Source organism: Myotis myotis, unplaced genomic scaffold (genome assembly GCF_014108235.1).
Source record: "Myotis myotis isolate mMyoMyo1 unplaced genomic scaffold, mMyoMyo1.p scaffold_m19_p_7, whole genome shotgun sequence".
In the NCBI taxonomy this organism is placed as follows: domain Eukaryota; kingdom Metazoa; phylum Chordata; class Mammalia; order Chiroptera; family Vespertilionidae; genus Myotis; species Myotis myotis.
The window spans coordinates 87,117,825-87,187,457 of record NW_023416379.1 but is presented as its reverse complement, the minus strand read 5'-3'; the positions used below and the strand labels follow the sequence as shown (position 1 = coordinate 87,187,457).

The 69,633-nt window shown below is 57.5% G+C and overlaps 1 protein-coding gene across 1 annotated transcript; it reads left to right on the top strand.

Annotated features, from left to right (window-relative positions):
- The first annotated feature begins 11,975 nt into the window (after window positions 1-11,975).
- Window positions 11,976-65,752, top strand: FOXP4 (forkhead box P4). Its single transcript, XM_036316607.1, is given in 19 exon segments — window positions 11,976-12,473; window positions 31,087-31,309; window positions 44,523-44,618; window positions 50,656-50,778; window positions 51,269-51,355; window positions 52,831-52,978; window positions 53,128-53,341; window positions 53,592-53,696; window positions 54,433-54,520; window positions 55,536-55,619; window positions 55,731-55,938; window positions 56,018-56,094; window positions 56,877-56,978; window positions 60,643-60,672; window positions 60,674-60,694; window positions 61,317-61,438; window positions 62,853-62,919; window positions 63,449-63,618; window positions 63,973-65,752. Coding segments are annotated over 18 exon segments (2,097 nt in total). The 5' UTR covers window positions 11,976-12,473; window positions 31,087-31,102; the 3' UTR covers window positions 64,121-65,752.
- The last annotated feature ends 3,881 nt before the right edge of the window (window positions 65,753-69,633 follow it).

Sequence of the window (69,633 nt, the reverse complement as noted above, 5' to 3'; positions counted from 1 at the left end):
GAGAATTGCCTTACAAAATACCCCACAGCCCGACTCTGAATGGTGCATCACTAGGGTAGCTCCACATGGGAAGACCTTGGTATGACATCACCATGGGAGTGCCTGCTGTCTCCTCTCCCAGCTTCCCACAGTTTCTTCCCTTAGCTCTGTAACGGTTTGATTTCATCAGGGGTCTGAAAACTGTGGCCCCTGAGCCATGTCCTGCTGTTCTTGTATGCTCTGTGAGCTAAGAATGATTTTATAGATGAGCATATGCCATCGAGTTGAAGAAGGGAGCATGAACTTTGACCCCCAATTAAAAAATATATCCCCCCCATCCCATTCTCCTCATTAGTAGACTAATATGACAAAAATATTGGACTTAGTTATTATTGTAACTGTAATCCCATCAGTAAACATTGCGGGGGGGGGGGGGGATCTGTTTTCTCCCTTGTTATGTAAGTCCCCCATAACATCCTCCGTTTGGCCTTGGCTCACAGGGCCTAAAATTTGGCTTGCCTTTTGTCCCGTTGCAGGAAAAGCTCGCTGGAGCCTGCGCCCTCTGCAGTGCTGCCGCTACAGAAGCAAGTGGCCGTAGTTTGCCAGCCACAGAAGTAGAACACTCTAAGCCCTTGGCCATTTCGGTTGGTTTGGGGGAAGGGCAAGTAAATCTCTCCTCAGGCCCCAACAAGCCAGCATTTGCTTGATCAGTTCAATGGACTGAACTAGGCAGAATGGGAGTCGGAAACTGATGGGACTCCCTCCAAGGGCTCTGAGAATTAGTCAAAGTTAGCAACGCAGAGAGCCCAGCAGCAGCGATGTAAGCCCCTGGATCACACAGCACCTGCAGCAAGCACTACCCCTCAACTATTTGGTTACACAAGCCAATCAAGTCCCTTTGTTGTTTAAGCCACTTGAAGTGAATGTTCTAATACTTGCACAGAAAACAAAAGCATAAAACATGAGTGGCGCCCTAACCGGTTTGGCTCAGTGGATAGAGCGTCCGACTGAAGGGTCCCAGGTTTGATTGTGGTCAAGGGCATGTACCTTGGTTGCGGGCACATCCCCAGTAGGGAGTGTGCAGGAGGCAGCTGATCGATGTTTCTCTCTCATCAATGTTTCTAACTCTCTATCCCTCTCCCCTCCTCTCTATAAAAAATCAGTAAAATATATTTTTTAAAAACACACACAAAAACATGAGTGCCTAATCCAAATCTGGGCATCCCAGGAAAACTTCCAAGAGGAAGTGTCATCGAAGCTGAGTCTTGGAGTCCGCCCTGAAAGCAAGCGGAAGGGAAGGTATTCCAAGCAGATGATAGGAGAGGAGAGAACATAGCACCCACCACTGGTTTCAAGGGATCAGAGTTAACAAAGGACGCCTGGCCCTGCCCGGGTGGCTCAGTTGGCTGGAGCATCATCCCACACACCAGAAGGTTTCAGGTTTGATTCCTGCTCAGGGCTCATAAGGGAGGCACCCAATCGATAAGTCTCTCTTTCTCTCTCTCGATGTGTCTCTCTCTCCCTTTCTCTCTAAAAATCAATAAAAACATACCCTCAGGTGAGGATTGGGAAAAAAAAAAAATCGATGAAGAAAGGACACTTTGTGCCCGAAACACCAGGCCAAGGTACTTGAATTTGGCCCTGGGGGAACAGATCTTGGGCAAGGCATGACAAGTTCAAGTTGGCAATTTTTTTTAATTAAAATTTTTTTGTCAATTATAGTTGACATTCAATATATTAGTTCCAGGTGTATGACATAGTAGTTATACCTACAACTCACAGAGTGGTCCTCACGGTAAGTCTAGTACCCACCTGCATCACACCTAGTTATTACAATATAATTGGCTATATTTCCTATGCTGTGCCTTACATCCCTGACTGTTCTGTAACTGCCGATCTGTACTTCTTAGTCTCTTTACCTTTCCTCACCCAGTGCCCCATTCCTCTCCCATCTGGCAACCATCAGTTTGTTTTCTGTATCTATGAGTCTGTTTTGTTTGTTCCTTTATGTTATTTTTCAGATTCCACAGATAAGTGAAATCATACGGCATTTGTTTGTCTTCCTCTGTCTGACTTATCTCACTTAGCGTCAAATCCTCTAGGTTCATCCATGCTGTCGCAAATGCTAAGATTTTATTCTTTTTTTTTTTATAGACAAGTAATATCCCACTGCATATATGTACAACAGCTTTTTTTATCCACTCATCTATCGATGGGCACTTGGGCTGCTTCCATATCTTGGTTATTGTAAATAATACTTCAGTGAACATAGGGGTGCATATGTTCTTTTGAATTAGTGTTTTGGATTTCTGCACACAAATATACCGAAGTGGAATTGCTGGGTCATAAGGTAGTTTGACTTTTAATTTTTTGAGAAATCTCTATACTCTTTTCAATAGTGGCTGCACCAAGTCACAGCACCAACGTTGGCACTTTAGATAGCACTGTTTGACCTCTGTGGAGGATGGGCTGGAGGGAGGTGTCAGGAGGAGATCAGGCTGGAAGAGGGCCAGCAGCTAGGAGGCTGGGGGATACCCGGGGAGAGATCATGGAGGTCTAGCTAGATCAACGACAGTGGGCGTTGGGGTGGAGAGGAGGAAATGACTCTGAGAACTAGTTTGGAAACCACATCTGCAGAGCTTGGTGATTGGATGTGAAGAGAAGGAATTGGGAGAACCGAAGGGTGAGTCCTAGTTTCTAAGGTGACTGGGTGGATCGTGTACCAGGCCCACCTCCACACTCTTAAAAGATGCCACCCCTGGGGAGGAAATGCAGAGCTGGGGCATGGGTGTGGAGACAGACGATGATTGGTCTGGGATATGTTGATCAGGCCACCATTGGAGGTTCACAGACATGGGGGTGGGAGCAAGGTCCAAGTCAGGGACAGTGCTGGGAGTCACCTACTCACAGATGGTCGTTAGAACCACAAGAGTAGATGGAATTGCCCAAGAGGACATGTAGCTTTTGGGAGCAATGGGTCCAGGCTGAAGCCTTGAGAACAGCAGGCATTTAAGAGGGAACGTTGGGAAATGACACAAACTCACCAAGGCACATGGAAAGGGAAAGTCAAGGAGAAGAAGGGCAGGGCGAGGGTGGCAGGCGCTGGCGCCCTGCCAGTATCTCAGCACTTACCCCTAGAGGGGAAGGTTGCTGCCTGCCAACACGGCTCTTTGCCTGGGGGTTTTTTCCTGGCCCGGGAAACACTCTTGCACCAGCTCCAGGCAAGCCAGAAGTGCTGGAGAGTACATGTGCCTGGAAGCTGCCCTCAGCCAATGACCAGAGGGAGTCGGTGGATAAATCCCTTGCCCTGGGTCTGGAAGCGTGCCTCACGCATCTTCCGAAGTCCCCAGCTGGACCGTGCCCCTCTTGCTCACGTGGTAGCATAACCTGCATGAAGACACTCCCTGTGCTGGCTTCCTGCCCTTCCTTCTCACTTTCCCCCTCCCCTACTGGTATTTCCTGGGACCATTTCCCAGATAAACTACTTGCACTGGAATCCTCCTCTCAGAGTCTGCGCCTGGGAGAACCTAAACTAAGAAGCAGGTGTCATGAAAACCAAACAAGTAGAAAATCGCGAGATGTTCTCTCCATGTAGCTTTTGTCTTTGGGGGATCATGTCCACCCTGCCCCATGCACCGTGCCCCCCTCCACAGTCATAAAGGAGGCAGGCCAATCCCTCCCCTACCTGGAGACTCTCAGCAGGGACTTTCCACATTCCCAGGCTGAGCACAGCTCACCATCAGTCCTCTCCTGCCCTGGCTGGTGTGGCTCCGTTGCTTGAGCGTCATCTGAGCATCATCGGGTCACTGGAAGGTCACCGGACTATGCAGGAGGTAACTGATTGATCGATGTTTCCCTCTCTCTCTCCCTCTCTCTAAAAAAAAAAATCAATAAAAACATTTAAAAAGAAAGAAAGAAAGAAAGAAATCAGAGCTTTGGCCTGAAGGGTCCCGGGTTTAATTATGGGCAAGGGCACGTACCTCGGCCCAGGCCCAGGTCAGGGCATGTGCAGGAGGCAACCAATCAATGTGTTTCTCTCACATTGATGTTTCTCTCTCTCCCTCTCTCTAAAAAAAAATTTATAAAAACATTTTTTTTTTTTAAAGAAAGAAATCAGAGCATTGGCCTGCAGACTGAAGGGTCCCAGGTTCAATTATGGACAAGGGCACGTACTTCGGTTGCAGGCTCCTCCCCAGCCCAGGCCCTGGTCAGGGCACCTGCAGAAAGCAACCAATTGATGCGTTTCTCTCACATTGATGTTTCTCTCTGTTTTCCCCCACTCCCTTCCACTCTCTCTAAAAATCAATGGGAAAATATCCTCAGGTAAGGATGAAAAAAAAAGAAAAGAAAAAAGAAAGAAACCCTCTCCTATTTGCCCCTTGGTTCCTCCTGCTTTTATAGGGGCTACTGTGTCCCGGGAAGTCTGATCACGGTCCCTCCTTAACAGGACGTCTTGGACAGATTGCCCCGCTCCGAGCCCGCCCGCCCCTGGTGCCCTGGCATAGTCCTCTCCCTTCCCAGCACTCCCAATGGCTCTCACTTCTTTCCACTCGTTACATGGCCAGCCCTGTAGGTGCTCAGCGCTCTCTTTCTGTCTGTGACCCAGGGGCTGGCTGTCTGCGGGCTGGTGACTCAGAGAGGCAGGGAGGGCCTGGAGACACTCCCCTCTCCCAGTCAGAGATGCTGACCCGCCCTGCTCCTCTCCCCCAGCCTCTCAAGGCAAGAAGCCAGAGAGTGGGACTAAGCCAGGCTGAGGGGGGGGGGGGGGGGGGGGGGAGAGGAAGGGAGGGCCTGCGGGAAGCCACCTGGTAGAGCAACATAGGGGAGTGGAGTGTCCGCTGTGAGCACAGGCTCTGCCCTCCCCCTATGTAAGGGACTGGGTGAGTCTCAACCTCCCCAAACCTGGGACTTGTCATCTGTAAAATGAAGATAGTAACAGCCCCCACCTGACCAAGGCTGGGTTCTCCCAGAAGCAGCCCAGACCACAGGGTTGATTTAGGAAGCCCCAGGAGAGAAGTGAGGGACTGAGACAGGGAAGGGAGGGAAGGCCATCGTGTGTCAGCCAGCCAGCCAGCTCCCTGAGTGGCTCAGTCTGCGGGGGAGACCCCAGGAGAGCACGAGGACACACACCTGAGTTCTCCCCGCAGCGGGCCCAGGGACGGGGGTACTTATACGCCAGTTCCCACCGTCATTCACGGGTGGGGGCCTTCTGAAAGGCATTCATTCCTGACACTTCTGGCCTCCCACGCAGTGGCAGCGTGGGCTCCAGAGCCCAGAGGCCGCCCTCGGGCAAGGCCCGGCGGGCACCTGGGAGCGGAAGCCTTGGAGGTGTAAGTGGCCAGGCTGAGGGCACGTACGGGCACCCAGAGCATCCGGCATGCCAGCTTAGAGGGCAGCCAGAGGTGAAATGAGGTCACGCGTGAAGCGTGGTTAGCACAGCGCCTGGTGCACAGCGTCCTCTCTAATCAAGATCCAGCCCCTCGCCAGCCCTCAGGGGCGGGCTTAGGCGCTTCCTGCCCTAAGGACCATGAAGGAGGCCTTGGGAGCTGGAGGGGTCAAGAGCAGAGGGAACTAGAGGAGAGAGGCCAGGAAGAAGAGAGGGTGCAGGAGAACCGGGAAGGAGGTGGCCCGGGGCCCAGGCCAGGCATGGAGTGTGACTCAGATCGGTGTCTGGGCACCCCAGGAAAGGTCTGAGCCCCACTCCAGGGCCCAGCCAGATGTCACATGCCATCAGGAACTGAGACACTCCCTTATCTCTCCGGATAGCCACACCACATCCATTGCCTCTGCCAGCTGGGGCACTGCCGCCTCCCCACACCATCACAGAAACACCAGCACAGTAGGACCACCGTGGGGCTCAGAGACACACACAGAAGTGTCTGGCACACGCTCAATTCGTGGCGGCTCTGTCCAGTGTGAGGCCACCTCGGCTTTGACTTCCCTCCTTCCCACTGCACCTCACCCCCAGTGCTGGTGGCTGTGAACCCTAGCGAGGCCCTCAGGCGTCCATGGGGAAGGAACGCTCCTCTGGCTAAAAGCTCTAAAGCAGCGGTTCTCAACCTGTGGGTCGTGACCCCTTTGGGGGTCGAACGACCCTTTCACAGGGGTCGCCTAAGACCATCAGAAAACACATATATAATTACATATTGTTTTTGTGATTAATCACTATGTTAATTATGTTCAATTTGTAACAATGAAAATACATCCTGCATATCAGATATTTACATGACGATTCATCACAGTAGCAACATTACAGTTATGAAGTAGCAACGAAAATAATATTATGGTTGGGGGTCACCACAACATGAGGAACTGTATTAAAGGGTCGCGGCATGAGGAAGGTTGAGAACCGCTGCTCTAAAGCATCCCCATGATGGGCAGCAACGGAGCAGGGAGGAGTGTAAGAGTGGGGAGCATGGCCCTCTGGGAGGAGGAGATGGCCCTAGGGAGGGAAGGTGCTGCCTTGTCCCATGTTCTACCCACATCCCCCCCACGCTGACCTCCAACTCTTTCCCGCCAACCACTGGAGACACAGTTACTACATAATAAGTTTTAAGACCCCCCAGCGGATACCTGCAGGGCACCAACTTGTCCTGAGGTGCCAGGCTTTCTTTCTTTATTTTCTTTTTTTAATGTTGCTCTAAATTATCAAATCATTAAATAAACTCAACATGCGTTTACTGTGCACCTACTATGCAAACCACACGATGCTGGGTGCAACAGAAAATCCCAAAATGAGTACACTTGTGGGCCCCCCTCTCAGTTTACTATCTGGTTGGAGAGACGGGCATACAGGGGTTAACAGTTAAACAATACAATGTATATAAAGTTAGGAGGTGCTTATTAAATAAAAGTCAGTGATCCAAACATTGTAGCGTCCACGTGTGTGCCACAGAGGGGAGGGGAAGAGGTGGGAGTGGGGGAGGTAACCAAGAAATAGTGACAGCAGCTGGGACCTGCCCAGTGCCTGGCCGAGAGCCCTCCCGAGCTCTCCTCTCCCTCACAGCCTCAGCCAGACCCTCATCTTTCTCCCCATCCTGCAGCTGAAGAAACAGAGATCAAGCCCCTTGCTTCAGGATTTCCGGCTTGAGAGTGGCAGAATGGGGACTTAAACCCAAGCATCTTCAGGAGGGAGGAAGACATGGGGTAACTCGCCCAGGATGCAGACCTCTGGGAGGGCGGGAGCGTTCTTCCCTCTGAGCCCGCTCCATCCTGGGCCTCTCCCTGCCCCAGGCCACCCCTTCCTGGGTGCATGGCTGGGTGCTGGGTCAGCTGTGTGTGTCCTGCTCTCTCCCTGCACGGAAATCCCTCCACGGAGGGGGTCCTGTTTGACCCAACGTGTTCTAATTAATGGAAAATTGTCCACTGCTTGTCAGGTTATTGTTCATTTCCTGATCCTTAATGACTGATTTTCCACCAATCAGCCCTGAGTCCCATGCCCACGACCCTGAGGACAAGGTCTGGGTCCCTAAAAGTGACTACAGAGGGGTGTGCAATCAGAGCTGGGGCACCAGGAAGGGCAGCCGGCCCATCCCCCCCTCCCCGTGCCCTCCCCTCCCCGCCCCCGTGGTGCTCTACTCAGGGCAATGGGGTAAGCTGATAAGCTTCCCCCCCAGGAGTCTGAGCCCCCCTTAGAAAGGGGGAGTCTGGAGAGTGCCTTGAAGGTTCCTGGCACAGTTCATTAAGATATCAGCTCTTAATGAAATATTTCTTTGTCTAAATCGTCATTTATCTTGGGGAACAGGGGCCTTTGTGGCAAAGGGAAAGGCTGCCCCTTTCTACCCCTCCCCCACCTCCCCCAGCACGGACCCTGGGTCTTTCTGAGTCAGAAAGATTGGGAAGCAGGGTGGGAGGAACAGCTGGGAAATAAGCTGGGGAGGGGAGGAGATTCCAGAACGGGGGAACCACAGGGGAAAGGGGGGACCACTCGCCTGAGCAGGAGGCAGCAGAAAGCCCTGGCAGCCCCCCCCTCCCCCGCTAAAGGAAACCCCACTGCAGGGTGACCACAATGGCCATCCGTCTCGGAAACAACCCAACTGTCTGTCTATCACGGGAGGCCTGGCAAAGAGACCAGACCAGGCTCACGGTGTGATCCGTGCAAGGCTCCAGAAGCCTCTTCAATGGATGCCCTGGAGATTCATGCAGCAAACCTGCCTTCATCTCAGTAACCCGAAGTTGAGTAAGAAACAACAACAAAACGTAAGAGCAAGGAGCCGAAGGACCCCTTTCACTTAGCATTTCCAGATGCCCACGCAATGCTAGCTGCGGGCGAGTATAAAACTTAGTTGGGAAGGCGAGCTACCACCTTCAGGAACCGGGCTACCTTGGGAAGGGGAGGATGGAGAAGGAGAGGACGGGATAGGAAAGGACCTCAACCAGAGCCACAACCATTTTTAAGCTTTTTTATTTTTAGGCCGAAAGAAAGATGCATAAATCACAAGTGTACATGCAGCCCCATTAATTTCCACAAAGTGTGCACACCCACGTAACCAAATTAAAAACACACACAAGAACATTTCCAGGCACCCAGGAAACCCCCCATGCCCTCCCGTCGTCACTCCCCCACCCAGAGTAGCCCCTCTCCTGAGCTGTACACCATCCATTAGTTTGACTGATTTTCGAATTTCTGATCAATGGAATCATACTGTGTTTTCTCAGGTGTCTGGCTTTCATGCCCCATGTTCTGGTTGTGTGATTTCTCCATGTTGCTGTGTGCGGCAATAGTGTGTTCATTCTCATTGCCAAGTACTAGCTCATATATGCAAATACCAAGATTCATTCACTTCATTCCACTGTTGAGGGCCATTGGTAATAGCGCTGCTAAGAACATTCTAGTGTATGTCTTTTGGTGAACACACATATGTCTGCATTTCTGTTGGTATGTATTTAGGAGTGGGGCTGCTATGTTATGCCGATAAAGTTTTATTCCTTAACAACTAAAAAAAAGCTTTGACGGGGGAGAAAGGTAAGAGTCAGTTGGTGAAGATGGATGGAAACAAAATATCTGGCTGTAGACATGTAGGGGCTGTGGGAATGAGGAGATAAATGTTTCCGAACATGCACAGCCCTGAGCCAGGCCTGGACCTCGGGACAAGCTCACCCACTAGCTCACTTCCCCAGAGCAGGGAGGCAGCTGACCCTGGGCAAGGGCCTCTGCTTCAGAGTAGGAAGACCTGGGAAGAAGAGGTGGTCCGCACCACCTCTTAGCTGTGTGACCCGGGGTGAGTTGCTTGACCTCTCTGAGCCTCCAGTTCCTCACTTATAAAATGAATAGAACCACCCTGCTGAGCAGTACATGAAGTGCCTGGCACACAGCAGGCATTTAATAAGCATAAACTTACTATATGCACAATTTGAAGTTTTGTGAGGTCTACATTCCTCATTTTTAGGCGAGGAAACTGGGCTCACAAAGGGAGAATGAGCGTTTATGGAAAGCGCTTTGCGGTTCGGAGCTAGACTTTGCCCACACTTGTTCATGCATCTTCCCACTGCTCTGGGAAGCACCCTCCCCATGTTTGCAGATGAGGAAACTGAGGCTCTACCCTGTGCTCTTAACCACAGCCTCCTCGCAGGGCCCTGGTTCCTGCCACAGCCAAAGCCCCTGGCCCTGGCCCCTCTGAAGGAACAAGGACAGAAAGGGACCCCCCCACACACCCCGCCTGCTCCCAGTCCCTCCCACCTGGGGGGCCAGGGCCACTCTTTTAAACCCTCATACAGAGCTCCTGCACCAGAAGGAAGACCTTTGGACTGGCTGCTTTGATTTTGGGGTGTTTGTTTTGTCCCTTTCTTTGGTGAGGCCCCCTCACCCCCACCCACTCTGACTCACTGGGTGCTGGGAAGTGAGCTGGCCTGGAGATGAGGGGTAAACGGAAATGAGGGCCAAAGCATTCCCAGGAAATCTCTTTGGGCAAGAAGGCCCGCGTGTGAGGCAAGGGGGCTGCTGCAGGGAGAGGATGGAAAAGGGCTGGCCGTGAGAGCCAGCCAGAGAAGCCCCGTGGAGGTCCCCTCCTTCATCTGCCCCTGCAGGAACCCACCTCAAGCCTCTGCAGGAAGGATGGGGAGTGGGTCCTGGTCCAGCTGGGCTCACACAAGGACCTGCCAACTCCAGGCCCGCTCCCCGCCCCCCCCCCCCCCCGCCCCCTGCCAGTCCACACAAGCTGAATCCCATGGGAGCCTTCTCTCCATAGAAGATAAATCAGATCACATGACCAAGGACTTCCTTTCCCCCAAACTGTACTCCCAGGTAACCCCCAAGCAGGCTGTACTGCTTTAAAGATCTCCAGAGCTTTCCTGTCCTCACCCAAGTGGCTCTGGTTGGAATCCTGTCTCATCACTGACCAGCTGTGTAAGCCTGGGAATGTGACTTCACCTTCTGTGCCTCAGTTTCTGCCTTTGTAAATGGAGATAATAGCCCTACCCACCTCGTAGGGTTATTGTGAGAATGAAATGAGTCCTAGGCCTGGGATGTGCTATGGCTCCAAAGTAAGATGTGTTGTTTTGTTCTTATGGCAGCTGCTATTGCTGTATCGGAAAGGACACTTTCCAATAACAGTATCCCAATAAATGGCACTTAGAGTCCTGCCCCCAACAATTTCACAGAGAAATACCTGAAAGGTTCCAGCAGGACCCTGGTTTGCTTGTGACATCCACCCACCCAAGAGGGCAAATACACAGGATCTGGGCCTGGACAGGTACCACTAACATTACAACTACTATCTGCACTCAAAGCCAAGAAATGGAGCAAGTGATACAGAACAACCCACGAGGGAGGCAGCCTCCTCCCTGAAGACCCTTTTCTTCCAAGCCCCATTGGAAGGCCTTCCAGAACAAGAAATCCTCTCCCCAGGCCCCATCACTGACACACTCTGAGCACCAATCCCTGAAGCACCCCGAGCTCACAGGCCACAGAAGCAACAAGTGTCTGCCCACCCCCACCTGCCTCAGGTGATCTGGGCCGGGAGAGCCTTCAGGAGCCACTGCCTTCCGGCCTCCACCCACAGCAGGGGCCTCCCTTGGTCCTGGGCACTCCTCCACCGTCCCTCGCCTCTCCCCACCCCAACACACAGGGCCAGATGGGAAATGTTTGGGCGGGGGAGGGTGGGAGGGAGGACGGAGACGGGCACGGGTCTCTGAGTGAGGCATCTGTTCCCAGCGCAGCCCTCCCCCTGGGATCTGGGGCCTTTCCTCACCCGGACTTCCCCCTCCCAACCCAAACACGCACCTCCGCCGCCACCTCAGTCCCCTCCGTTCTCCGGGGCAAAAACATTGAGTTTTGTTTACAGTCTAATATCTCCGAAGAATTGAGTCTACTTTGCATTTCTCTAGGCCGCGTGGATCCGGCTTGGGGCCCCTTGTTCACCGGTGCGCAGAGCACTGTAAGGGAAATTCCCCTTCCGAAGAGGGAGGCAGCGATCGCCCCGGGTGGCCGTGCACAAAGCCCAGAAGAAGCCTCCCCACACCCCCGCCCCGGCTCAAACGCCCACCCCGACCCCCACACGGCGGGGACCGGGAGCGAGGCGAGGAGGGGCACACACCGGCACCGGCTCCGGCCCCGACCACTCCCCGCGTGGAGCGCAGCCCGCCGGGAGCCAGTGAACCGTGTGGGAGCAGGGCTGGCCGTACCTCCAGACTCCAGAGAAGGGCTGGGGTTTGCAAAGCACGTCACAGAATTCAAGAGGCCAGGGTGAATTCCTGGGGTCTCTCTATCTCCCCCCCGCCCCCCGCCTTTTCAGGTCCACAGTCCCACGTCTTTCCCCGGTGTCCCCACTTTGCTTCCCCTAAAGTTGGGTCCACGTGGTCTCCTCTCGCTCCCGGCCGGCAGCCGGGCCCGGTGAAAGCTGCTGCACCTGCTTTAGGCGAATTATGGTAGCGCTAGAAGTTGGTCTCCCCTCCCTCCCTCCGCCGCCTGCTCGCTCGCTCCCTCCCTCCGCCCAGGCTCTCGGCGCGCTCCCTCCTTCCCCCTCCGCCCGCCTCCCCGCCTCCGCCCGCCCCGCCTGCGCACCGCCCGCTCGCAGCCACTCGCAGCCGGGCTCAGTCGCAGCCCCTCGGAGTCCGGAGCCGGTCGCCCCTGCGGACCGGACAGTGCGCCCGGCGGCCGGGACGGAGCCCCCATCCAGCGAGGAGGGCGCGGCGCAGGCGGCGGCGGCGCGGCGGGGAGGAGCCCGGGCCGGAACCAGGGCTGGGCCGGGGGCGGGGACGCCGGGGTCCCGGAGCCGCGGAGCCGGAGCAGCGAACCAGCGTCGCGGGAGGACCGGGAAGGAGGAGCGCCGCCGGAGCCAGCCGAGCTGCCCGCAAAGTGCGATGCCCCGGCGGGGCTAGGGCGCGCGGCGGCAGGCGCGGCGCGGAGGGAGGACGCTCCGGAGCTGCGCGGCGCTGGGCGGCGCGGACGGGCAGCCCCAGCGGGCGGCGGCGGGCCCGGGCTGCGACCCGAGCGAGCCCCATGCCCCGCGCGGGCTGACGGGCCGGAGCCCGCACGGAGCGGCCGGGCCGGACAGGTAGGTGGCGGGCCGAGCCCGGGGACGAGGAGTGGGGGCTGGGCCGGCGACCAGACCAACTCCCGAGCTCGCGCACTCTCTCGCCCGCTCCCTGGCTCACTTTGTGTTTGCAAACTGCCCGCCGGAGCCGCGCCGGGAGGAGCCGGGCCCAGGCCGGCACACTTTGTTCCAGCCCGAGCCGGCTGCTCGCCCTGACCCCGCGCGGCCGCGACACCCGCCCCGGGCCGGGCCCTCGCGGCCCCGAGCTGCGTGGGGAACAGGTGGGGGCTCCGGCGCGGCGGCGGCGGCGGGGGGGGGGGCAGCCGGAGTCGGCCGGAGGGGGGGCTGGAAAGGCTACCGAGGCCCGCCCTTCCCCAAGAATCCGGGCTCCGCCCCCTCCCGGCCTGACCGCTGGGAATGGGGTGTAAGGGGGCGCGACACCCCCGCCCGCCCGGAGTCAGACAAAGAATACTTCCCGGCCCCGACTTTCCTGAGCTGGGGAGGGAAGTGGGGAAGTGAGTTCCTCCAACCTCAGCCGGCCCAGGACTCCCCACCACTGGCCGAGGCAGATGGGGGGGCCGCGGTCTCAACCTCCGCGTCGCCTCGGGTCTGGAGGGGGACTCGTGTTGCCGGGGTCGCACCTGGGAGGGTCCGGGGCCAGGCCGTCTCGCCCCATCCCTCGGTCAGCTCGGAGGTGGAGCGGAAAACTTCTGGGGACTTGAGTGCGCGTGGAGCGGGTCCTGTGATTCTGGCGCTCGTGGTGGAGCGGGGAACGGACCTGGCCCTGTACCTGCATCACCCCATTCAGGGAGAGCTCTTACCTCGCGGTGTGTGGGGGGTGGGGGGGCAGGGTTCGGAGGCCACCCGGAAATTGCCCTGAGGCCAGCGGGACCCTCCCTCAGACTGAGGACTAGGGTCTCCTTTGGACGCCCCCCCCACCCACACACACACACCTCTCTTTGACCCTTGGTCACCCCGCTCCCGCCTTGCCGCCCCCCATCCACGTCAAACAAACTTGAGCCCCGGCTGAGCCTGTGAAGCTGGGGCGCCCTGAGCGACATGGGGTCCCGGCCTCCCCGGCAAGGGGCCGTGTGATTTCGTGGGACGCGGATTCTGAGGCCGCGGCCGTCAGGGCGGCAGATTCCGTTCCTCCAACTGGGGGGACCTCGTGAACACACCGGAGCCCGCTCGGACCCTCTAGGTTGGGAGAAGAGGATATGGGATCGCGGAAAACCCGAGCTCACAGAGCACCTGGCCCGTCCCTCTTCCAACCCCGCTTGGCCGATTTCCGCCCTCGCTGGGCGCCTGGGGTTTAAGGCGGCTGGAGGTCACCGAGCGCCTGGCACCCCAGCTCCGGGCCTCCCTGCAGGTTGACCTCGGAGCCTGGAGCTGGAGCTGGGGTGTGTGTGGAGGAGTCGCCCGCGTCTTGGGCTGCGCCCGCCGGTTCCCATAAAAGCCCAGGAGCGTTTTGGCCAATGCGGGATTTTACTTGCACTTCAGCACCTTCATACCACCTTTCAAAGCCCCACCTGCGTCCCCACACTGACCTGTGATGGGTCCGGGATTGAGGGCCAGGGGAGTGAAGCTTGCGGGGCGAGTAAGGTTGGAGCCTGAGGTTGGGCGGGCTGCCCGCCTCTCCCACACAGAAAGAGGCGCGGGGTGCTCTCTGCGGCCTGTAGCCTCGGCAGGGTCTAGCCAGCCCCACAGGACTCTGCAGTGGAGACCACCGCACTGAGAATTTGAACCCAGAAACGCGCTTTCTTTGGAGAATGGGGACTGAACCCTGTGGACGTTGGGCATTTCAAGCGCCTGACGTTCCTCTCGAGCCATCCAGTGGGTTTAGGGGCCCCAAAGGGCAGAAGGCTGGGCTGTGTGGGCCCAGCTGGGGAAGGAGAGTCACTTGCCTCAGACAACCCCTGCCCGACTCCTTCCTGGGGAAGGGGAAGTCTGCAGGCTTGTTGCTGTTGTTTTTTGTTTGTTTTAAACTTGAGAAACTTTGTGTCGGCCTGGGTTCCAGGGCTCTTTGTCACCTGGCCGGCTGGAGGGAGAGCTGAGAACTGCTACCAGCACCTGGTCACCAGTAGATCTAAGCCTTCCCAAACCAGGCCTGTGCCTTGGGGGTGGAGGGGAGGGCTCCCCATCTGGTGTGACTCCGGTTCTTGCCAATGGGGCAAGGTGGCATGGGGAGGAAGTGGCACTGTGGGCGCCCCCCTACACACACAAACACACACCCTCAGGACCCCACCAAGATCTGACTCACTCCTTCTGGACCCTTCAATCACTACCTTACTCTGGCCCCAGCCTTGGCACTGAGTTGTGGGAGACCATGGGAACCTTCTGGCACTGAGCGCTGGGCCCCTGGGTGGGGTTTTCTGTCCTCGAGGTCCTGGGCAGGTTTCCCAGGAGTTATAGAGTTGGGGAACCCCTGAGCCCTGGGGGGAGAAAGGCCTGACAGCAGTGCTGGGGAATGCCAGGGCAGGGCAGGTTGGGCCCAGCTTGCAAAAGGACCTGCCCCTGTTTTGTTTTGTGTTTTTTTTTTCCTGTGTAGGTGCCTTTCTTACACCTAGACACCCCCACCCACCCCCTTTCCTCTGCCTCTGGCCAGAAACTTCCTTTCTGGCTGCTGGCAGGTAGGTCCCTTCTTGCCAGGAATGTGCATATCCTGCTGGGCCCCTACTCCAAACACACCTCTTCCTTCGGGGGGGGAGGAAAGCAGGGGGACTTGGGGGGCTTCCTTTGAACCAGTAATTCCCCAAATGTTTGCTGAGCCCCTACTCTGTCTGGGCAGGTACCAGGCTGGGCACTGGAGTGCCCAAGCAGTGAAGGCTGGGGTTTGCTCTCCGGACCTCACATTGTGGGAGTAGGAGAGACAGATAAGATATCGCATAGGGAGAGGAGGGTGGGAGCAGGGTGTCTGTTCTAGAAGAGAGGTGTGAGGTGCAAGGGGAGGGAAGGTCATCTCCCCAAGACGGCTTCCCTGCTCTGCCTCACCTGGAGCTGGACTGGCCTTACCTGCATCCTCGCCCATCACTGCCCCACTGCCTTGGTGGCTTTTCTGTCTCCCCAGCCGAAGTGCAAGCCCCTCCACCCTGTCCCCAAGCAGGCACAATGTCTACTTTTCTAATAGCCCAAACTGCAAAATAAGCATTTCTCCCATCCAAGGAGCTCGGCAGTTTCCCGTCATGATCTTCCAACTCTCCCGGCTTCCCAGACCAAGGCAGGGCAGGCACCATTTGGGACAGGATTCCGGGACTCCTTTGGCTGGAATGCCTTCCTCCCACTGGGTTCCAGAACTCACCCGGGAACCCAGGGCAAGGAACTCGGCCTCCCAGGGCAGATCATGGGTTGGAGTGGGAAAGGCTTTGGAACTTGCAGGTGGTGATGGGATTCTGGGGGACTTAATTAAGCTCTTGGAGCCTCAGTTTTCTTACGTGTAAAGTAGGTCAATAATACCCATGTAGAGCCCTTTGGGGAGTTGATTTGGAGAGCAGATGTAAAGTACCTAGCACAGTGCCTGGCACATGGTAGCTCTGACCAAGGGGTGGCTTTTATCATTAGAGTCCCAGCACTGCCAGGCCACACAATGGACCAAATACTGGAAATGCTCGAGTGCCATCCTCCATTTTATGGAGTGGGAAGAAGTATCCCTGAGAGAAGCAGCAACTTGACGGAGGGTGCACAGCTAGTTAGTGTAAGGGCAGGGACTAAAATTTGGCGCCTCTAACCCCCAGTGTAAGAGTGGGGCTTGAGCCTCTGCTGGGGGGAGGAGGGGAGAGAGAAGGGCATGGGAGGTCCTGCTGATTTCCCCCTCCCTCCTTCACAAGCTCAGGAATGCCCCCCCCCCCTGCCCTTGACCTTGGAATGTGCCGTTTTCTCCTTTCCCTGGCCTCCTAAGGTGCTGGTGGAGACAAATAAAAATGGGAGGGATAGTTCCCAGAACACAGAGGAGGACAAATAGCTGGTAGCACCACCCTCTCCAAAAAGAGAGACTTCAATGGTTTGAAACCCTAGCTTCATCGCCTCATGGAATACACGTCTGGCAGCCAGTCTCAGATCCATTCGGTACCTACCCTTGGATGGATCATCTCGAAAAAGCAAAAAGAAGCTTCCCTTGAGCCTGGAGCTGTGGGCTCTTTCAGCATCGCCTTCCTGGATTCTCTACAGACAGGAAAATGCACAGCCCTTCCCTCTGCCTGTCCCACGCTGGGACCAGAGCAGGACACCAAACCTGTGGCTCGCCGTGCAGTTGTGGCGGCGGCGCTGAGCGGGCCCCACGTGGAGCCTGGACTCAGGGCACACCTGAGCTGGAAATCAAGAGCTCTTAGCACAAAAGGGGCACACTTGGCAAGGGCTGCAGGGACAGGACCATGGAGTCAAAGCTTCAGTGCCTCTGGGGAGCCATCCTCGCCTGGGCCTGGCCCTGCCCTCGCTCCCCTTGCTCCACATCCCAGGACTCGCACTAGCCCTCCGTGGGGGTTTTGCCTTTGCTGGACTGCCCTCTCTCCAGTGCAGCCTTGCATCTTTCCTTCCCTAGCCCTGGCCATGGCCATTGCCACGTGACCTGTGCCCCCAATCCCAGCAGCTCTGCCCACCTTCCCAGGCCCCTTCCTCTGCCCAGCTGGATGGAGCCTGCCAAGCTGGACCTGAGGGTGAGTGGGACCATTGGTCACGCAGGACAGGGTTTTCTCTCCCACTTGGAGTTTCTGATGGCACCTGGGCTGTCATGCAAAGGCAGATGGCGGGGGCGGGGGATGGCGAGATGGTGTGTTTTCCTCAGACAGTAACCAAGTGGAGTGCATTTGTTCAAGGCAGGCAGGGTTACCCAGAATTCCCACCGCAGTGCAGGAGGGACAGGTGATGAGACTTGATGGCAGGGTGGCTCAGGGAATGGAGACAAGGACTCCTCTTCATCCCACAAGCATTGTGGAGCTTCGTGTGCGCGGTGGCCCTGTGAGGGTGGCTGGCTTGAACTGGGAGAGTTGGAAATGGATCGAGTGCCCCAGCACGCATCTTTCGGAGACTGGAGGCAGGCTCTGGTCCTGACACCCACCTCAGCTGGACAGGATGCCTGTGATGGCCCCTGGAGAGCCCTCTGGAGGACTGGGCTGCGTGAAGGGACACTGGAGGGTGGATGGGCGAGGGGGCTTCTGTTCGTTTCCTTCACTGGCAGCCAAGCCCACACTTCCAGGAGACCCAGGCCTAGAGAAGTTGGTCCAAAAGAGGGTAGCAGCGTGCTTCCTTCAAGGGTTCCAGGGGCAGACGTGCATCAGCACCCTGCAAGGAAAGGGCGCTTTCGGCTGGGGAGGGATGTTGGCAGTTGCAGATTTGCAGGACTCGGAGGGAGGGCAAGTGTGAGGGAGGGGCAAGCGGCGGCTGCGGTGAGCGCTGGGGGAGGAGCTTGGGGACCTCCCTGGCTTCCGGGGGCTTGCGCCTCTCTAGGTGGGAATCGTGGCGGGATGGGAGTCTGAAGGGCCCGGAGGTGTTGAGGGTGCAGTCGGTCCATACGTGAGAATCCCTCCTTTCAGAAGCCTCTGGCTTCCGGGACCTGTTCTCCCCAGCTTCGCGCACTGGCTCTGGGCTGCTAGCGGGCCAGCATTTCCCTGCGGTCAGGGCGATTGGCAAGAGCTCCTAGATCTCTGACACCTGGCGCCCCCCCCCCCCCCCCCCCCGCTGCCAGGAGGAGGTGTCCTCGCAGACAGACTCCGCCCAGTGCCGGGGTCCAGGGACGCTGGAAGAGGGGCGGCTCGGCCGGCGTGGCCTCCGCCTTGTAGCCAGATGGAGGGTTCCCACCCGTGTGCCGCCCTCCTCGCGCTGGGGGGTAACTTCTCGGGTGTGTGGGTTTCGGGTCTGGGACTCACCAGCGAGGGGCAAAGCGCTCTGTCCCAACTTCCTCATTCCCTCTGCGACCTTGGGCATGGCCTCTTCTCCCTGGGCCTCGCTTTCCCTAACTGCACAGTTGGTGAGGGAGCAGCCGTGCGCCCCCTCCCTGGCCGCCCCTTCCCGCAGCGAAGGTGGGGCTTCTGGGAGGAGAGACCCGAAGGTCTCAGCGCTCTTCCCCTTTGTTTCACCGCGGCCGGAGCCCTCCGCTCTGTCCCCAGAGGGCGCGGGTGGGCGACCCCACGGCCCACGCAAGTCTCCTCCTTCCCAATTAGGCAGCGCGGCCTGATTAAAGGGGCGCTCCCCGACCCCTCCCTCCCGATCCCCATCGAAGAGATTTCCCTTCATCAGAATCTCACATCCTCCAGAAATTAATTTGATGCCTCTTGTTATCAATTAATTGAATCTCGTTGGGAGAGAGCTCAGCCAGGCGGCTTCGGCTTGGCCCTTGTGTGCCGCTGTGCGCTCTCCCCCCTTGCCACCAGGACAGCCTAGCTTCGCCCCCTCCCCATTTCTCATTTTCTGCCTGGCTGTTAATTTTACATCTTTTCTAATATAAAAACCACTGCTATGGGCCCCTTTTCCCAGTCGGCTTGGATGAAGACCATGGGCCGGGCACTGCCTTCCATTCACCCTTTTCTGAGCATGGTGAGGGGGGGGGGGGGCTTCTTGTCCCCTGGGCCCTGTTCCTTAAATCAACAAAGCCTCACCCTTTGGGAATTTGGCCATGACCCTGACCCTGACCCTGAGGGCTGCAGGGGGTGCTGGTGAGAAACCTGGAGAGCAGGATTGGGGGAGGCAAGTCTGGGGACAGATTCCAAAGAGCCCCCCTCCCTTCACATAATATGCCCTCGCCCAGGAAGGGGGCACTGGAGGCTACAGGCTAGGGACCTGTCAGCCACCAGGATTTTTGTGAAAGTTCTGTCTTTTCTAGAGGAGACATTTAGGAGCTGTTGCCCCTACCAGGGCTGATCCCTTCAAGGGCGGGGGGAGGGCCCAGGTGTGTGGTGCCTCCTAGCTACCTAGCAGCCAGCTCAGGCGTCTGCAGAAATAAGCCCTCAGCATTTCCAAGGCCACTTGGAAGCCCAGACTCTGCCTCCCGCATGGAAGATGGAAGAGCAAGGTTCTAGAAGACATTCCAATCTGGGAGGAGATGGTGGCAGGTACAGAGTAGAACCAGGTGGTCACCAGACCCTGAGTGAGGAACCGCGCTTTGCCAGGTCACATACCTGCCTCCTTGTTCCAATGGTGACACTGACTCTCATTTGACAGGTGAAGGAGCCAGGCCCCAAGAGGTGATCTACCTTGTCCAGGGTCACCAGCCAACTGGAACCCGCCCCCCTGGAATGCTGGCCGTAAAGGCTGAGGTCACAAATTGACTAAGTTCACCCCGTATGCCTTTACAATGGTGAATTTCACACAAATATCCCCAGTTGGCTCTTTTTTTATTTTTATTTTTTAATTTTTTAAAAATATATTTCTTTATTGATTTCAGAGAGGAAGGGAGGAGAGAGAGATAGAAACATCAATGATGAGAGAGAACCATTGATCGGCTGCCTCCTGCATGCCCCCTACTGGGGATCGAGCCCGCAACCCAGGCATGTGCCCTTGGCCGGAATCGAACCCGGGACCCCTCAGTCCGCAGGCCGATGCTCTATCCCAAACCCTGTCAACACCAAACCTACATTTCTGTGTGGTTACGGATAGATTAGGATGAGTGCCCCCCACTTCTCCCGAGGCCTCCTAGGTGACCAGCCTCGCCCTTTGGTCATTACGGCTGGCCCCTCCGCCACGGAGACTTCAGCTGTCGAACGTGGGGTCTGTACAAGAGCTCGGAGGAGGCCTTTGCGGATGTCCCTGACCCAATCTGATTCTCACACAGCTTCTTAAGAACTGATGGTGTGCTCTAGTTTTTCCTGCTTTTTACCATGGAAAGAATTATAGGGCCTTGTTTCTCAAGGGGCCTGATCCAAGCTGAAACCAGCCCATCCCTGCCCAAAGGAACGCCTCTAGTCTGCCCCCAAACTTATGTACTGGGAGGGTGAGGGAGACTTTGTTCTAAGGATAGAATCACAGGCTGGGACTGGGGAAGGAACGGGCCGAAGTCAGCCTTCCGGAACTCAGCTGGGAACAGGGAGAGAGATGTGGAAGGACGCTGGAGCTGGCACATTCAGATGTTGATGTGTTTTGCATTCCCCTGAGTTGGTACCTAGGATCCCTGTGAAAGCCACACCTAGATAGATCATTTCGGAGACAAAGGGTTGGGCCAGACCACCTCGGGTGGGCTGAACAGAGCAGCCAGGGCCCCAGGGAGGGCCAGGCCCTGTGATCTGGCCCAGGCTGGCTGGAACACCTCCCATGTCCACAGGAGCCCCCTGGTGCCAAGGGCACCATCAGAACCAGACTCCAGATGGCCACTCAAGCCATGGGTGAGTAACCCCCTTCCCTTAACCAGCAGGCCCCCCACAAAAGACGTCACTATTTAATTAGCCATCTCTGATTAACCAAACTTGGCATTCGCCTCCTCTTGCCCTCATCTTTCCCAGCTCCGAATCAATGGCTTTGATATGCTAATTAGGGAGTAATTTAATTTCAAAAGGCCGCAATTAACAAGGGTGTGTGGACATGCTGTAGTTAAGCGGAGTAATCTAATTTGCATTAGTAACAAGCAGGGACTAATTAGAAGCTTAATTAGACACTTAGATGGCTCTTATGTTTACTTTCTTAATGAGATGGAGTGGGATCTTTGGTTCTTTTTCTTTCTTTTTTTCTTATTGTTAATTTTTCCTTTTGGTCATTGTACTGGGAAGGAGTGTTGAGGGAGGCCACCTTGCTAGGGCCTGGTAGGAGCCTTTTGGAGCTGGGGCCAGTGAAAAGTGAACTAAGTGATGGAGGTGGTGAGGAAAGGTTCCGATTCCAGGGAAATTCCAGAGTGACCACCCTCAGGGCTTTGCCACCTCTGAGGGGTGAGGAGAGCACTGGTTTGGGAGTTGGAAGAGCGCAGGTTTCAGTTTGGCTCAGCCTCTTAGCAGCCAGGTGGCCTTGTCAAGACATCTTCAAAGTGTGGCTCCTTCTTCATCTGTCAAAGTGAGTTCCAGGTTGTGTGGAGAAGAAAGGAGGGGACAGGGTATGGGAAAGGACTATCTAGGACTCAGAGTGGAATGACTATTATTAGGAATAAAATATATTCACCAGTAGTGTGCTCAGGCTTCACTTCCGAATGACAACTCAGAAGTCACCTCCTGCAGGAAGCCTTCCCAGAGTACTCCCATCCCCTCTAGGCACCCATAGATCCCCAGTGTCTATTTAACGTGATATTTATAAAGTTTGTATGTTGTGTAGGGCAGAGCTTCTCAACCCTAGCTGCACCTGAAGTTTAGAATTCTTGGGAAGCTTTTAAAACTATCCACTCCTGGGTCCCAATCTCCAAACAGTGCAATTTAATTGACCCAGGTTGGAGCATAGGTATGGGTATTTTTGTTGATGCTTGTTTGCCTGTGTATCTCTCTCCTCCACCAAATTGTAAAGCCCCCCCACAGCAAGGGCTGGATTTTATTCGCCTTTCTATGCCCGAGACCCCAGTACTCAGTATCAGTTGCAGGCAAAGGCCCCCCACCCAGCTGTGTGCCTCGTAAACTCATCCAGATTCGACAGGGTTTGTAGTGTTGGCCTTTGAGTGCCTTACGCAGGATCTGAGAATCTTCTGAAGGAGATGAGAATGGAATTAAATCTCTGAAAAGCTGAGTGGCTCGTGAGTCTTCTGGGATGTGGCCTATAGCTGAAGGGAGGGCAAAATTGGTACAAATTTTATGACATCAATTAGGGAATAAACGTATCAAGAGCCTTAACAATATACAGTTCTGCTTTTCAAACATATGCTAAGTAAATAGAAATGCAGTGTGTTCTGTTCGCATAAGGGTGTTTATTGCAGTCATAGCAAAGGCATAGGTAACAGTCTGGATGTCCAACTCCAGGGGGGTGGCTAAGTAAGTTCTGGAACATGTGGCCCATTCGAGCAACTCTGTGACCACTAAAAACTGCTGCTTAAAATATTTGATGTCATGTGGAAATGGTTATGATAGTAAGTGGTGAGTGGAAAAATAGGAAAATTCAAACCACGCACCGATTCTGACCCCAGTTTCACTTTTTCAGTGTTTATATGCCAAGCGAGTGAGAGTGGACTGACTGGAAGGGGCGGGGCCCAGGGCTGGCTCCCTGGGTGGTAGAATTATGGGCACTAATTGTTTTTTTCTTTCATGTTTTTCTTCAAAAATTTCTACCAAGATGTTTTTTTACTTTTGTGATTTAAAAAAATAGTTATTTGAAACTTGGGAGAGAACCTGGGACAGACCTCGCAGGATGTGGCCCACCTACCCAGCACTGCTTGTTGTAGCCTCTGAGGCTGTCCTCACCCTGCCGCCTGCACTCAGCTCCTCAGGCCCTGAGGTTTTGTGCTGAGAAGAGGCCCTAGATGGTCCCTAGGTCTGGGGCAGGTAGCTCCTAGAGCAGTGGTTCTCAACCTTCTGGCCCTTTAAACACAGTTCCTCATGTTGTGACCCAACCATAAAATTATTTCCGTTGCTACTTCATAACTGTAATGTTGCTACTGTTATGAATCGTAATGTAAATATCTGATCTGCAGGATGGTCTTAGGCGACCCCTGTGAAAGGGTCATTCGACCGCCAAAGGGGTCGCGACCCACAGGTTGAGAACCACTGCCCTAGAGTGTCCTTTAGGGAGAATGTCAGGCAGCAGTGGGAGTACAGAGGAAGCTCAGGGTGTGAGCCTCTGACCCACCCCCACCCAAGGGACCATCCCAAAGTACCGAGGGCAGGGGGTGGAGAGGGGTGAAGCTTCTTGGGAACTCAGGGAGGGAGCCCCCTCTGTTTGGGGAGAGGTGCCGCCGGCCTGCTCAGAGAGCCAAGTAGTCCTGCGACTCATGACCCTGCTCTGGTTTGGGGTCCCATTTTGGAGCTGTAGAGACATTCTAACCCTTGGGGTCCTGCTTCATTTTCCTCGAGTGCTGAACCAAGGGCCGGGATCAGTTTTTACACCAGAGCCCACGCAGAGTTGGATCGAACAGGGTCTCCTGGGCCCCCGTAGTTAGAGTGACTAGTCTCCCCTGCACACCTTCACACGGTGTGTTTTATTGGACACCACAGCGACCCTGAAAGGAAGGTTTATTGGTATTAGCCCCAAATGACAAATGAGGAATCCACCTGGTGACCTCACTGCTCAGCGCTCTCATCACAAAGGTAATTAGAGACCAGAGGAGGGTCAGCAGGTAGGATGGCAAGTGAGTGGCCGGCTAAGGAAGGCCAAGGCCAAGAGAGCTCCTGCCTGAGCCCTCCCCTCACCTGGCAGCCTGAAGCCAGTGGGCCTTGGGGGCCCGAGCTCGGGGGGGGGGGGGGGAGGGGGGAGTCTCTGGGCCTTTGGATGACAGATTGGGAGGCATCCTTCACTTACTTGTAACACCAGTGCTTGTTGGTCTGAAAAGCCCTCGGCTATATGTCCCTTGACACAAGTAAGATCTGATCCAGGATAGCGAGAAAGAAAGGAAAAGAGAGAGAAAATATATGGCAAAGTCATGCTCCATTCTCTGTGGTACCCACACGTGTGCCCTGAAAAAGTCTTGAAACTGGTGACCTCGTGTGAGAACGAAGGGCGGTTGCATATGCTGTTTCCCCTGCATTCAGTGGACTCTGCCTGGCCAGTACCTGCTTACCCTTCATTTCTAAGCGTAAATGCCATTTCCTCAAAAGAAGGCCTGCCCTGCCCCCCTCCCCCATTTAAATTAGAACCCTCTGTTTATTCTCTGTACTCATATTTGATACAATTTATTTTATTTGAGCTTATCTACTTACTGGTGTCCTTATATGTCACCTCCTCCCCCGCTCCCCCCAACACACACACACACTGAAACATAAGAAGCTCCAGGACAGCAGGGCCTAGGTCCTGTTCCGTTCAGGTCTCTATACACACACAGCCTGGCACACTGTAGGTGCTTCAAGATTTGTTGGACCAGTGAATGGATGAAGGGTCATTGCTGGTGAAATACGCTCCTGGCCAGCCATTAGAGAAGAGAGAAGAATGAGTTTGTTCACAGCCCAAACTCTATTAGTGGCTAAACTTTCAAAAAGACAAATGCTAGATTTACTCAGACAAAATAAAAAGGGGCGAGGGGAATGAGACCTCATTATTACCAGTTGCCCACAGAGCATTTAGGACATTACTGCACTGGCTTTTTTGAAAAACTGATTTGGGATAGAGAGAGAGAGAGAGAAACATTGATTTGTTGCTTCCCTTATTAATGCATTCATTGGTTGATTCTTGTATGTGCCCCCTGACCAGGGATCGAACCTGCAACCTTGGCGTATCAGGACAACACCCTGACCAACTTAGCTACCTGGCCAGGGCTGCACTGGCTTGAGTTTTGTAAGCCTGTGTAGGGCAGGGGTCCCGTTTCAGTTTCCTGTAGACCAGCGGTTCTCAACCTGTGGGTCGCGACCCTTTGGAGATCGAACGACCCTTTCACAGGGGTCGCCTAAGACCATCGGAAAACACATACATAATTACATACTGTTTTTGTGATTAATCACTATGCTTTAATCATGTTCAATTTGTAACAATGAAAATACATCCTGCATATCAGATCTTTACATTACGATTCATAACAGTAGCAAAATTAGTTATGAAGTTGCAACAAAAATAATTTTATGGTTGGGGGTCACCACAACATGAGGAACTGTATTAAAGGGTCGCGACATTAGGAAGGCTGAGAGCCACTGCTGTAGACAGATCTTCAGGGCTTGGCTTACTTAGGCACTCAGTCCATGGTGAATGAATGAGTGGCCTTGGAGATGAGATGGCTCATCTGGTTTCGGCCACCAGGAGGCTCATAACTAGTCAATACTCCTCGTAGCCCTATTGCCTTGGGAACTTTTTTTTTTTTTTAAATGACTGTTCTCAGGCTCACTGCAGACCTATTGAGTCAGAAACTCCAGGCCTGGGGCCCCGCCGTCTGTGTTTGAACAAGCTCTCCCAGGCGACCCTGATGCGCTCAAGTTTGACGTTCTCAGGCTTAAAGTTTTAATCCATTTACTCTCCCTTCCTACCACCCCATGATAATATATTTTAAGAATCTTTATCTGTCTTTCGTGGCAGGCTGCTGCCCAGTCTTTCTTGAGAAGTTGATAGGGGTATACATTATAAATAGCTATATATCTAGTCGCGTTTTCCCCAGTATCCAGAGGAGAAAAGCGGGCAGTTAACCTGGCCCAGGTCACTCAGCAAGTAGGAGATAAAGCTGGGACCAGAGGCCGGGTTTCCAACTCCTCGTCTCACCTAGACTTTCAGGGCGCGTCCATCGATCATAGGCTTCTGAGTGCTGGACACAGTGTCTCCTTACTTCAACTCAAATCACCATCACTGCTCCGGGTACAGGTAACCGGTAGTCACACCCTCACCCTCCAAGCTTCCCAAAGAACTGCGGGTGCGCCCCCTCCAGGGGCGCGCATGCACGTGCGCCCTGCTAGGCTCAGCCCCCAGAGCAGCGCTGGGGGCTGCCCCGCCCCCTCCTTCGCGGTAAACTCCGGGCATCCATCAGTCTGTTAATTGCACTAATTAGAGATCGCGGAGGTGTTAATTGGAAAACCCTGGTATTGTGCCTGTTTGGGGAAGAAACCGTCAATAAAAATTAATTGATGAGTTGGCTGGGCCGGCAGCGCTGGTTCGCAGCGAGGCGCCGGGTGTCGTGGCAAATGTTAGGGCTCAGACTAAGCGATTGTTAATTAAAAAGCTACGGTAATTAATACTCTCTTACACCATATGGGCCCGCGGAAAAGGCACAAAGGTTTCTCCACGTGTAGGACTCCCCATCCTTTTCCCCCTCCCCCGAAAGCACCCTGGCCCTTGGGTCCTCCCTTTGGTCCCAAGGCAGGTGGAGTTTGTCACTTCCGCCAGGGAGGGGACTGGGCGACCCAGAGGAGTTCCGAGGTGTCCCCCACGGTGCACCTTACGGGGTTCTTAGAAGGGCCAGGAGCCTCTGGGGAAGTGGGAGCCCCCAGCGGCCCGCAGACTCCCCCAGAGCGGAAGAGGCCGCTGCGGCTTTGACCCAGCTTCCTTCCTTCTGAAGGCCAGGCTCAAGGCCCTGGGGTGCCCTGGCTCCCGAAGGGGAACCCCGAGAGATGGGAGACTTGGACCTGCCTAAGGGCAGGATCAGAGCCCCAGACGGAAACCCTAGGTCACCTGAAATAACTCGCGGGCAGCTGCTCTTCTCTGTCCCAAGCGTGGTTGCAAGAGGGGTCTGGGAAGGCTGGAGTGGGGAGTGAGGGCTTCCGTGTATTGAGCCCTAGAAAGACCTCCCAATCCCCCATGTACACATTGTATAAAGGAAGAAAGAACAGCCATTAACTTGGGAAAGGCAGTGACTTGCCCAGGGTCCTACATCAGGCCCCTGAAACCAACCAGGTAGTCCAGTTCCCAGGGCTTCTCTCTTCTCTGTGGGTGCTCAGCTGCTGTTTGCATAGGAAATGGGGAGGAGCGTGTGGACAGAGGTGGAAGAGCAGAGTGAAGGGAGGAGGGGACTCATGCAGGGTGCCCCCCTTACCGGGGCAGGAAGCTCAAGTCTGCTCGCCTTTTGAGACTAGCTGTAACTCAGATGAACCCTCACTGGCTCCCTCCAGCCACTAGAACAGTCTGGCTTCATGTCCACATGCTGGGCCAGGGAATTAAGAGACCGTCAAGACCACCTCTCCATGTAGAGATGGGGAAGTGGAGGCCCAGAGGAGGAGGAAGGCAGTGTGCACAGCTGGCTGTGGCCGAGCTCAGGCTGCCTGACACCCAGGCCCCTGCCTTCGCCTCTAGCCAGGGTCCAGGTTCTCATGGACTCGCTTCCTCCGCTACACCCCACATTCTTGTAGTTGCAGGGCATGGATATCAAGTCTTACCTCCAGCACCCCACCCACCCCAACCCTAGCAGGCTGGGCCCCAGGCACCGGAGCTGCTCACCCACAGTGCAGGGAACACCCCAGTGCTATTGCAACACCCCGTGGAGAGGTGAGCTGGAGGCTTGAGGCCAACGGTGTGCTCATCCTCAGAGGGCGGGCGTCGCAGGGCAGAGGTGAGCGTTCCGACGCCTGGGAGCACCAGCCTTGCTGGTTTCAGTGGGTGTAGGTGGGCCGGCCGGCTGGAGCGTGGAAAGAGGTGAAGTTCCCAGGAGGGGGGCAGAGCGTGCCCCGTGGGAATTAATGCCATTCATATACCCTGCGGAAATGACTTTTCAATGCATATAATCTCAAGCATGCAAATGAGAGGCTTGCTTCACCCTGTTTAATATGAATGATTGGCCCTTGAATAGCTATTATTACACGCCACATTGCAGCAATTATGTTGTTCACTGGGTGTCGCTATGCCCCCCCTCGCCCCCCCCCCCACATTAAAAATTAAAAAAAAAAACCAGAAAAGAAAGGGACACCTCTGTTTGCATCCTCTTTACTTTTTCTCCCTTTCTCCAAACTTGCTGTCTGGTCTACAACTTTATGGTGTGTGTGTGTGTGAGTGTGTGAGTGTGTGTGTGTGAGTGTGTGTGTGTGTGTGTGTGTGTGTGAGTGTGTGTGAGTGTGTGTGTGTGTGAGTGTGTGTGAGTGTGTGTGTGTGTGTGAGTGTGTGTGTGTGTGTGTGTGAGTGTGTGTGAGTGTGTGTGTGTGTGTGTGAGTGTGTGTGTGAGTGTGTGTGAGTGTGAGTGTGTGTGTGTGTGAGTGTGTGTGTGTGTGTGTGAGTGTGTGTGTGTGAGTGTGTGTGTGAGTGTGTGTGTGTGTGTGTGAGTGTGTGTGTGAGTGTGTGTGTGTGTGTGAGTGTGTGTGTGAGTGTGTGTGTGTGTGAGTGTGAGTGTGTGAGTGTGTGTGTGTGTGTGTGTGTGTGTGTGTGTGTGTGTATTAAAAGGGGGGCACTCATTCTTACCCCAGGAAAGTAACTGCTGGATTCTCTTTCCTTTCTCCTGTGCACACACACCCCTGAGGCTCTGGTCTTTGTCCCCTGGGGCCCAGGAGTTCTCAGATCTCAGAGAAGCTAAGCTTGGAATCAGGGCAGGCAGCTGCTCTCCACCCCCCCTCCACCCCCCCACCCCCCGGCAGGGCCAGTGTTGGGGGAGAGGGAGACTAGAGTATGCCCCTGCTGTCTCCCCACCCCCCTCTTGTAGCTGGGGCCCAGGCCCGAGTGGGGGAAGGTGCTCTGCAGGCTGCCGGGAGGGATCAGGGTGGGTGGTTGGGGAAAGGGGGGCTGGAGCCCTGTGCTCTGGCGGGTGGAGGATGGTGCCCACCCCATCCATCATTTGGCGGCCACTGGCCCTCTGGCTGACACGGCCATTAAGGCCTGAGACCGAGTGCTCAATCTCTTCCGAACCATCGCCCCCAACCTCGCCTTCTCCCTCGCCCCTGGCCCAGCTCCTCTGGCCCCAAGAGTGGGAGCAGCAGCTGGGGTGGGGGGACACACAAGAGAAATGCACAGACACAGGACACTCCAGCAGCACAGGTTCACATAGGAAGCCACACGGAGACGCCTAGAGTCACAGAGAGGGGCCTTATGAGCAGTGATGTGGGTGGCACGTGAACTGGTGGGCTCCCCAGGGACCCTTAGCAGCTCCCTGTCCTGCCCCCCAGGACCCTCACTTCAACTGGTTTTGCTTCCAGCAGGGATAAAACGGAGCACGTGGCCCTCTGAGGGGGAAAGGATTCTCCTCGTGGTGCAAGGAGAGAGTTTGGGGGCAGGAGAGAGAGGCTCCTGGGAGCTGCATTTTGAGGAGGAACTAGGAAAATAATCCAATCTTTTCCAGTAGTTTCTCTAATTTGCTACCTGCAAGGCCTCTTGGGTTTGGGAAACCATGTGGTTGTGGGGGTCTGCTTAGGCCAAAAGGGAGGGCAGAACACTGGCTGACTTTCCCAGGCCCCACTAGCTGCTCCTGTGGCTTCTGCCCCTTGACCTCTGTGTGACCTGGGCCAAGTCTGTGACCTCTCTGAGCCTCAGGGTCTTCACCCTTACAAATAGGGCCGGCGAAGAAGGGGGTGATGGGAGCTTACCTGCTAGGTGGTTTGTATGTGCTGTTTTATTTACTCCTTACAGGATTCTAGGAAACGGAGTTTTAGGGGGTTTAAGACGTGTGTGGAAGCCCTGGCCGGTGTGGCTTGGTTGAGTGTCGTCCTGTGCACCGAAAGGCCACCAGTTCGATTTCTGGTCAGCGCCCATGTCCACATAGTGGGTTCAGTCCCCGATCGGGGCTCATGCAGGAGGCAGTTGGTCAGTGCTCCTCTCTCACATTGATGTTTCTCTCTTTCTCCTGTTCCCTTCCTTTCTCTCTCCTTCTCCCTTCCTCTCTCTCTGAAATCAATAAAAACATCTTAAAAAAAAAAGACGGGTTGAAGCCCTAGCCGGTTTGGCTCAGTGAATTGAGCGTTGGCCTGCCGACCAAAGGGTCCCGGTTCAATTCCGATCAAGGGCACATGCCCGGGGTTGCGGACTCGATCCCCAGTAGGGGGCCTGCAGGAGGCAGCCCATCAATGATTCTCTCTCATCATTGATGTTTCTATCTCTCCCTCTTCCTTCCTCTCTGAAATCAATAAAATATATATCTATTTTTTAAAAGGATGTGTTGAAGATCAGTGGTGGATACTAGCCATCTCCTGTTTCACTAAAATCCATGTGCCTCTCAAGCAAACTTTGGGGGTAGTTGGAGACACCCCAGACTTTGAGAACAGCTCTGCCTGTTCAGGTTCTCCATCGCAGGGTGGGTGCAAGCCCCTGAGGTAGTGGGACCTCCACAAGTTGCAGAAGGAAGCCCAGGCCTCCTCCTCCTCCTCACTGCCCTTGACCCTCTCTCTTTCTGGGAGGCAGTTGGAGTGGGAAAATGAGGGTATGGAATTCAGGCCTGGACCCTTTGCCTCTGTAACTCCCCAAACTCTGGACCCTCCGCTTTCCCATCTGTCCGGTCAGGATGATAAACACTCTCACAGTCTTGTGATGAGGAATCATGGTGCCTGTGGAGACAGTGTTACTGAGGGTCTACTTTTGGCCAGACCCTCGCCTGCCAGCCTTAGAAGGGAAGGCGGAGAAGTGGACCCTGGCTGCCTCCACTGCACAGCTCCAAGCTGAGTCTGGCTCCCTGTAGGTGCTGGGCAAATGGCAGCCTTTCTGTTGTGGAGCAGATCTTGATGAGAACCTCAGTGCCCTCGGGAAAAGACTAGGGAGGCCCCTGCCCCGGGGAACTCCCTGCCTCCCTGCCCTGGGGAACTCCCCGCCTACAAGCACAATGGCCATTACAGGTGTTTGTGCCAAAGGAGGAGGGGAGATAGTGAGTCCCCGTGAATAGCTCATCTGCTTTTAAGTTCTTACAGAATCCTCGCCCCTTCCTCCCATCCCCCCATGCCCTGGCCAGGAGGGAGAGGCCAGAATAGGTTTGGGGGGCAGCATCCCCCCCTGCCCTGTAGAGGTCTTCTGGAAATCAAGTTGAGAAAAAGTTCGGGGAGGAGGGGCCAGCTGCAGTCTGGAGCTGCCCCTTATCCCAGCCTAGGGGAAGGGTGACACTGGGAGAGGTTGCACCCCTAGAGGGGTCCCAGGAACAGCCCCCAGAAAGTTGAGGAGGAGGTGCCCCAGGCCTGGGGTGGGGTGTTAAGTGGGGCTGTTGAGGGACATGGTTGCTGCCCAGGGTAGAATCCACACCTGCCCTACCCACTGAGCCCCTCCTCCGTCTCTCCTCCCGCTCCAGGTCCCGCTAGAGCGACATGATGGTGGAATCTGCCTCGGAGACAATCAGGTCAGCTCCCTCTGGTCAGAACGGCGTGGGCAGCCTCTCCGGGCAGGCCGATGGCAGCGGCAGTGCTGGGGCTGCAGGCGCTGCTGGAGGCGGTGCGGGCAGGGATGCAGCTGCGGGCGCTGACAGCAACGGCGAGATGAGCCCTGCGGATCTGCTGCACTTCCAGCAGCAACAGGTAGGAGCTGGCGCCTCTCCTCGGCCCCGGGGACAGGGAGGGGGCACGCCAGGCCTCTTCCCACTCCATCCTGGCCACTGGTGCCACTGCTCCGGGCCAGGCAGCTTCCCTTTAACAGTCTTGGGAAGGTCCAGCTCCCAGGGACTCCCTCTGCGCCCTCCGTGCTCGTGGCCACCTTAACCAAGGGAGAGCTGAGCTTTCCAGAGAAAGAAGTAGGACTCGGGGTCCTGAGATCATAGCGCTTCGGACAGTCTCAGAAATGCCCACCGGGACAGACTAGGGAAGCAGGCCTGAGTGTGCATCCTGGGTGGGCGGGCACCTGGGCCCTCCTGCCACTGGCTAAGCTAACAGGGTTGGGGAGAAGACCCTCCCTTTAGAAGTGTGTCCACTGGGGAAAGGGGGCTGGACACATAGGGGTATCTCCGCTTTATTTGTGTTGTAAAATAAGCGCCCCCCCCCCCGCCCCTGCCCCCAATGTCTGCTTGGGCCCCTGACTCAAGCTGTGAAGAGATCAAACTTCCAGACACCAGAGGCCAGAGCAGCTGGGAAAAGGCCAAGAGCCAGAGGCAAAGGCACGCCTCCATTTTTAAGGCTCAGACTGGGCACCCCTGTCTGTATCCACTTTCCCTCTTCCCCTCCGTCATTCCCACTCTGAAGTGCAGAGTTCAGGAGTTCAAGATTATCCTTTCTGTGGATAGAGAGGCCTGAGGGTGGGGAGCCTGGTTGGGCGATGACAGAACAGGGGCCCCAGGTCCCAGCCCCACCCGGGAAACGGGGAGAATCGTGCTTGACAAGTTCACGAGAACCGGCCCAGCCAGCCCGGCCCGGAGAGCCTTCTCTTACTTGATTCCCTGCTTCTCGAGTCACTGCTGGTGGCACTGGCCCTTAGGGGCTCTGCTCGGAATAAGGAAAATTCAGGTCCTGCCTGCCCCTCCCCACCGGACTCCCACCCCTGCCTGATGGCCTTAGGTGCGTGCTTGCCGAGATGTGTGTACCTTGCCCTCATGCTGGCTCCCAGGTTCACCGTGGGGCTCCTCCTCCCTCTCCACAGCCCCTAGGGGGCCCTTTCCCCCCACATGCCCAGGAGCTGGAGGTCAGCCTGGAGCAGCCTGGTCAGACGCTGGGCGCCCTGCGCGGAGCCGGTCAGCCAGCACTGACACAGGAATGAAACAAACCCGGGTTCAGTCCGAGCCTGCCCCTTCGCGTGACCTTTGCCAAGTCCTGGGCCTCCCCGAGCCTTGGCTTCCTTGGGCTGTTAGGATCAGATGCAGTTTAGGTGTGAAACCCCCGTCCCCAGGGGCTGCATGGATGCGAACAGAACTAAGGGCTTTAAAAATCACTTCCTCTCACAAGCAGTGGGGGCTGGAGTGGAAGGGCCGGCCTCCATTCGGCCTCCATTCGGTCTCCATTCCCCGGGGAGATGGGCCTTGGGAGTGTCCTGGCATCTTCCAAGCCTTCCTAAGCAGGATCTCTGGGGGAAAGACTCAGTGCCTGTGCCATCTACTGGGGACAGAGGTCAAAGGGCAAAATCCCACCCTCTACCAAAATAATGACAAAACACACCCCACCACCAGGGCCACCCACTCTGTATGGCCAGCTTCCCCTCCCGCTCTTCTACGCAGAATGGGGGCTGAGGGGTGGGCAGGAGAAACGCTGAAACTGGGAATGTCTTTTAAAACGTATTTAAAGTGAAGAGTGAGCACAGAAACTGGGTGGCGGGGGAGATGCGTGGGGTGGGGAAGCACTGTGTGTGCTGATCAGGTTTCTCCGCTCTGCACACGCATGTTTTACCCTCACTGTTCCATGTTCCAGTTATTCCTGTTTGTTTTGGGGAATATCCCAAAGTCCTGGAAAATCCTGTATCTGTTTCACAAATAAACTGGGGTGGAGACTTGGAGGCAGGCGGAGGGCTGTTTTATCCATTTGGGCTCACTACGGGCGTAGTGCCTGGGGCCAAGGAAAATATTTGAGACTTAAAAAGGTTTTGTTGGCTCCAAACTATGAAAAGAGACCTGCAAAATTAAAAATCCAAAATGTGCAATTAAATAAGATCCATCTGTAGGCCCTGCTCCCACCCCCCAATATATGAGTGAGGTGTGGGGGGAATTTCAGGGGTAACACTTTCTGGCCCCCCCACAACAAATGTTCCGATTTGTGGGCTAAACCAACCATAGGAAAGAGAGCCTGGCCCAGTGGGCTCCTCCTCCCTCTGTCCCAACCAGGAAGTCCTTCAAGGACAAACAAATACCTGTGTGTCTCATTGGTTGTGTCCTTCAGTCATCTGCGGGGGGAGTGGATATTATTATTCCCATTTCACAGGTGAGAGGGCAGCAAGAGGCGGCACTGACTTGTCCATGCGGCCTGGGAAAGGCTGCAGCTAGACCTCGGGCCTCCCAGTTCCTAGTTCAGGGTTCAGCACAGCCCCCTTTTTGCTCCTGCCACGCACACAGTCCCCTGTAGGAGATGGAGGGAGCAAGGCCTGCAGCATAGGAGGTGCTAAATAAACGTCTACTGATGCATGATCGAGAGCACTCCATTCTCAACCTAAAAGGTCCCTTAAAACAAACAAACAGAAGCAACACTGTCCACTGGCCCTAAGTAGCCACTCCAGAGAAAGGAGGTTGGGGGGGGGGGGGTGTCTGTGGGCGTTGACCGGTCTGTCCTCTTTCCCTCTGTCCTTCTGTCTGTTGGTCCCTGTCCCTCTGCTCTGGGTAAACAAACCTTGGAAATGCAAGCTTGGCCTTTGGGAATAATGAGTTGACAGAGGAGAGAGAGAGAGAGATAAACAGGGCGAGTCAGAAGTCAGACTGGTGACAGGACTTTAAGCTGAAACAAACAGTGCTGAAGAGGGCAGCCACGTCACTTCGGAATAAGAGCAGACGCCTGTTTCCATGCAACAGCAGGCCGGAGCTTGTTTAAACAGAGGCCCGGGGTGCAGGGGGGTGACATAGCTTGGCTGCCAGGCCCCTCGGATGGAGAGAGGGTCCCTGGCTGGCTGCCCCCTTGCAGCAGTCAAGGCCCCAACTTCCCCCTCCCCTCTCGCCCCTCCCCCCTCCCAACACCCTTATTGGTGAGTGACAGAGCCATGCCCTGTCCACTCTGCCCTTAGTCTCCAGTCTCACTCTCGTGAGGAAAGGGCGTGGGGAGTGTGGTGGGCCTGGTGCACGCATTCCTTCCGCAGACATGCATTGCACCTGAGTCTGCACGGGGGACCCTGCTGGCCAGCTGGAGTTGGTGATCCCCCAGCTGCTGCTAAAGAATACTCTGGGCCTAGCAGATGTGCCAGCGGCCCATCAGTCCTCTTCCTTCACCTAGGCAGTCCTTCCTCCCCTCCCCCCACCCCCACCCCGTGGTTCCCTTGCGTGGCTTTTTTCTTGCAGATTGCCCTTGCAGCGTGAAAATGTTAATAATGTTCATACGGGGACTGCACAGATACCTCTGGTGGGGGGCAGGAAGAGCTGGGAGAGTGTGTGCCAGCGTTTGGGAGGTGGCGGGCCTGGGGAGGTCTTGGGGGCCAGACTGGGCACTCTGGCCCAGGCGAGCAGGACTTGGGGCAGGAGGGCTGAGCAGGCCCAGTGGAGGCCAGCGGAGCTGCTGGCCGCCGCACTGAAAGGCGTCCTGGGCCTCCAGAGCCGCACTCCTATTGTCCTCAGGTTGTGGGGGTGACAGGTCAGCCAGGGTCACAGGAGGGTTGCTTAGCGTCTGGGAACTCCCACTGCAGTTGCTGTGGCAACCGGGGCCAAATCCCACCCTGTGCACATCCTGTGGGGAGATTCAAAAGGGTTGGGGGGGGGGGGAGCTGCACTTTAATGGGCTTTTAACTCACCCCCCTCCAAAGAGATGGGGGGTGTCAGGGAATGGGGCAGGGGGAAAACGAAGAATGGAAGAGATTTCTGTTTTCCTTCTCCATCTGGCTCTCCTCTGCCCAAGCTACTTAGGGGGTGGGGCGGGCAGGGAGGCCTCCGAGGTGAATTAGCTCCCCCCCCTCACACACACTGTCTACAGTTGTCTTTTTAGGTCTGGGGCCCACTTTTTCAGTTTGTGGGACTCCCACCCTCATGCCAGATGCTGCTCTTTCGAATGTGGTCCTACACCTTTCCTTTCCTTTTCTTTCCTTCCCATGGAACAGTCCCTTCCCCAGGAGGTGCTGAGGGCCTGGAGGGAGTGTTGGGGCCCAGACTCCCCAGAGGGGAGATTAGAAACTTCATGTCAGTGAAGTCCCCTACCCTCTGGGCAGCTGCAGGGTCATGCTTAGAAAGGGCTCCTCCCTGCTCTGCCCCGGAATAGGGGGGAATAGGGGGCAGGTGAGTGAGGGGCTGGGCTTCGAGAGGACCAGCACGGGGAGAGCTGTAACCCTCCCCCCCTTCTTGTACCATCCTGGGTTACTCAGCCAATGACACTGTTTCCTGTGTCTGCCTCCCAGTCCAAGGAAAAGGGAGGTCCCCCTAGGAGGGAGCTCCAGTGAGGGGGCAGGTAGAAGAGAGGGCCCAAGGCTGGGAAAGGGTTCCCAGGCCCCTGCTCTTTTGGGACCAGAAAAGTCAACCACTCTACCAGCCTCCCTTCCGGTATGACTTTTCTCTCCTCCCTCACCCCCTTTCACGCCAACGTTTTTTATCCTTACTGGTCAGGAGTTTGGAGCCGGGGAAGCGGGGATGGATGTCTCCCCTTCTGAGGGTGAAGGTTGACCTGGGGAGGACCGCACTCGAAAGCACCCTCTCAGTGGGTAGTTTTCTCCTAGGGGAGCAGGTCTATTCTGAGAAGGGAATGGTGTGTCCCCTACAGCCCCTCTCCAAACCCTACCCCTGCAGAAGTGGCCAGTGTGAGGGCAGGAGCCGAGCTCATGGTGGCTCTGAACCCAGACTTCCTTACACCCCACTTCCTGAGGACTCCACAGACAGCACCACCATCTGGGGGTGCAGGGCTCCCTGCCACCACCGCCCATGCTCAGGCCCTGCCTCTTCCAGCACCCACACCAGCTGGTCTCGGCCCAGAGGAGCTGCATGGGTCGCCCTGGTGGCCCTGGGTGCTAAGGCCCCCACTGGAGGCGCAGGGCAGGGAGAGGGAAAGGGGCCTCTCGGAGGAGCGCCCTCCCCCTTTCAGTGCTGTGGGGTCCATGGTGTGTTCTCATCTCCCGGTGGCACGGCCCTGCCCGAGGAGGCGTTTCCGGGGCCTGGCGGGGAAGGGGCCCTGCAAGCAGGCTGCACCCAGACCTCACCTCTCCCACCCACGTGGGCCTGTCGGTATCTATGCGTTGCTGGTTTTCATTTTAATGGTTCTAATTTGAGAATGCGCCAATGTCATTTTTACGAGGTTGGTGTAAAAAAAATTTACAGCCTTTTCCAAAAAGCTTTTTTTTTTTCCAAGGGAAAAAGGTGTAGAATCACTTCGGGGGTTTTATGGTCTGCACTCCCCCACTCTCTGCCCCCCTCCTCTGTGTAATTTCATTTTTATGTCTCTTTGCTGGAGGACAAAGCCTGGCTGGTGGAGGACCTGGGTCTCCCCATGGTCAGTACTCTTCCTGGTTGGGACTACTGACCTCTGACCTTTCTCCCCGCACCCCTTGCCTCTACTCTGGTTCCCTCCACTCTCTGTTCCCTGGAGGAGTTGCATTTCAGTGAGTGAATGGAGAGATGTTTCTTGTTTAATTCAAATCACCAAGTACTTATTAGGCACCGACTGTTTACTAACTGCAGGTTAGGAAATTCTATCACTTCCTTAGTTCCTTATATTCACTTGCTTAAAATCCTCCAGCAATTTTTCCTCAAGTGTAGAATTAAATAAAAGACCATTGTCCCTGCCTGGCCAGAGTAGCTCAGTTAATCGAGCGTCATCCTGTGCCCCAAAAGGTCGCCAGTTCTATTCCTGGTCAGGGCATATGCCTGGGTTTCGGGTTCGATCCCCAGTCAGTCGGTCGGGGCACTTGGTGGTGGTGGGGGGGGGGGGGCAGCCGAAGTTTCTCTCTTTCTCTCTCTTCTTCCCTTCCTTCCTCTCTGTAGGTACATCCTTGGGTGAGGATTAAAAAAACACACCATTGTCCCTGTGTGATCTGGCCCCTCCCTGCTCATCTCTGGGACTTTCTGTCAGGCCGTTTGGCTCAGCCACACTGACCATGCATGAGGCACCTCCAAGCTCATTCCACCTCAGGACTTGCACCAGCTCCTCCCTGCACCGTGCACTCTCTCCCGGGAGAGTTGCCTCCTCATTCTCAATGGCTCCTCACAGCGGCCTTCCCTGGCCACACAGTCCAGGAGCCAGCCGGCCTCGGTGCCGCGCACCACCACTTCATGGCTCGCTCGCTTCGTGTTAGTGTCTGTCTCCCCCCATGGGAATGGAGCCCCTTAAAGCAAACACCGTGCGCCCACAGTGTCTAGGACCAGTGCCCTCTGGGGCTTCATAAATATTTGCTGAGTGACTGAAAGTGAATAGAATGTTATACTGTGGCCCTGGGGGTTCAGGTTTGGGATGGGCCAGCACCCCAAACACCTTCCGGATGCCCCTCCCCTAAATCTAGCCAGACCCCAGTTGAATTATCAAGACAATTAGATCCCAATTTTGCCAAAGTTAGCTGGGTGCACACAAAAGAAGTGTTTGGGGTTTGTTTATTTTGGCAACGCCTCACCACACTCCAAATTAAACCAGAATTTGTTGTGGGGGGAGGGGGTCCTCCATCCTGTCTGGCCAGCTCTTGGCTGCAGAGCCCCATGTCGGACCCAGGTGGTCCAGGGCCTGTGTGACTCTGGGCATGTCACTGCCCTGGCCGTCCATTTCCTCGTCTGTCACGGGAGCTAGGTCAGCGCTTCGTAAACCTTTTCGCTTGAGATCTACAGTGAGAACTACGTTTTACTCGGACGCCCAGCAAACACATTGTCACGAAACAATGTTCATGCTCACCCAGTAGCTCTAATTTTTAAAAAGTATATGTGTGTGTGCATTTTCCCCTCATTTTTTGACCCACTACATTGATATGACGACCCACCATTCGATCATGACCAGCGGTTTGGGCAACACTGGCCCAGATTCCCTCTAACGCGTCCAGCTCTCCAGGCTGCGGTTTGTGCTTCTGCCTCACCATTCTCAGGGCTCAGCCCTTCAAGCCTGTCTCCGTGAGCACCAGCCACCTCCCACCCTCCTAAACACACGCGTAGTGGGACTGGGACCCAGCACAGAGCCGCAATCCTTCAGCCTTGCGAACAGCCCTGCACCTGGCTTCCGCAGAGAGCTGCCTACCCACCCCCCCCTTCCCGAATTCTCAGAGGCAGAAATGAGGGGGTGGTCTCCTACTGGAGATGACAGACCCTCCTGTCTCAAGACTTGTTTTTCTTTTCATAGCAGCTCCCTGTGGCCCTCAAAGCTCTAGCTTCGTTCCCTTCCATCCCAGCCGCCCTCCCTGGATGCCATCCGTTATAAGCCATTTGTTCCTAATTGTGGAGATCCTGCTAATGACTTCTGAATGGGCGATGGGGGGAGGAGAGTTCAGCTTCATTAGCGAGACGGAGTTCTTAGCTTGAGGGGAAATGGGGGTGGCGTAGGCTGGAAGCGGGTTTGGTTAGCGAGTCCTTCAGGGTGGCAGAGGACAAATGACCAGGAGCTGCCTGGGAAGGCAAAAGATAAATTAAGTGACAATAAGTTAATGTCCGTTCGGGACCCGCTGGGTGCCAGGCACTGTGCTAAGTACTCCATGTTCATTGTCTCATATACTCTTCACAGCAACCCTGTGCGCTAAGTACAGGGTTATCCCTGTGTTGCAGAGCAAGAGTGGGGGCTCAGAGAGGACAAGTGACTTAGCCAAGGTCACTCAGTATGTGGGGGAGCCAGGATCTGGGTGCAGATCTCTGACCGGGGTCCATGCACCCGATAGACCAGCGGTTCTCAACCTGTGGGTCGCGACCCCTTTGGGGGTCGAACGACCCTTTCACAGGGGTCGCCTAAGACCATCAGAAAACACATATATATTACATATTGTTTTTGTGATTAATCACTATGCTTTAATTATGTTCAATTTGTAACAATGAAAATACATCCTGCAGATCAGATATTTACATTACGATTCATAACAGTAGCAACATTACAGTTATGAAGTAGCAACGAAATTAATTTTATGGTTGGGGGTCACCACAACATGAGGAGCTGTATTAAAGGGCCGCGGCATGAGGAAGGTTGAGAACCGCTGCAATAGACCATCCTGCCTCCTAGGGGGACACTAGAGCTAACTCCCAAACCACAGAACTGGGCGTATGGTCTGCAGTCCAGGGGGTGGAGGCAGGAGAAAAATGAGGTTTAAGAAGCCAAATGGCTCCCAGTGTCTTATCTTTTTCTTTTTTACTTACTGATTTTATTTATGCGCTCATGGGTTGATGCTTGTGTGTGCCCTGACCCGGGATGGAACCCATCACCTTGGCATATGGGGACAATGCTCTCACCAGCTGAACTACCTTGACAGGGCCATGGCTCCCAGTTTCTGCCCTGAGCCCCCTCTTCCTCCTTTTTCCCAGATTTTCCACCATGGCTCCTCCCTGCTGTGGCATTCTAAATGCCTCTTCCCGCCCGAGGCCGGTCCCGGTATCCATGGCCCCAGGGAAGGGAAACCAAGCCCCCCTTTCTCCTAGAGCAGTGACTCTCAACCTTTCTCATGCCGCGACCCTTTCATACAGTTCCTCATGTTGTGGTGACCCCCAATTTCATTGTTACAAACTGAACATAATTAAAGCATAGTGATTAATCACAAAAACAATATGTAATTATATATGTGTTTTCCGATGGTCTTAGGCGACCCCTGTGAAAGGGTCGTTCGACCCCCAAAGGGGTCTCGACCCACAGGTTGAGAACCGCTGTCCTAGAGATTCCTTTCTTGGTCTTCCCTCCCCACCTCAACCAGCTTCCCCTCCCCTTCACACCCAGACCGCTGAAACACTAGCCTGGCTGGGGGAGGGGAGGCTGATTCTCAGGCCTCACCAGACTGACTGCAGGAGATCCCAGGGCCCCTCTGGGTGTGGGGGCTGGGCAGGCAGAGGTGTTTGGACTCTGCTTCCTGGCGGTGGGACCTTGGGTTTCAGTTTCCTTGTCTGCAGGGGAGACAGTGACACCCGCCCTGCCCAGCTCAAGGTTGTGGAGCTTCAGCTAAATGTTCGGAGAAGGGCTTTGAAACCACCAGTCCCTGTCCAAATGCCAGCTCCTAAGCTCCATGTCAGCTGTGCCTGCCTCCCACGTTCAGCCTGAACTAAAGTGACTTTCACCAGCGTTTCTGCCATGCACGGGAGCCTGGGCTCACAGATACAGCAGGCACCTGTGCTTCAGGGAGTCTGCACCCTGGTCGGCATCATCAGAGGCAGTGGGCTGACCCTAGCGGTTTGACTCGGTGGATAGAGTGTTGGCCTGCAGACCGAAGTGTCCCAGGTTGGATTCCAGTCAAGGGCACGTATGGTTGCAGGCTCCTCCCCGGCCCAGCCCTGGCCCTGGTCAGGGAACGCCCAGGAAGCAACCAATTGATGTGTTTCATCGATGTTTCTGTCTTTCCCTCTCTTTTCCACTCTCTCTAAAATCAGTGAAAAAATATCCTTGAGTGAGGATTTAAAAAAAAAAAAGGTGGGGAAAGTGGGGCTGGATCTGTTGTGTGGGGGCCTTCATTTCCCACATCCCTAGGAGGTGGGCAGGCCAATGACGAATCAGACCCCAGTGCCAGCAGCCAGTGTGGACGCCGACCCCTGTGCATCAGGGTGGGTGTGACTCGGGTGGGGTTTTACAGAGTCTCAGTCCTACGGATCCCCCGGGTGGCTGCCTGGAGGAGGGTGTCCTGGTGGAGGTCTGGGCGTGTGCTGAGGACAGTGGCAGAAGCGGAGCAGTAGTGGGTGCCCTGAGCCGGCTATGACATGCCCCAGCCACCAAGGGAGGGCAGCTTGGACCCAAGCCCGGGGTCTGCCCATGACCCCCACACCTGCCTGGGTGCCTGCAGGTGATGTTTAGGTGGTATCCAGATCACCCTAACCTGGGTCAGGGCACATGACACACATCACCTTGTGTAGGTCACCATCGCCTCGCCACCTCCAATCACAGGGGGGCCATGAACATGAGGGAAGGAAGGAAAGAAAGAAAGAATGAGTGAGTGAAGGAAGGAAAGAGTGAATGAGTGAAATGTCTGGAGGAGTTCCGGCCCTGATGACCTGAGGGCCTCTCCTACTACTGCCCCCAACACAACTCGACGTTCTGCCCCGGGAATGGCTAGGTCCCCCGACTCGCAGGGTCACTCTACTCTGCGGTGTGCGGGTCACTGTGCTCGGGACACCCTCCAGGACCCCGGCCAGTGCCGCCACCTTCCCAGGCTTCCCCAGGCAGAGGCCTTCTCTGGGCCCTGGTCCCGGGGCCACCTCCACTTCAGCCTCTGACAGGCAGCTGTCGTCACAGCACCCAGCTGGCAGCCCTGGGCTGGGCCATGTGCTGTGTGTGTCTCCAGCATCTAGCATGGTCCCTGGCACACAGCTGGCGCTCAGTAATGGGAAGGAAGAGGGAGAATCAGGAGGACCCCCTTGGCCAGGCCTCGGTCTAAATGGGAGGCCCTGGGGAAGAAAGGCCCCGAGTGCTAGGAGGCCGGAGGGGGAGTGAAGGGCCTGTCACAGGGCCGGCTCGCAGGAATGAGATTGCAAGCCCATGTCATTTTTTCCTGTAAATCTTGTAATTTCATGCTCCAGGGGACCACAGAGTAAGAGAGTCAGTGGGGAGTAAATCCAACTCCCTGGCCACTCCCCCTACCAGGAGACCGAGTGAGTCTCCCCCCAACTTCCCCTGGGAACCCCTCACCGGACCGGGGTGCCCGGGCTTCCTGGGAGCTCCTCTGAGCCATCCTCTTCCCCCACCTTGTCCCTGGACCCCTCTACCCTCCACCTTTGAAGGACAAAGAGCATTTGTCCAACCTATGGCATTAGAGCTGGAGGGGTCTAACAGCAAGGCCTGCAGGGGCAGGGACTCCTCCCTGATGATCCGTGGCCCCTCCCTTCCTCTCCCTTCCCGAACCCCTTTCACAGCCTCAGGGAGCCTTTGCCCCGGGAAGGTCAGGCTTCCACTTTCAGAAGTGACTCTTGAAGAGATGAAACCCCAGGCCAGGAGCCCCGGTGTGAGGTCCAGGGAAGAGACAGGTGCGGGAGGCCGGACCTGGGGGGCGGTTGAGGAGCAGGCCTGTCTGAACCCCAGGTTTGCTGGGGGACACACCCCCATAGATACACCAGTGAATTTTGATGCCATCCTAAGGTAAACTGGGGTTCAGCCTCGGGGGCGGCTCCGCGCTGGCTGCAGGATGAAAGGCTGCGAGGGGGTGTACATGTGCTTGGTGCACAGCGGCCGCCAGGGAAGTGTTTGCGTATGCGTGTGGCCCTGTCCCCCTCGGGGCCTTGTCTGCCGGTGCTAGTGCTGGGGTAGGAGAGTGAGGACAGACAGGTGTGTGTGTGTGTGTGTGCAGGGGTGAGTGAGCCACAGGTGGGCACATGTCAGTGAAGAGGTGCGCCGGGCACGAGACTGTGTGGGAGAGGCTGAAGGCGGTGAGGGAGGGAACTGAGAGATTCATGAGAAGGGAAGGGGCAAACACTTGGCGAATGCCAACAAAGGAAAGCAGTCCTTTAATTCCCCTCGCACTTCCGCGCTGGGCAGTGTCCCAGTTTTGCAGAGCAGGAGACTGAAACGCAGAAATGGAACAACTTGTCCAAGGTTACACCGCTGCTAATCGCACTGGGATTCTAACCCAGGTCTGCCTGACACAGCGGCTCTGGCTCCCCAGGAGGCAGACAGGCTTTGTGCTCCTGGAATGTGATTTGGGACAGGTCCCCAATCCCTTGCCTCTGAGATCCCACTGACCCCGGAGTGGGGGGATGCAGGGCCTCGCTGACCTTACGAAGAACTTCTCCCTGACCCCTCGCTCTGCCACCCGACCTCTCAGAGCCCATCCGCCCATGTCCCAGGCCCACAGCTGGCCGAGCTGCTCCTCTTGTAAATGCCACACACTTCCCACGCCCGTGACTCTGCTGGCTCAGAGTCCACAAGCCACCATGGCCTCCAAGCGCTGACCACAGTCAGTGTAACTCACTGGCGTTTCAAAACCCACTTCAGGACTTGAATTCCCTCAGCGCCACAAGGCCCTGCACTTAGACCCCCTGGACTCAGAAAGCTGGGGGTTCTGACCCAAGTGAATGCTACCTCCTTGGCCCCTGGACCCAGAACATAGGAAGGCAGTTGGTCTTGGAGCCAGGCCTCCTGGCCTCCAGTCCTGTCTGACACCTCCTAGCTGTGTGATCTTGGGCAGGTTCCTTAACCTCCTGGAGACTGTTGCCTCATCTGCAAAATAGGGCTGATCCGACATCCCTACCTCACAGCCTCGCAGGAGAGAATTAAATGCAAGCTTGCCTGTGACGGAGAGCAGAGTGCGCCGCCCCAGAATATGCCACTTCGGCCTATTGATTATTTTAGGCTGGTTCACTTTAAGAAACAGCAGCCCCGGGAGAAGTTCTGAAAACCAAGTACCGTCTGAGAGGCCTTGTGCACCTGTGAGGGCATCTCCCTTTGTGAGGATGCGTCCCTCGCTGCACCAGGCCTGCCCTCGCTGTCAGGAGAGAAGGCCTGGGCTTCAGCCTGTGCAGCCACCTTCCCCCGTTCACTGTGCTTTTCCTGGTAGCCTCCTAACTGACTCCACCCCCAACATCACCTTTTGTCCTTAGCTGAAGGAGGTATTGAAGGTGATGGCGAGTTATGTTTCTGGGTCTCTCCCCTGATACAGGGAGCATACGTGTTATTAAACTGTAATGTTTTTCTCCTGCTAATCTGCCTGGTGTTAATTTGCTTATTAGTCCAGCCAGAAGAACTTGAAGGGGATAGTTTATCTCCCAGACACCTGTGAAGTGCCTGACGCGTAGTAGATGCTTAACAAATAGTACCTATGATTCATGCCCTGATCTGCCTACCCCCTTGTTTGACCACGAGGGCAACAAGCCTCACCAGCTTCCAGAGTGAGTCCCTGCAGGCTCAGATCCCTCGGTGACTCCTATCTGTATACTTACCCCCAAGCCCAAGTGGACCCCGCGTGCCTCTGTCTTTTGCCCCCAGGACTCTGACCTTACCCTGACCGCCTGCCCTTTACTGCCCCGCACTCTCCCTGAATCCTGGGTCCCATGGACCGGACCACACGGACCTGCAGTCCACAGGCAGGTCGGGCACACTCACTCGCCCTGTCTTGCAGGCTCTCCAGGTAGCCCGGCAGTTCCTGCTGCAGCAAGCCTCAGGCCTGAGCTCCCCCGGGAACAATGACAGCAAGCAGTCAGCCTCTGCAGTGCAGGTGAGGAGGAGGGCATCCCTCTGGGCTGGGCTGCGGCCGGGCAGGGCAGGGCAGGGCAGGGCAGGGCAGGGCTGGGCTGGGCTGGGCAGGGCTGGGCAGGGCAGGGCAGGGCCGGGCCAGGCTGGGGCCAGGTCAGAGGGTGGGCTTGGCAAACAAGGCCAGCAAGTGGCAGCTGCCCCAAGGGAAATGCTGGGCAGCGTGAAGAAACTTGCACTTTCTGTCTCACCTCCACCTGATCCCAGGCCTGCCTCTGCTTGGCCTCTTGTCTGCGTGTGAGCCTGCGCCCAGATCTGTCTCTGTCCCTCTGTGCAGGCTTCCTCTCCCTTGGCCTCAGGGTCACTGCTCAGGTTTCTGTTTTCTCCATCTCGGTGTGGTCACTCGGCCTGTCCCTGCTACTCCCTTCCCAGGCTCTCTCAGTTGCTGAGGTCACCACGTCTCCCCTCTAATCTCTCACCCACCAGTTCTCTCAGTCAGTCTCCCCGTGTTTCCTGTCTCTTGATGTCTCTCTGTCTCTTTTGTTTTCCTTTGCACAATCTGCCCTTTTCCCCCCCTCTCCCTTCCCCCAACCTGCTGGCCCATCTGGCTGTGTGGGGGAGGGGAGGTCTGTTGGGGGTGGGCGGGGGTAAGCCAGGCCTTCTGTTTACCTTTTGTGTCACAAAGAACTTGGGAGAATCTCGCCGTCTGATTCCGGGGTGGGTCACTGCTCGGGCAGCCTGGTCTCCAGCCCCCCCCCACCCCGCCCCCCGCCCAGCAACCAAGCTTTTTCGCTCCCCCCACCCCTCCCTACAGCAGCGGGGGAGGCTTGGAATTGGGGAGAGGATTAAGCGAGGCTTTGAAAGGAAGTTTATCTAAGGGAGGAAGGCTGAACTCGATCCTGAGCACGCAGCTCTGGAGTCTGGGGGGCGGGGTGCTGAGGGAAGGAGGGAAGTGAGGGGGGCAGGATGGAGGATGGGGTGCAGGGTGCTGGGAGAAGGACCCAGGACTGGGTTTTATGTAAAACAAGTTAATGTTCAGAAAGTGCTTTGAAGAAGTTCAGTGTGCCTGACAGTTGTGGGGCCTTAGCTGGGCCCTGTTTTAAAAGTATTCAATCTGATGAGACTGCCCTCAAGGGGGAGGAGTTGGGCAAAGAGGGGTTGGCCTGGGTTGCTGGGGACACCACCTGGAAAGCCAATATTGGGGAGGAAAAGCTCTCAGGCCTGGGTGGTGTCAGGACTAGGTCTCTTTGAATTAGGGACCCCCCCCCAACTCCCAGCGTCTGAAGTGGTTGTTCTTAATCCTCCCCACCTTGGGCCCAGCTCGTACCCCTTCTGAGAACAAGGAAAGGTAGGCTGAAGGGCCGGCTGAGAAAGGCGGAGCTTCCCTCGAGTGGGAGGGACTGAGGTCAGGCACAGGGAGGACTTTGGGGTGTAGGAGTAGGAGAGCTGAAATAATGAGAAAGGGGGGCTCTGGCATCACCCCCCTCCCTAAAATGAGAGAGGTCCCTGGATGTCCTAGAATGAGAAGCAGAGGTTTTGGTCAGAGGGACAGGTGAAATGATTCTCAGGCCTTCTCTCTCGCCTCCTTGCTCCCAATGATGGATCAGTTCACTCATTCAACAAGCACATAGTGCTTCCTAAACTAGCAGCTGATACCTACAGAGGCTTACCCTGGGGCAGACACAGCGTGCTTTATAAGTATCATCTCATTTATCCTCACAATCCCATGAGGTAGATGTTGTATTAGCCTGGACACTGGGGCCCAGAGAAGTTAAGTAACTTGCCCAACGTCACACAGCTAATAAGGGGCAGAGCCAGGGTTTGAACCCAAACAACTAGCTCCAGAACCCACACTTCAATGCCTATACCGTGACACTGCCGTGTGCTTGGCACAGTAGTAACACGAGCAGTCCACAGGGTCGGAGCCCTTGCCCGAGGGTTCTCTGGGCGCAGGGCGTGGCCGTTCTTGGGCTGTGTCTGAACTTCCCAGGAGCCTCGAGCCCTGGCTGTTGATCTTGCTCCTCCTCCACCCCTGATGCCTTCCAGGTTCACAATCTCTACGGAGGGGGGGCTTCTGTTCCCCGTGGGGTCCAAGGCCTAGAAATAGCTTTTCTGTGGGGGATTAGGGGAGAGTGAGTAGAAACATGCATTTTGCTGGTTTGGAGCTTGACTGAAATGAAGGGTGATGAAGGGAGGTCCATGGCAGCCCCTCTCCCGGCTCCACCGGACACTGTCCTGCTCCCCAACTCAAGGTGGGGTCCCCTGCACACCTCCCCTCCCAGCCACGCCCACCAGCCCTCTCCCAGGCCAGCTTCAGACAAGTTTCCAAAACCATATGAGGTCTCCAGCTCGTGCCCAGGCCTGGACGTCAGGCAGGGAGAGGTCAGTCTCAGGGGCAGCACAGGTAGCTGGGAGTTTGGGCAGACGGGCGGCCAAGGCCAGGTCCCCCAGCTCTGCCAGCCTGTCTCATCCTCTCAGCCCCCTAAGGCTCACCCTCCTGGCATTTCTAGAAGTTCTTCTGTCCCACCACCATCTTTTTTGTGGTAATTCAGCCCAGAGCTAGTCTGAGGACTTCCTTCTGGTCATACGCAGGGGAATTTAACCTAGACCCGTGGTCGGCAAACCGTGGCTCGCGAGCCACATGCGGCTCTTTGGCCCCTTGAGTGTGGCTCTTCCACAGAATACCACGTGCAGGCGCGCACGTACAGTGCGATTGAAACTTCATGGCCCATGCGCAGAAGTTGGTATTTTGTGGAAGAGCCACACTGAAGGGGCCAAAGAGCCGCATGTGGCTCTCGAGCTGCAGTTTGCCGACCACTGACCTAGACTAAGCTCTGGCCTAGTCTCCAAATCACCCAGGGACCCCAGATCCCATACTTCAAAGGTTGAGTTTGGGTCCTTGATTGGCACCAAATGGCATCCATCCCAACTCCCAGCCCCCAGATGCGCTTCCCTGTGTCTCCATTACGCGTCCAGCCCAGCACACTGTGATCATGGCGGGTGGAGGGCTCTGGGGGGAGCAGGGCCCCGGGGGGGGGGGGGGCGGTGCTGGAGGCAGCTGTCTGCAGTCAGCCCAGCCCAGAGTCCCACTGCCAGGCTTTAGTAAGCATGCAGCCACCCTGACCACGCTCCAGCCTGTGACTCACGGCTTTGCTGAGCTGACTGGCCCACAGTGGCCGTCCTGACACATCCTCGCCTGGTGAGTGGTCAGTGGGGACCCAGGGGAGCTCCAACTCAGTGCTCAGAACCCCAAGGGGTGTGACGGGAGGTGGATGGGTCAGCCAGTTCAGGAGATCTGTATGTGGCTCCCGCCTTGCTGACCTTTCCTGACCCTCTTGGGCCACCTTAGAGACAAGTACGCAGAAGGTAATCCATCCTGAACTATCGCTGCAGCCACCTCTCCAGCCAGCAGCTCGGCCACGTGGCAGGACGGCAGGGCCTGGGGAGGCCTTCCGAGGTCATCTCTTCCACTCCCCGGCCTCCCTGTAGGAAAGCCCCAAGGAGGGAAATGCCACATCCTTTCTTGCGTGCTGCTCGCCGTGACTCACTCCTGGTGCCTGGAAAGATCTGGGTGTCTGCTCTCAGCCTCCCCCGCTGGGTGCAGCTCTCGCTGTGAGGAGAATGGGAGGCTCACTGCGTTTGTCCTAAGTGACCCCGGCCGCCCAGTGCCCTCTGGGGCCGTTGAGTACCTAAGATGCAATAGTGGAGAAGGGAGAGGGAAAGGAGACCAGAAAAGAGGGGAAAAGGAAAATTCAGAATGTGTTTTTTTTAAGTAGTTGGTTTTACAATTGTATAGAATTTAATGACATACAAACCCTTTTTACTGCCCCTTCTGCCCTGGTCCCTTGACGCAGGGCAGGTGGTTTAACTTCCCCAGGCCTCAGTTTTCTCATCTGTAAAGTGGTGATGACGATGGTACCCTCCTCCCAGGCAGGGCTGCTGTGAAGATTCAGGGAGATCCTGCTCATTAAGGGCTTAGCCAAGTGCCTGGCACCTAATCCACAGTCAACCACAGCCTCTTGTGTAGTCCTGTGAGGCGGGGCAGGCAGGTGTTCCGATCCCAGGGAGAGGACGGAGCAAGCGAGGCTTGGCGATTGCAAAGGACAGTCAGTGTCAGAGACCAGAACCTACCTAGGCCACCTGACGCAGAGCTCTCGGACTCTGAGCTCCATACCACCGTGTCCCAGGGGAGGGGGAACGAAAGGCCAGGTGAGCAGCCCAGCTGCCTGGGGGTTACACAGGGGCTGGCTCTGCAGGGGGGTGGGTCCGGGCCACTGCCCGCAATCCCCAGGCCCCTCCGAGAGTGAGGACCAGGGCACCCCCGCAGCCTGGCTGTGGAGTCTCCCGTGATACAGTGTGAAGAGGGAGGTGGGCCTTGGGGATCTCAGCCCCGTCACCTTCGGTTTCCACACAGTCTCTGCAGTGCTCCTCAAGCCCTGCTCCAGGGTGGGGCAGGCCGTGTGGATGTGGAGGCCCGGGAGCCATGGCGTACACAGACCTGGGCTTGCACCCCGTCCTGCCACTTAAGGCTCCTTTGTAGACGCCCCTGGAGCCTCCCTTCCCACAGGATGGCCCTGGCTAAAGAGCAGGTGGTGCCTCTCCAGGGATGTCCGCAGAGATGGCTGGGGGAAGCGGGAAAGCCCAGGGCTGGGCGCACCACTAGAGCTGGGGGCAACGGGACTTCCCATGCCCCCTGATTGACTGCACCCCTGGTTGCTCCCCTGCTTGGGGATTCCCTAATGGGTGGCTTGAGGCTGAGTCCTACCCCTGCCCCAGGGATCCCAAAAGGAACGGACTCCTCCTCCCCTGACCCTCCCATGGGACTAGGGGGAGGTGACAGGGCCATGAGCCCCCTGGGGACCTAACCTGTCACATGTTGCCCAAGACAGGTCCTTGCAGGACTCTCCCTGCCCAGGCCACCCTGTACCCCTCCCTTCCCGCCACAGGCTGGCAGAGGGGCCTGCAATCTGCCAGGACAGGTATTTTGGCTCAGGGAGCAAACCCCTAGTGAGGACCTGCTGTGTGCTGGGCCCTCTGCTAGGCCTGGGGGTGGGAGATAGAGAAGAGCCTTGGCACTTTCAGCGTGATGGGGAGGTAGATCGCGGACAGGGCACCTGTCCTGCTGAAACGGCTTTAAGAAAAGCCAGTGCTGCAACTTGGGCCTCCCTGGCTGTGACTCCACCAGCCTGGGGGGTTCAGGGCAGGTAGGGCTGGGTAAAGAATGTCGTTACTGCTTTTCCCTGCACCTTTCCCTGTAGCTAGGTTCTCTGGGCATCCCAGGGAGGCCTCACCCAGGGCAGGGGGCAGAAAGCTGCTCCACTCTGAGAACCCGACATGTTCCGGCGGGAAGGAGTCACCTGGTATAATCCAATCCCTGTTTGACATTTGAGGAGACTGACACGCCAGAGAGGGCAAGTGGCTTGCTGGGGGTCACACAGCAAGTTCAGTGCAGAGCTAGGGGGAGGAGCCCCCCCCCCCCCCCCCCCCCCCCCCCCCCCCCCCGCTGAAGACAAACTGCTGCGACACACCGAGGGTGGCGCCCTCTGGGCTCTGTGTGTGCCCTCTGCACAGGTGTGCTGGAGGCTGTGACGTGTACGTGCCAGAGCCCAGGGCTCCTGCCACGCGGGCCACCTTTTGAATCCTCCCCAGGCTGCAGCCTGCCCTCCTGGCCAGGCCCACCTCACAGTGTCGCGGGAGAGAGAGCAGAGCTGGGAGTGGCGCGCTGGGCCTCCCACGCCTGGGTTCTACCCACCGTGTCTCGGGTCTCACCATCCTGCACCTGAGTTAGCGCGCTCACCAGGCGGCCGTGGCCAGCACACCGGGTGCCAGGCTTTCTTCCGAGTGTTAACTCATTAGTCCGGCGACAACCTTACGAGGCAGGCGCTGTCGCCGCCTCCATTGCACCAACAAGGAAACGGGGAGCCAGCCACTGTCCACAGACACCCAGCTAGTGGGTGGCATCTCCCTCTGGAGCCGCTCTGCCGTACTGTGGGTGGGGCCTGGGTGCCTGCCCTCCCTGGAGTGGGGTGAGGTGAGCAGGCTGACAGGGCCGAATCCCACAGGTGCCCGTGTCGGTGGCCATGATGTCGCCACAGATGCTCACCCCGCAGCAGATGCAGCAGATCCTGTCGCCCCCACAGCTGCAGGCCTTGCTCCAGCAGCAGCAGGCGCTCATGCTCCAGCAGGTGAGTCTAGCCCTCGCCCCAGGGCAGCTGAGAAGTGGAGGCCGGTGCCCCCTCCTCCCCCCCACCCCCAGGACTGTTTACTACCAACATCACCGAGTGGCAGAAACCAGAGAGACTGCTCAGGCCGGACTGATCTGCATTCCTCCAGGGCAGTGGGGGAGGTCAGAGGTCAGGCCTCTCAGAGAGCAGTGCCTTGGCCCACCTGCCTCCGGAACCCCTGGGAAGGCAAAGTGCTGGAACATCCTGGCTCCTAGCACCCTGACTTATTCAGGGGACCCACCCAGAGGCAGGGCGGGCTGGGCAGTGCAGGATGAAGCTTCCCCTCTCCCTTCCACACTCACGGAGCCTCAGTCTCCCTGCCGGGCCCCAGGTCCCACTGCCCCAGGAAGGCTCCCCACTCCTGCCTGCAGGAGCCGCCACCGGGCTGGGGTTGCTCTGGGTCAGCAGCCGCTGCCCCTGCTAATGCACTCTCCCCGCCTCCCACCCGCAGCTGCAGGAATATTACAAGAAGCAGCAGGAACAGCTCCACTTGCAGCTCCTCACCCAGCAGCAGGCTGGGAAGCAGCAGCCCAAAGAGGTAAGGGCTGAGGCAGGGCCCTGCCCGTCGCCCGCAGCCCAGGCCGCCCTGGCCGGAGGCGGGAGGCCCCAGGTGTTCCGAGGGAAGTGCCTGGTGGGCGCAGTGCAAAAGTCAGAAAAAGCCTGGGGAGCAGGGCAGGGGCTCAGAGTCCTCCATCGCCCCTCATCCCCACTCGGTCCTCCCCCTGCCTGGTGTTGTTGGTTAATGAGAACAGGAAGTCAGCCCTGTGCTGTCTCTGCACATGCATGTAGACACGTGTAAGAGTGTCACATGGTCCACATGCACGATCAGTTGCCTGGCTGTCATGCGCTCTTCCTGCCCACTTGTCTCTTCTTGACCCAGCACCTGAGGCCTCCTCTCTGGTCCTGAGAATCCTTTAGTTGCTCAGCAAACCACCTGCCCCTGCCCCCCAGCCCCACCCCACCCCAACTTCTGTTCCTTCTTGTAAGAGCCGGCTCTGCTCCCTCCTTAGAGCTCTCCAGCCGACACCCCTGCCCCGTCTGGGCCCCAGGGCCTCCATAGCAGGCCCTGCTGCCCTGTCCTCCTTGTCCCAGACATGTGCCTCCCTCTTGCTGGCCACACCACAACCAGGTTCTGAGCTGCCTCTTCCCGGAAGGCTGCCCTGCTGACGTCCAGTCAGCCCCCCAGGCTTCAGCTCCCCGCAGGGGCCTTGTAATTGCTCATTCTTCGCATTACCTCCAGGCTGGGTTTACTGCCCAGCCAGCCCCCACCCCCAGGGTAGGCAGGCAGGCAGGCAGGCAAGGGCGCAGTCCCTGCCTCCCAAGCACCCCGGATGGGCTTGGAACACTTGCTGACAGCCTGGCTTGTCAGTGTGAAAAACTGACTGTGAGGGGGGAAGAGAGCGAGAGAGCCCTTGCCTGTGCCCCCAGCAGCAGGGCTATGACTGTTCCCTGAGCCTGGGTCCTACTGACCAGCTGATGCTGATCTTTCAAAGTCCCGTCAGACTCTGTGATTCTCTGTATCTAAGAAGCCAGAGAGGAGGTGGAGGGGAGAAGGCCCCTCCTCGTGATCAGAAGGGGGGCACCCCGGGCATGTGGGAAGGGTGCCTGCCAGGCAGGAGTGGCCCCTGGAGTCTGACAGGCTCATCGATCATTGTGATGAGAGCGCCTCCCCCCCCCCCCCCCCCAGGCGCGCACAGCTGCGGTGCGGGAGCTGGAGCAGGCGCTAAGCAGCAGAAGGAGGGAGGCGGGAGCAGGGAGGCGTCGTGCTGCGCGGCTGGGTCTGGCTGTGTTTGCGCGCCTGCGTGCGTGCGTGCATGCGTGTGTTTACTGCGAGCAGGCATGCAGCCCTATGGAAGCTGGGCCGGGAGCAGAGACGCCGCGGCCTCAGACACTGCACCCACAGCCCCGGGGGCTGAGAGGCCCTGGGAGGGGGTGACCGTAGGGTGGGGGCCAGAGGGTGCACCAGAGGCTGATGGCACCCCTCTCTGCGCACCCCCTCGGGCCCCCCACCAGGCTCTGGGGAACAAGCAGCTGGCCTTCCAGCAGCAGCTCCTGCAAATGCAACAGCTGCAGCAGCAGCACCTGCTCAACCTGCAGAGACAGGGGCTGGTCAGCCTGCAGCCCAGCCAAGCCTCGGGGCCCCTCCAGACCCTTCCACAAGGTGAGTGGCTCCCCCTCCCTACCCCCCTCCCCAGCCCTGCCCGCAGCCCTCAGTGCACCCAAGGGCTGGCATCACCGGCTCCCAGGGGTGAGATGGAAAGGCTCCTGTGTCCCTGAGGCCCTGCCCCCTCTCCCCACTCTCTCCCACAGCAGCCGTGTGCCCAACAGACCTGCCCCAGCTGTGGAAGGGTGAGGGTGCCCCCGGGCAGCCCGCTGAGGACAGTGTCAAGCAGGAGGGGCTGGACCTCACTGGCACGGCCACCACCGCTACCTCGTTTGCCGCCCCCCCCAAAGTCTCACCCCCGCTCTCCCACCACACCTTGCCCAATGGACAGCCCACTGTGCTCACACCTCGGAGAGACAGGTATTGGGACGTTAGAGCGGGGTGCTGCTGACCGGACACCCCCGGGCCCCTGGGGATGGCATACAGTGTGGGGGCAGGGAGGGGGGGCGCCCAGGGACCTGGGAGTGTACCTCTCTCCCAGGACAAACAGAATTGTGCTAGGTTTCTGGGAAACCTGTGTTAAGCACAGACACGCCACCAGCAGGGGAGCTGGAGCTGGGCTGCTGGCGTCTTCAGGGTCCCTGACCACCACCTTCATCCCCTCCCCTAGCTCCTCCCATGAGGAGACCCCTGGTTCCCACCCTCTCTATGGGCACGGAGAGTGCAAGTGGCCTGGCTGTGAGACCCTGTGTGAAGACCTGGGCCAGTTTATCAAGTAGGTGTCACCCTGCTCTCCTTCCCGCCCCACCCCCGGCCCTCCCCCTCCCAAGGAGCCTTTCCACAGGGTCCCTCCCCCAGCCTGCCCCCTAGCCTTCAGCCACCAGCTGTCCTGCTGTGCTCCCCCAGGGGGACCTAGTTCCTCTGCCCTTATCACATATTTCCTCTTCTCTCCTACCCTCCTGCCCAGCCTGAATCCCCAGCCTCCCACCTTGTCCCACACTGCACAGCCCAGCAGGGGGGCGGGGGGAGGGAGAAGGAGAGGACTCTCCCCCCCCCCCCCCCCAGCTTCAGCCCCCAAGAGTGATGGCCCAGTGACAGGCCTGGCCGGTGGACAGGCAGGGCAGGAGGCAGACAGGCGGCTGGCAGCAGGCGGCCAGCTGCCACAGCCGTGCCAGGCTCTGTCACTGACTGATTAACTCCACTGTCTCCCAGACCCTTGCAGCATCAGGGTCAAACAAATTGTTTTCACGCTTCGTCAGAGGTTTACTTAATTAGTTCATTTGCAATTAGATCTCTCTGTAGCTGGGATTTTAGCAAAGACATCAAAGGAGGGTGATGAGAAGGCGGCTTCCTCCTCTGCCCCATTTCCCCCACCCCCTTCCCTTCTTTGTATCTCTGGGTCTGTCTGCTTTCCAGGCTGTGGGCGGGCTGGGAGGATGGGATGGGAGGGTGGTGATAGCAGGAAGCCCAGGGCCAACTCTCTCTTCTCCACCCCCCTCCACCCCCTGAAGACACCTCAACACGGAGCACGCCCTGGACGACCGGAGCACGGCCCAGTGCCGGGTGCAGATGCAGGTGGTGCAGCAGCTGGAGATCCAGGTGCGGCCGAGGCTGCGAGGGACGTGGACTCGGGGCTCCTGCCCTCCCCACCCATAGCACTGGCTTTCCAGGCGGGGGGGTGGGGAGTCTTACGGAGGAGTCCCGTGGTCAGAGTCAGCATCTTTTATTTTCTAGGCCCTAGTTACCATGGTTCTGAGGTGAGGGCAGCTGGATTCTGAGGGGTGAACCAGGGTCAGGCTGGGACCCCTCTGCTGGGAGGTCCAGAAAAGAGACTCACGCCAGTAAACACAAAAATCACATTCCTAGCTGGCACACGGAGCACTGGCGTTGTGCTGTCCTAAATGCACCACCTGGATAACTCAGTCCCCTAAACAGGCTTGCGTGGTGGGTACTATTGTTATCCCCACTTCACAGGCACAGAGAGGCGAAGCAACTCGCCCCTGGTCACGCAGCAGCAGGCGGCACAGCTGGGATTAGCGCCGAGCCAGCCTGGCTCCCGAGCCTGAGCTCCGTAGCACAAGAGGCTCCTCCGGCCAGGCCGCCAGGCAGCCAATCAATATTGACCCGCTTCCCTCGGGCACAGAGCAGAGGGCCCTGCGTGAGATGCGGTTGTGAAAGATCTATTGAACTTATGAATGGGGGTGAATGAATCATTCATCCGTCCCTGTGTCTCCATTCAGTGCACGAGGACCCTCTCACACACAAGTGCCACAGACGTGGGTGTTGTTCAGCCACAGCCTCTGCCCTCGTTGGGAGAAAAGGCGTGTGCTGTTAGGAGGAGGGCCCCTGCCTGTTGGTGTGCCGGAGCCTGGGACACACAGTCTGGAGGAGAAGCGAGGAGGGCTTCATGGAGCAGGCGGTCCCTGTCCTGGCCTTGAGGGTGTGAGGGGCCAGAGAGGCAGGGCCAGAGGGAGCTGGGATGCTGAGGCTGGGAGGCGAGTGGTGGTGGGAATAGGGGCTTCCTGGGAAGTCCGGTGGAATGTGGAGGAGGCAAAGGGCCTGGCTGCCTCCAGGCGCAGCCCCTGCTCACCCCCGGCCTCTCCACCCTCCACAGCTGGCCAAGGAGAGCGAGCGGCTGCAAGCCATGATGGCCCACCTGCACATGCGGCCCTCCGAGCCCAAGCCCTTCAGTCAGCCAGTGAGTGGCCTCCCCTTCCCGCGCCCTCGCGGAGCCCTCCAGCCCTCCAGCCCCGGCCCTCTGGACCCCCACCCGCCAAGCCGGTCTCAGCACCTGCCCCATTGCTCACAGCTGAACCCAGTGTCCGGCTCCTCCTCATTCTCCAAGGTGACCGTCTCTGCAGCAGACTCGTTCCCAGATGGCCTCGTGCACCCCCCCACCTCAGCTGCTGCCCCTGTCACCCCCCTAAGGCCTCCAGGCCTGGGTTCTGCCTCCCTGCACAGCGGGGGCCCCGCCCGCCGGAGGAGCAGCGACAAGTTCTGCTCCCCCATCTCCTCAGGTAAGGGCTGTGGGAGTAGCATTCTCCTCCAGGCTGGGCCCCCCAAATGGCTACCTTATCCTCTGCCTGTCTCCCCCAGAGCTGGCGCAGAATCATGAGTTCTACAAGAACGCAGACGTCCGGCCCCCCTTCACCTACGCCTCCCTCATCCGCCAGGTGAGCGGGGAAGGTGGCCAGAGGGGATGGGGAATGGCACTCAGGCAGCACCAGGCCTCGGGTCCCAGCCTCCAGGAGGATCCTGGGCCAGGGACGTAACTGTCCCTCTCGGGGCTGTCCCCTCCTGCTCACCCACGTTTCCCTCCTCAGCTGCAGGTCCCACATATATGCTGGTCACGCGACCACCTCTCTGGGAGCACACACGTTTTTTTGCTACTGATGCCCACTGTGTTCATTCTCTCGTCTCCATGTACACACACTCCATGAGACTATTTCCTAATAGACTATGGTCACTCTTAGTCGGCTTCCTGTCTCTTCTCTCTCTCTCTCTCTCTCTCTCTCTCTCTCTCTCTCTCTCTCTCTCTCTCACACACACACACACACACACACACACTCACTATCTCAGAGAGTGCCCTTTGCCCAAATCTGGATAAATTCCAAACAGCCCCCACCCCTAGCTGTCTCTCCCGAGAAGACTGCTTTTGTTCCCCCTCCGGCAGGGGCCTAGCAGCCATTTCCCTGCAGAGAAACCCATGTGCCCCTCGCACCAGGGCGTAGCTCTTGAGGCTTGTGTGTCTTTGTGGCTGGGCTGTAACCAGCCAGCCCCGCTCGGCCCCAGGAGCATCATCACCTGTCCCAGCCACAGACTTCGCGGCGAGTCTCTCCTCTGTTTCGGTGAGTCAGCAGCCAGGCAGAGGAGAGAGATCCCAGCGGGGAGAACACAAGCCTGGGACCCTTCGAGGCCCAGGCTGAGGGTCGCTTTGCTCCTTCCTTGCCCACAGGCCATTCTGGAAACCCCCGACAGGCAGCTGACCCTGAATGAGATCTATAACTGGTTCACCAGGATGTTCGCCTATTTCCGGAGAAACACTGCCACCTGGAAGGTGAGGCCTGCCCCTCACCTGGCCCAGGGCCCCAGGCACCCCTGACATCACACCCCTTTGGGACTCAGACTGCCTAACAGCCCCCGTGGAGAGGGGCTCCGGCTGGGCCACGTGCCCCCCACCCGCCTCTTCAGGGCCATGGTGTTCTTTAACTGCCTCCTAATGACGCCTCCCTCTAGCCTTGTGCTGCCTTCTTTCTGGGGAGAAACCCTCCTCTTCAGAGTGCTTCTTCGGTGGTGCCTGCGCCTGGTAGGGAAGCCTGGGTTACATTCACAGGAGACCCTAAGGGTCCGGATACCTTGGCTAAAGGCACATGCTGTGCAGCTCAGGATGGAGTGGGGGTGAGAAGGGTGCCAGCCCGGCCCAGACACGTGGGTGGAGTGAGACCCATGGTGTATATACACTGGGGCACAGGCACAGGCAGCCACACACTCTCCCCAGCTCTGCCATCAGCTGCGGGGAGATAATTGTCTCCATCCAATTAGTCATTTCAACACCTTCACCTCATAAGAGTTTTCCTGAGGGACCAGAGGCAGGCAAGGGAGGGACCCTAGAAAAATAGGACACTGAGATGTGGGCTGAGCTGCTAAGCTGTTTGTTTCTCTATAGCCAAGGTGGTCTGTGTGCCTGTGAGCATGTGTGTGAGCGTGTATGTGTGTGTATGTATGTGTGTGCGCCTCTGTGTGTATGTATGTATGTGAGTCTGTGTGTCTGTGTGCATGTATGTATGTGTGTGAGTCTGTGTGTATGTCTGTGTGTATCTCTGTGTGTGTGAGCATGTATGTGTGTGAGTCTGTGTGTGTATGTGTGTGTCTCTGTGTGTATGTATGTGTGTGAGCCTCTGTGTGTGTATGTCTGTGTGATCTCTCTCTCTGGGTGAGCGTGTATGTGTGTGTATGTATGTGTGTGAGTCTCTGTGTATATGTGTGTGTCTCTGTGTGTGTATGTATGTGTGTGAGTCTGTGTGTATGTGTATCTCTGTATGTATGTGTGTGAGTCTGTGTGTGTATGTCTGTGTGTGTATGTATGTGTGTGAGTCTGTGTGTGTGTATGTCTGTGTGTATCTCTGTGTGTGTGTGAACGTGTATGTGTGTGAGTCTGTGTGTGTATGTGTGTGTCTCTGTGTGTATGTATGTGTGTGAGCCTCTGTGTGTATGTCTGTGTGTATCTCTGTGTGTGTGAGCGTGTATGTGTGTGTGTGTATGTGTCTGAGTCTGTGTGTATGTGTGAGTCTGTGTATATGTGTGTGTCTCTGTGTGTGTATGTATGTGTGTGAGTCTGTGTGTATGTGTATCTCTGTATGTATGTGTGTGAGCCTCTGTGTGTGTATGTCTGTGTGTATCTCTCTGTGTGTGAGCATGTATGTGTGTGTATGTGTGTGAACCTGTGTGTATGTGTGAGTCTGTGTTTATGTGTGAGTCTCTGTGTGTATGTATGTGTGTGAGTCTGTGTGAGTATATGTGTGTGTATATGTGTGTATGTATGTGTGTGAGCCTCTGTGTGTATATGTCTGTGTGTGTCTGTGTGTGTGAGCATATATGTGTGTATGTATGTGTGTGTCTGTGTGTGTCTGTGTGTCTGTGTGTATATGTGTGTCTCTGTGTGTGTATGAGACTCTGTGTGTGTGTGTGTGTGTGTGAGTCTGTGTGAGCCTGTGTGTGTGTGTCTGATGGGTGAGAAGATTCGGGTCTTTGCAGCAGAGAGGTGGGAGGGGTGGGGGAAGGAGAGAGGAGTGTTGAATCCTATGGGGAGGTTGAGACACCTGAGGAGTCCCGCATAACCTTACTTGGATCCCTGGCTCTTGGGTCCCCCTGCTGGCCAGTGCAGAAACTGCAGCTAAACAGGCTACCTCCCCTATCCCACCGGGTTTCAACAAGTGTCACTAAGCCCCTCCCGACCAGTGCCCAGGACTGGGTGGGGTCTGCACAGCGCCCAGCCTTCTCTGCTCTGGGAGGGTGCTAAGTGCAACCGGAGATACTGATCTTCCGTCCCCATGCCAGTTCCCAAAGCCTGGGTGAGAAGCTACGAGGCTGTGATTGGCTGCGAGTGATGTCATTTCCTGCCAACCAGAGTCCTGCCCTCTCTCTCAGCCAGCAGGGCCTTCCTGGGGCCCTCCCAGGGCAGTCCAACCTCCAGGCCAGCTGGATATGGGGTTTTCTCGATGGTAGAGTCCTATACGGTTCATTACATTATTACCAGTGCTTACTTTAATGTTGCGTGTTGACCCTTTGCCTTTAGGGGTGACAGTGTAGAGCCTCATTTCCATGAGACAGTCCTTCCTTGGGGACAGAGCACCCTCCCCGCTCCCCTCTTTTTCCTGTTTCCTCTTAACTGTACCACCTCACTGCAATTTTCACGCTCCTTTCTTGAGCTCGGGGGGAACTGGTTGAGGCGACTTCCTTAAACCACTTGATGTCTGTCACGCAGCCACCGTCCCCCATACCCCGCCTCCCGTGGCCTTTCATGCCACCTCCCACCTGTTACCCATCTCAGTGGCGTGTCTCTCGCCAGAGCCTTCCTCTCCTTCTCCCATCACCCAGCCCAAGTCACAGTAGAAAGCTGACTGGGTGGGTGACCCTCCCGTTAGTCGGGCTCTGCTGCCGCTCCTGCTGCTGCTCCCGCCACTTGGGGCACGGCCTGTGCCCTCCTCGTCTCAGCTTGAGGTCCACTGTGACCTCCGGCTTCATTCATGTTACTTGGGAAATGCACCCTGTCTACACCCAACTCTTTCCCTCCCACCTCCACTGTCCACCCGTTTCTCTCCCCTGGCCGTCCCTCCTCCTCTCAACTCTGTCAGCTTCCTTTCCTCCTTCCTCCTTCACCCCTCTGGCCCCCTCCTGAGATGCTGTCCAGTTCAGACCAGGGCAGAAGGTTCGGGAGCCGGCGTGGGCCAGGCCAGCTGCCGTTCACCGGGGCAGAGCTGCCAGCTGCTGAGCTGAAGGTGCTCTCCAGCCCTCCCCCTGTGTCCGTCCCCTTCCAGGGCCCTGTTGTGGACTCGTCCCTTTGTTTACGCAGCCCCCGCCAGACCCCTTAAATTGCCGTTAATGTTTCAGCGTAACGAATTAGTCTCTCGTCACGAATCAGGCTTCGAAATGAGGGAAAAAAGCCCCGGTGAGGCCATCCTCGGAAATTGGGGTCATTCTCATTTGCAAAGCGGAGGATCCGGGCCCCGTAATGCGGGCAAATTTATTCCAAGGCAGAGCCCCGGCGTGATTAGGCCCTTTGTAATTATCGCTCCGAGAGATTCCACTCCAGCCGCCCGCCTCCCTCGTGGATTAGCAAGCGAGTCGGAAAAATACACAGGATTTAATTAGAGGCAAATTAAAATTGGTAATGAAATCGGGCCAGTTGCAAGTGGCAAGAGTTGGAAGGGAGAGAGGGAGAGGGGCTCTCCAGGGGCACAGGCTGCCCGCCCTGCCTGGCTCTTCCCCATTTAGAAATGTAAAGAGGAGACAAGACGGGGACGGGGGAGGACAGGTAACAGGCTGGGACGGCTGGGGGTGCGGGGTGTGTGACGCTGAGACAGAGGAGTGCAGGGACAGGACAGGGATGTGGGTCGGGGAGGCGGTGGATGAGGGCCCTAGCCCAGGCTCCCAGGGTTGGGGGGGGGGGCAGGGAATTGGGCCGAGCACCCCCACCTTCACCCAAATGTCCTACAAACCAGATGACCTCAATTCCAGAAGTTACTCCTGCCAGGAGGAGGTGGGAGTGACAAGGTGACTTTTCCTCTTTCCTCTCCTCCTCCTGCCTTACAGCAGCTAAGCCCACGCCCCGTCTTTCTCCCTGTTTGTGTCAGCGGGTGTGTTATTAGGCCTCTGCTGTATGCCTCGCGCTGTCAACAAGCTGTCTGCTCCGAGGCACAGCCCCATGCCTTGGCTCCCACCTGCCCAGAGGCGGGGAGCGGCTGCAGCGACAGTTCCCGAGTTATTCCCAAAACTTCTAAGAGCTGAATGGGATTCTGTGGGCACCTGAGGGGAGGCGTCCAGGCTCACTAAGCAGCCCCGGCCAGAGCGTGACCTGTTGACAGTCAGAAGCCCCTAGTAACAGCCACTGACTCATGATGATGGGAGAACAAAGTGTTACTAACTGCATCGCCTGTAGTTGGTGGACAGAGTTTTCCAGAACTTGGCGGGAAGCAGGGAGGCAGATAATGGAATGGGTTGTGGCCAGGGAAGACACTGGGAGCCCCTGGCTCGAAGGGGAGGGGCCTTCCATCCCCTGTGGCAGGTCTCCTCTCGCCGGTCCCTCCCCTGCTGGTCCCTGGGCGAGGGCAGGTGGGGCAAGGACCGTCCTCTGTGTGCTCACCTGAGCACCCGCCCCTTGTCACTGCACCCCCAGAACGCCGTGCGGCACAACCTCAGCCTGCACAAGTGCTTCGTGCGTGTGGAGAACGTCAAGGGCGCCGTGTGGACCGTGGACGAGCGGGAGTATCAGAAGCGGAGACCGCCAAAGATGACGGGGTACGTGGGCCAGCCCTGTGCGGGCGCTCCCACCAGGCTGTGACCACCCCTTGCCTCCCCAGTGCACCAGATCCTTCCCACGTCAGGGGTGAGGGGGGGACAAGGAGTGCAGGAGCTCATGGGAGACCGGAATCTGGAAGTGACTGGTGATTAGAAAGAGGACGCTTATGTCTTATTCTGCCCTTCTGCCTGAGAGAAGGGCCCGAGGGGCATGGCCAGAGCTGGGACGTGGGCAGATGCCAGTCAGTGTGGCCATTGGTGAGGCGGCTGCCATCCCCGGAGCCACTCTCCCCCATCTTATGGCAGGAGGAGCCAACCCCACCTCTTCATCTCACAGGAAAGGAGGCCCAGAGAGGGCACGGGGCTGGGGGAGGTCACACAGCAGATCCATGGCAGAGCCGCATCTCTGACCTCCCATCTTTGATCTTCTCGCACAGCAGTTTCAGTGGAAACTGAGGAACTGGGAGGTGGGGGTCAAAACCTCCCCCTCGGGCTTCCCTTCCAGCACCAGAGGCCTTCTCCCCACCCAGACACCCCACGCGGGCCAGCTGTTGCCTGTGCCTTTTGGCCCCAAGACCAGGGTGGGGAGGGAGAGAGGTCCGAGGCAAATTAGATGGATCTCTGCGTGGGTCCTGCTCCCCTCAAAGAATCCTTCTCCCGGGACAAGAACCTCTCCGCCCCCAGGCGGCTGTGGGGGCTGGGCCAGCGTTGGACCGGGAAGAGGGAAGAGGAGCCATACCCTTCTGAGTGCCCCACATGCCAGCCACGCTCGGTATCTTCATGTCTCAGTACCCACTTGGAGTCAGGGGACCTGGGTTCAAATTACTTCTCCCCGCTGTGTGACCTTGGGCCACCTCCTTAACCTCTCTGAGACGCTCTGTAAACGGGAGGGGCGGGGGGGGCAGGGGTAATCGTGGAAGAGGCCCGGCGTGGAGTCACCGCTTCCCTGACCAGCTCCTGAGCACCGTCCCGGGCAGAGAGCCTTTGGTTTGGAGCCTGTGGCGCCTGGCTGAGCACATGACTCACTAGATGTGCCAAAGCTCAGGGTGGCGGGAAGGTGTGGATTTTACAAATACAGGCCTGTCGAGGCTACAGCCTGGACCTTCCCGGACATGGGAAAATCTAGACCAGAGAGAAAAGGGGCTGGGACGGCACAGTGTGTAATGGGCACCGGGAGGGGTCCCTGTTCCACTCACCAGCTCAGGGGCCTGCTCCGGAGCCTCTGAAGCCCAGCCCTGCCCTGCGCGGGGGCTGCCGGTACCTGCCGGGCCCGGTCAGCGTGAGGACTGAGTACGTGGGGCACACACGGCTCCGTAGACCGAGCTGCAGGACAGCGATGGGACCTCGGTCAGGGTCGAGGTGTGCGTGCGGAGCAGGCGAGTGAATGAACCCAACGCTGGTCTCTCTCCTGCAGGAGCCCCACCCTGGTGAAGAACATGATCTCCGGCCTCAGTTACGGAGCACTTAACGCCAGCTACCAGGTGACCGGGTCCTCCCAGAGCCCGCCCGCTGCCCTGTCCCCTCCGGCCCCCATTTCCCTTCCGACACACTGGCCGGAGGGAGACCTTCCTCCACCCTCCCTGCGGGCCTCTCTAGGGAGAGGGGAGGACGGAGAGAAGGGGGAAGACTACCCTGAGTGGCCCAAACCCAGACCCTCTGCCCACCCCCTCAGCCGCGTGGGGCGGGGCCTGGGAGAGCCGGGAGTGTGGGGGCATCACCAGGGTCTCCCTCCGTAGCTTGTCAATCAGGAGGTTCTCTGTCTCCCTGAAAGGGGCCAAGCCAGGCCCAGACCACAGGAAAGCTGGGAGGGAGGAGGGCAGGGTCAGAGCTCAGCCGCGGGAGGTATGTGGCATTGGAGGGGGGGGGGGGGTGCGGGGGGAGCCGGGGTGCTGCCAGGCTAGATCAGCCCGCGGGGCCAGCTCTGACACAGGCTTCGAGGCCCTGTAGGGTGAGGAAGTGACAGCATCCTGCTGAGTGCAGCCCACTGACAGGGCCGCCCTGTGCCTGCAGGCTGCCCTGGCCGAGAGCAGCTTCCCCCTCCTCAACAGCCCTGGCATGCTGAACCCCGGCTCCGCCAGCAGCCTCCTGCCGCTCAGCCATGACGACGGGGGTGCCCCCGGGGAGCCGCTCCCCAGCAATGGCAGCAGCACCCCACCTCGCCTCTCCCCACCCCAGTACAGGTGAGCACACAGCGTGGACCCCACCCCAGTGCCCATAGAGGTCAGGGAGGGAGCCTGCTCCCTGCAGGTGGGACCAGGTCTTGTCCCCCACGGGGCCTCTCCTTTCCTGTTGGCCCTCCCCTTCCCCTCCTCTCTCCTCCTACCCCTCTCCCCCACATCCCCTACATCCTCTCTCCCCCTCTCCCTCTCCCTCTCTCCCTTATTCTCTTCTCTCCCTTTCCTTTGACATCCATCCCCAGTGGCTCAAGGGTGGGGAAGAGCTGTGGACAGCCCGCGGTGCCCTAAAATTCTGGGTGAGTTTTCGGGGGGAGGAGGGGAAGGCCACCAGGTGCCCACACGGTCCCTCTGCCACAGCCACCAGGTGCAGGTGAAAGAGGAGCCCGCAGAGGCCGAGGAGGACAGGAGGCCCGGACCCCCGCTGGGACCCCCCAACCCCAGCGCCGCAGGGCCTGCCGAAGACAGGGACCTGGAGGAGGAGCTGCCTGGAGAGGAGCTCTCCTAAGAGCCTCGAGGGGCAGGCAGGCGGGGTGAGACCCTTCCTGGAACCCAGGCCCCTCTTACCCCCACTCCACAGCCCTGCCCAGACCTCCAGGCACTTCCAGGACTCAGATGGGGGTTGGGCCAGCAACTCCCAATGTGGCCTGACTGACAGACAGAGGGCAGAGACGTCCCGCCCCCCCACCCCCCAGGGGAAACAGACCCCTGATCTGGGACCGAAGAGGACACGGAGGGCCCAGGCCCCTCCTCACACCCTCCCCGCCACCAGCAGCAGCAGCAGCAGCGCCCTCCTCCCCCACCAGCTCTCCTGACAGGGCCTGCAGCGCCACGGAGACCCGCAGGCGGGGCGAGCCACCCCCAAACCCAGGGCCCCTCGCACCTGGCTCTGGCGGCGTCCTTCTAGCCAGAGGCCCGCACTTCCCTCATCTGTGCTCCCCCCACCTTCTCCATACTGTGAAGAAAAACTTCTCCACCCTGATGCCCACCCGCCCTGGCTGGGGCGGAGGAACTGAAGTTGCCAACCACCCCCCCCCCCCCCTGAAGAAACCAGCCCCTCGCACACCCACCCAGAGCCACAACTGGGCCCCTGGGAGCAGGGCCACTGGCTGTAGCCCCTCCTCCCGACCTGAACTGGGACCCAGGCTGACTGGCCTCTGCCCGTTGCTGGCCGCCCGCCCGCCATCCAGGGAGCACAGGAAGAGGCCCCGTGCCCCTGCCGCCCCGGAGCCCGGGGGACTTCTGGACGCGGGGCCCAGGAAGGGAGCCCAGCCATCCTGGAGGCTGGCTTCGGGGCTGACGTGGTGCCGGCCGCCTGTCACGGGACTGACTGGTGGGGTTAGTTTGGCGGCTGCTGGGACCCAGCAGGTCACCCCGCCCCAGCCTCCAGGGCCCCATTGCAGCCCCCCCTCGCCTGCCCTCGGCACCCCTCCCCTTCCCCCCAGTTAAACGGATGACCAAAGACCTTTCTTATGCCAGAAGCAAAAACCAAAACTTTTTGTTGGCTTTTTCCTTTGTCGCCTCCTCCACCCCCTGCTCCTCCGCCCCCCACCCGGCCCCAGGCTGGGAGCCTCCCTCCACTTAAGTTATTGTTTTAAACCAAAGTTTACAGTGTCTGTTGGTGGCCAAGACCCCCTCCCTCCACCCCTTCCCCACCCACCCTGAGGACCCTGGGGCTCGGCAGGGGCTGGGGCCCTGCTCCCCTCCCCTCTGCCCATGCCCGGCCTGGGAGAAGGAGAGGGCAGGGGGGAGGAGGGCCACGGCGGCCCCGCATCCCCTCGGGCACTGGGCACCAGGACTGCCTCCTGGGGGCTCTCCAGACCCCTCTTTAGGACCAAGTCCCCGTCCCACTGGGAGTGTGGATTCCAGCCGAGGAGCTGGAAAACGTGACACTCCCCACAGACCCCCTATGGGGGTCCCCAACGGAGGCCGCGGACTGGGTGTGCTGGACGCTCGCCACACCCAGGCCAGGCCCCTTTGCTGAGAAGACTCCTTGGACTATTCCCCAAGAAACCCCCACATGCACCCCTTCACAGCACCCCTCCCGACAGGCAGGGGCCCGCCGCCCCCGCCCCGTGTACTCCCCACCTGTGTTTCGTTTGACCAGCACAGAAATATTAAACGTCCTCTATACACCGGGCCCTTGTGTGTCGCCAGGTGAGGGGGGCATTCAAGTGGGGAGTTTCTCTGCTCTGGGGGGCAGAGGGCACCGGCCGGACACCAGGGGCCCAGCGCGGGCTTGGGCGCGGGCACCAGCCAGCCACCTGACCACGGGGCCCCCCCTGCCCCCCTGCCCCCGCCTCCACGCCCCAGCTGGGCATCCCAGGGTTTTCTTTCCAGCCAGATGCTCCGTCATTCTCTTCTCCCAAAGTCACTCTCCCCCAGTGGCTTCCCAGGTTTGAAATGCAAGCTCCTGCCGAGTGCAGCCTGGAGTCCTGCCGCCGCACCGTCCCCTGGGCGCCGCCCATGGAGACATCCGCCCGGCGCCCTGGGCGTCAGCCATGGCTTCGTGGAGGCTGCCTGGTGTCGTGTGTGGGGTGGCACTGAGCTGCGGGTGGGGTGGTTGGATGCGTGCGTGCCCGTGTGTGCAGAGTCGGTGCTGGTGGGCGGGCGCAGGGTCGGGAAAGGGGTTATTCTGACTGTGGAAAGGGGGCCCTGGGCAGTTGGGGGAGAGAAGGAAAAGGCATCGTTCAAGCTGCTGAAACCAAAGGTGAGTACTGACACCCCAAGGTAGGGTCCCCCGCACCTCTCTCAGGCAGCGCCCAGGAAGGAGCGTGCAGTGTGCCCTTAGGAAATGTGGGGGTTCGTGGCGCTGCCCCCCACACCGTTGAAAACCCATGTGTAACTTGACCCCCGAACCTCAGTCATCCCCAGGTGCCCGCAGGTAGTGGTTCAGGCGCCTCACGGATGTTAAAGCCAATGGATGCTCACGCCCCACGTGTACAGTGACGTAGAACAGCACCCAGTGCGCGCAGTCCGCCCTCTGCATCCACGTTTGGCTGAATCCATGGGTGCACAGGAGGGCCACCTGGGTGCCAAGACACGAATGAGTTGAGTTCAAACCTGTGTTCCTCCAGGGTCAGCTGTGCCCGGGGAGGTGGGGAGGGCGGAGGAAGGGTGTGGAGAAAGAACTGGAACCACTCGCCTTCCCACAAATCACCAAATTGCTGGAACTTTCCAAAAGTCAAAGTTGGGGAGCAGTGGGGCAGGACAGGGGCGACCTCTGTCCCAGGCCTGTCTTGTCCTCTCCACCAGCTTCAGCTTCAGGCCCTCTCACTCCCCTCTTAACTGTCTCACCCCATCCTCTCTGCCTCCACCCGGCCCTGAGCCTCTGGGCACTGCCTGGAGCCCCCTAGAGAGGGCATCTCTGACATCCCAACATCTGGGCTAAAAGGAGCTTCATCCCGGGGCCTCAGAGTCCCCGCCCGCTGCAGCCAGCCCCCCAAACACCAAGGCAGCACCGCTGTGCAGTGCTCTGCCTCCGTGGAGGCTGCCGGCCCTGCACATACAACTGGCTGCGTGCATCCTGGACAGCGGCATTCTCCACAATGTGATGCAGCCATCACCCCGATTTCACGGTGACTGCCCCTCCCCTCCGGGGCCCACCAGCCCCCTGGCAAGCCCCAGAGCATCCAGGCTCCCAGCTCCCTTACTCCACCCTGGAAGAATGGCCGCTCCGCAGGCTGGCCGCAGAGACTAAGGGAGGAGGCTGCCCTCAGCCTCACTCGGGACAGTTCTCCCCGCAGTCTAACTGCAGTTTCTCCTGCTCCAACTAGAGTTTTTATTTTGATTTTTTATTCCTCCCAAGTGCCTGGTCGGTGCATTGGGACGTGGGTGAAGGTCTATGCTGGGCTTTGGCAGAAGAGAGGGTCTTGCAATATAAGACACAGGAGCCTGCTGTGGGCCGTACTCTGAGCGTAGGGGCTTGCAGACAATTTTCTTGCTGATCCGACAGGTTCTATGAGGGGCACGGCCCCCATACTACCTTCTAAATAAGAACTGCCCCCGCCCCCGCTCTCCACTCACGCTTTGCTGTTCGGAAGTTCTGCATGCTGTCTAGCCTCCCTCCTCCCTACTGTTATCCGCAGCTATTGGGGTCATCTGCAGGCACACCAGGGCGCACAGGCTGTGGCTGGCCGCTTGTCCTGCCGTTAACATTTCTGCCCCGAGGGGGAGAGGGAAGCTATCTTAGAAACGAACTATCCTCAGGTTGGAAAAAAAGGGGAGGGGGGCGGGGGGAGTACTCCAAGCAGACATTTCGAGGGTGAGAAGGTAGCACACTGGGCTCTGTATTGGGCAGAAATCCCCTTTCCCTCGCTTTCAGAAAGCTCTTCCCTCTGAACTGGCGCCCACCCTTGCCCAAAGCCTTCTGCCAACAGCCAGCAGAGGGCGCTCTAGACAAAGCCGACCTAGTGCTTCTCCTTTGGACGAACTTGCCCATCGGGAGGATGGGGTGGGGGCGGAGGTGTGGGAGGAGGGGCTCAGCTTCCCTGTTGAACAGCCGTCCTTCGACCCCACGTCCCAGAAAGCAGCCTCTATCCCAGGGCAGAAATGGCTCCTCTCTCGGGGCTCCCCAGACCCCGCCACCTTGTGACCTATGAAGCATCCTACACAGAAGCAGGAGGAGGGGAGGGAGGGGGGTGTCTGCAGGGAAGCCGCTCTGGAGCCGCGTGCGTGCGCTGGGCGCAGCGAAGGGCTCCTAAGGGCCTGCGATGGTAGTAATTACACTTAACGAGCGTTTACGGTGGACCAGACACTAGTCTAGAAGCGTCACAGTCCATCGGATCCTCACAGCTCTGAGTCAGATCCTGTTATTATCCCCATTTTACAGACGAGGAGGCAGACCCGGATCAAAGCGCTCACAGGTGAAGCCTTCAGGGGGAGAAGCTATGGGTGTCCGGTGGGAAGGAGGAGGGCGGCTCCTAGGGCACCACTCTGGCCTCCCCCATCTTTTTTTCGGAGACTCCCAGTGGGGAAACAGAGGCACAGAGCACCTCCGAGCCAGGAGTCAGGCCCTGGCTTCAGGTCCCCGCTGCCGTCTCCTCCAGGCAGACGGAGGTAAGTTGGGGCTTAGAATAGTCACTGGGGGACAGGGAACTGGAGAAAAAAGGCTGAGACACCCTATAAAAATAATCAAACGGGCCTTCTGATGGAAAAGGGAGTCAGGGCAGGGAAGACAAAGAGGCCCTTGTGTGAGGGGGAAGTCACAGCGACTGCACGCACACACACACTCACACGCATACACCTGAGCACCGGCAGACACACGGGCACACACAGGCTGCTACTCAGCTATGTTTACGCCAAGAGGTCCACCAAGGGCAGGGGCCCATTCCACACGTAGCCACAGCGACACCCCATCACGCAAGCCCCGGCCCCTCCACACCTGCAGTCTGTCTCCACCTCAGGATCAAAAGTTCAGAAAAACAGCCCCTCCTGAGAAGGTGATGCTGGTGGCAGTCACGGCTGAAAGGCCCTCTGTCCCAGGCAAGAGGGGCTGGGTGAGGTGGCGGGGGCGGGGGGGGGGGTCGGCGCTGGCCGGCAGCCTTTGGAAGATGGGCTGGATTCACAGGACAGCATAGAGGTGGCCTGAGCACGAGTCCTCCGGAGCTCCTGGACCAGACTAGGAGGCTCCTCCCAGTAGGGGCCCAGGGCCCCTCCTGATCGCGGACCTGGAACCACCATACCAGCTGCTCCCTGGGCTCAGGAGAGGCCGAGTGCAGGGTGGGAAAGAAGGTTGATGAGGGGAGAATAGTCCCCGTGGCACACTGGGCCTGCGGGGGGCCAGTTAGGTGACTACTGGGGTCGTCCAGGTGACAGATGATAAAATCCTAGATAGGGAACTTGCTTTGGAGAATTATACCAGAAGCTTTTTTTGAATAACTGAGTAGAAAATGGGACTAGGTGGCTGCATGAGAGAAGAGGGGTCAAGAATCACAGCAACTGGAGAATCCTAAATGCCTATTCCTAGGAGAACACATAGTCACAAAAATATTTACATATACAGTCGCACCCCAAGAAGCA